The following is a 70,211-nucleotide window of genomic DNA, read 5'->3' as shown; positions in this document are numbered from 1 at the left end:
AGTGGCTGAATGGCTGGGGTGGAGCATTGGAAGTAATGGTCCTGTCCACTGCAGGGGTGTAGAGGACACTGGTGTGGGAGGTGGGACCCAGAGTACAGAGTGAGCTCTGCTTATAGGAAGAAGGCAGAGGAGGCCAAGGCCAGCCCAGGGAGGCTACAAACTCCAGGCCAAGGACTCAGGGTAGCTTCTTGCTGATAGAGAGCCAGCATCGGCCCTGTTTGCCAGCACTCGGACCCCTCCCATTCTTCCTGGTCATCTGGGATAGCAGTGGCCCTGAGCCCACAAGGGGAGCAGCCCTGGGGGCATATGACAAGTCATATACCCTCTCTGAGTTTCTGGCACCAAGACAGATTCCTCTCCCATGATCCCTGCTTCTTCTCTGCCAGAAACAGGCTCTTCCCTCAGTCTGGCTGCCACCCACACTGCCCTTCAGGAGAACTGCCCCTTGGGCCGCTCACAGCGGGCACCTGGGCTGTCAGCTATCCATGGCCCACAGGTAGCCAGGCCAGTGCTTCTGGTCTACATGCTCGCTCCAGAAAGTTCATCTAGTCCCAGGCTTCATTTACCATCACGTCCCCACCCAGGCATCTCTTCCAAGGTGCCCACCCATCTCTCCAGTCTCTGCCAGGCATCTTCTTTTTTGAGGTGCCTCAAACTCAACCTAGCTAAAACTCAGCTTGACACCTTCACCTACAAAGTGGCTTCTCCTCTAATTTCCTCACCTCAGAATATGGCCTACCTTCTACCCAGTCACCCAAGCCAGAAACCTTCAGTCACCACCTCCAAGCAGTTTCCTTCTCAGTTGATTATCCCCTCTACAAAGTGTCAAAAAATCTTTCCATTCACTGCCCTCTGTCCCCAAGGCCCCAGCCTAGTCTCAGCCTTTCCAGTCACCATCCAGGCCTGGGGCAGCAGTCTCTGACCAGACCCGTGCTCAGTGGGGTCTGGACTGGAGGGGAGACGTGGACACCATCAGGGTTGCTGGCAGTTCAAGCTCTCAGAGGGGATAAGCACTCTCGTAGCATAAGAGCAGAGGAGGAGGCTGAGGGGAGAGTTCTGAGGAGATTATGGAGGACAGGCGTCAGGAGAGGGAGTCTCAGGAAGGGAAGAGCCTGAGATGAGAGCTGGAGCGGCCCTGTGTCAAATGCTAGGGGCCTCACTGGCCACCTCGTCAAAAGCAGAGAGGGCATGTTTGCAGGGTTTCTGATTGAATGGTAGGAGGTGAGGAACAATAGATGGGGAATGTAGCTAACTCTTTCTAGAAGCTTGAGGGAGAGAGAGTGGGAACTGGGACATGTAAATTTGTAAACTTTTTGTGTTGCTATTATTGTTACCGTTGTACAGAAAGGACATAGAGAAGCAAATTAAAAGGTTTGAGGAAGGATTCAATAGACAGTGAAAATATCTGTGCTCATAACCCCAGTTGGCGCTACTGGTAAAGAACCTGCCTGCCAATGTTGGAGATGAAGAGAGGAGGGTTCGATCCCTGGGTCAGGAAGATCCCCTGGAGGAGGACATGGCAGTCCACTCAGTATTCTTGCCTGGAGAATCCCATGAGCAAAGGAGCCTAGAGGGCTACAGTCCATGGGATCACAAAGAGTCAGACATGACTGAGTGACTTAGCACACACATAACCACAGTTAGGGCTGGAGCTCATGAAAGATGGATAGAATGGGTGGGTCCAGGGAACAGAGGATGTGAAAGGTGACTTATGAAGAACAAGGAGCAAGGAGGGGCTGGATGAACGGGTCGGAAAGGGGAGGAGGTGACAAGCAAACATGTTAGATGCAGCTAGGGAAGAGTGAGAGACAGGTGAAGAGGCTCACTCATGCCAACCCCCAGCATTCTCAGTGAAACAGGAAGGGTTTCATCTTCAGAGGCATCAGGCAGCAGTAGATACACTGGGGAAACCAAGCAAGTGTCCGCTCAGGGCTAAGCTGCATGAGGAAGACAGCAAATATAGTTGGTAAAGACAAGAGATGGACATTGAACGTAGATAGGAGGGAGGCTTTCAAACCAAGAATGCGTGTGTGCATGTTAAGTCATTCAGTCGTGTCCGAGTGTTTGAGACCCTGTGGACTGTAGCCCACCAGGTTCCTCTGTCCATGGGATTCTCCAGGCAAGGATACTGGAATGGGTTGCCATTTCCTTCTCCAGGGGATTTTTCCAGCCCAGGGATCCAACCCCTGTCTCTTTATGTCTCCTGCAGGTTCTTTACCACCTGGGAAGCCCCAGATTAAGAGTAAGACACGCTATTTCCACAAAAAAATCCAACAGCAATCATGGTGCCCTTCTGGCCCTCTTTTCTCCTCATCCACAAGTTGAACATCCAGCCCAAGACTTTTACAGAAATACCAGCCTGGTCCCAAGAATCTCTCGGACGCTGGCTGAAAGCATTCTGAGGCCAATTCCTTCAGAGATGTTAAGACCAGGAGCAGAAGAAACAAGTTAGAAATACAGTGAAGGCTAGAGGCCAGAGCTACTACCTTCCAGTTTGTGGCTCATTCAGGCCTCACTGCTGCCCAGTGCCCTTTTATTCATTCATCCATCCCATGCATATGGCCAAGACACCTGCTGTACACCAGGCCTCCAAGCGGCTGGGGTGAGAAAGATGAGTCTGCAGAGTGTCTGACCTCAGTATTTCTCCCAGAAAAACAGGGAAAGCCATGAACACAGTTCATCCTCAGAGTCAGTTCTCTGTCCACATCTACTGTGTTTCTCAGCAGCATTCGGCACAGTTTAGACACTCTCTCCTTGAAATAACGGGTTCCATGCTCCCGATTCTCCTCCTGCCTCACTGGCCACTTCTTCTTAGTGCCCTCTGATGAAGCCTCCTCCTCTTTCTTAGTTCTAAACTTTGGAGTGTCCTGAACTCAGTGTTTGAGTAGATGCCTTATCTTTTCTTTCTTCATCATTTCTTCATCTAGTCTTCTGGCTTTAAACACGTCTGTATACTGATGACTTGCAAATTTCAACACCTATCCAGCCTCTCTCCTGGACTCCAGTTTATCTCCCTGACATTACCATGTGAATAGACATCACAGGCTGAATATGTCCAAAACGAAATAGTTGATCTTTCCCCTCAAAACCTTATCCTCCAATACGCATCTGCATCTCAATAAAGGTGATGAAGTTCTCCCAAGTCAAAAACTGACAAGGATCTACTGTATAGCACAGGGAACTCTATTCAATACTCTTACATCCTGTATGAGAAAAGAATCTGAAAAAGAATGAATATATGTTCTATGTGTAACTGGTATTGCTGTATACCTGAAACTAACACAACATTGTAAATCAACTATACTCCAATAAAAATGTTTTAAAATACCTTAGAGTCATCCTTCCCTCCTCCCTTTCTTTCATACCTTCTGCTGCTGTTGCTGCTAAGTTACTTCAGTCATGTCTGACTCTTTGTGACCCCATGGACTATAGCCCACCAGGCTCCTCTGCCCATGGGATTTCCCAGGGAACAATACTGGAGTGGGTTGCCATGCCCTCCTCCAGGGAATCTTCCAGACCCAGGGATTGAACTGGCATCTCCTGCATTGGCAGATGGGTTCTTTACACTAGCACCACATGGGAAGCCCTTCATACCCTCATACCTATGTGATTCATCTGGTCATATGCAATTCACGTTGTCTCTACCTTCCCTTCCAAAGACTTCCCTGGTGGCTCAGATGGTAAAGCGTCTGCCTACAATGCAGGAGACCTGGGTTTGATCCCTGGGTTGGGAAGATCCTCTGGAGAAGGAAATGGCAACCCACTCCAGTACTCTTGCCTGGAAAATCCCATGGATGGAAGAGCCTGGTAGGCTACAGTCCATGGGGTTGCAAAGAGTCGGACATGACTGAGTGACTTCACCTCACCTCACCTCATCTTCCAAACTTCTGACCACTTCTCACTGTCTCCACCATTAACACTTTAGTCCAAGCTACCGTCTTTTCTCAGTGCCTGGTACATGGTAGGTGCTCAATGAATATTTGCACTTTCCCTGTCCATTACTCCGTCTCTCTACTTCTATTACTCAGATTAGACCTCTGCTATATCAATTTGTTGATTTTAAAGGAGTATATGACAGTTCTGCTTCTGAAGAAGATGGAGTAACAGGGGTCAGATATACCCTCCAGAATGAAATTCATAATGTGTTGCAACCACTTAAAGTTTACCAGGTATACAAATAATTTCTCCAAGATAAAGATGAAACTATCAACCAAAATAAACCCAGAACTGACACAAATACAAAATTACTAGACAGGGGTATTAAAATAGTTAATATAACTGTATTCCATATGTTCAAAAAGTTACATAAGGGTATAGAATATATGAAAAGACCCAAATAAAGCTTCTAAATATGAAAACTATAAACTATGAGATAATAAATATACTAGATGAGATCAACAAGAGATCAGCTATTTCACAAGAAGATATCCGTGAACTTGCAGACAACACAATAAAACTATTCAAAGGGAAGCACAGAGGGGGAAAAAAAGAATCAGAAAAAGAAAGAGTGAAGCATCAGCAAATTGTGGGAAATTTTCAAGTGGATTTAATAGAGGTGTAGTTGAAGTTCCCAAAAGAAGGAGAGGTAGAAAGTGTATTTAAAGACATAATGGCCAAAATTTTTCCAAATCTTATTTTTTAAAAAAACTACAAATCCACAGACATGAGAAGCTCAATGATACCCAAGAGCAAAAAGCATGAAGAAAACTACACCAAGGCACATTGTAATCAAATTGCCCAAATCCACTGATAATGGGGAAACCTGAGAAGCAGCCAGGGAAGTAAAACACATTATTCACAGTCACAAAAGTAAGGATGGCATCCACTGCCCGGTACTAAAGATAAGGATAACAGCAAGAACCTCTTTGAAGAGCTCCAGGCTTTCCTTCCATCTGCCAGTTGGACATTAGTCTCTGGTTGCCCTTGGACAAGGACAGCTTACTTTGTCCCAAATCACACTCAGTGCATCACCACTGTCAGCCTTTAAATGTTTGTGACTGACAGCCTTCAAGCCTTCAGCTTCTGGCCTTCAGTGCGGCTTGACACTCAAACTTCTCCCCTAAGAGTATGTCCATGCCCATTCTCCCCATGCACCACTTCGCCAAGTTCTCAAAGTCCTGGGATGAAGTCCGAGTCCAGACTATGCCACCCCTCTTGCCAGTACCCACTGGAGAGGTACAAGCACTGCCTGAGGACAGACATCAGTGTCTGCTTGTGATGCTCTACATCCCTACACAGCACTGGGGCTGGCTCCGGGAAACACTCCATACATAACAGTGGAGGGAAGAAAGGAAGGCAGGCAGGGAGTTGGGGAGGGAGATGCACAGGCTAAATCTTGGTACGGTTCTGAGGAATCTTAGAAAACAGAGCTCAGAAGAGGGAGCTAACTGTTGGTGGGTGACACTGGTTTCAGTGGGTCTTCCCAAAAGGCTGATAAAACCCTTCAGGTGACCAGGTTTCTCAGCTTCTTTTATAATTCAGGCCATTCTGGCCTCAGATTCAAGATAATACCAGCCAAAATGTTTCCACTGTGACTGAGAAGGGAACTCTTCCATGACAGACAGCCCAGAGAAGTAGATGCTAAGTCCCAGCCAGAAACTAGTGCCCCAGAGAGTCAATTCTAGCCAATGCAGTAGGAAAAATCCTGAACAGCAGGCAGAGAACAGTGCCAAGGGAAGGTCACGTGCATCACGGGTGGCTGGGAGGTGGGCAGGCAAGCAGACATTGACAAGGAGAAACAAGAGGAAGCTAGAAAAGGGGTGGGGTGTAGGGAGCAACTTCTTGTTCAGGAAGCAGCTACCATGAGCTACTAGCACTTGATCTAAGTTGACTTCTTTAATTCTCACAGCAATCTGGCAAAGCTAATCTTATTACTACCCCCATTTTACAGATTCACACCTAAGCAGCATGGCTCCCAAAGCACACTTAACCACAGGGCCAGCCTGGAAGGGACTTGGGCCTTAGTACTAGGAGGAGACTTATTCAGCACTGCAGTGGGCACAGCAGTGACCCTGTGCCCCAGGTCTGGAGGGACAGTTAGAAGGGGTTCAGCTATGGATAGGCAGCCCCAAGCTGAGGGTAGAGCAAGGGCTTGGCACTCACTGGGCAGGCATGGGTCCTTGGTGCCAATTTGCCTCTGGCTATCAGAAGCCACCCTGCGGTCAGGCTCCAGGCTAGCACCTCCATGGAAAAGATGCTTGACAACTATCTGCTGAATGAATGAAATCTCCAGGGGGACACACGGAAAACAGGGCTCTGCCCAGCTGGTCTGGCAGAACACCAGGATGGGTCACTCCTTCGACAAGGGACTGGAGCCTCTAGCGTGGACACCATCACATCAGAAACTTTCCAAACTTGGACTGCTTTTGCCACCTGAGGCTTTATTTCTTTATAAATCAATGTGGGACTGGGGCAGTATATCTGACACCAGTCATAGTCATCCCCCACCCCACAGGATACACTGGACCCTAGAGATAGCAGCACATGCCCCTAGCCCCTGCTGTCCTCACTGAGAAGCCCTTCCTGAGCTCTACACCCCCAGGTGCCCACAGGCCAGCTCTATCTCCTAGAGGCAGTCACTGGACTGCCTCAATGTGTCCCAGACTAACATGACTCTCTGACCTCAGCCCCAGCCCCAGTGCCTTATCTTGAGAAAGGCACATCTCTCCCTATCTATGCTCAATCTACAAACCTAGGTAGGAGTCATTCTTGACATTTCCTCCCCATCCTCAAATGCTATTGGTTCTACTGCTGAAATTTCTCTCCAGTACCTTCTTCTGTGTCCATCCTGCCTGCTACTGCCCTAGGCCTGGCCTCAACCCTGTCATAGTCTTCTGACTCATTGCTTCTTTGCCTTCATATTCTCAGCCTGTTCTCTCCTCTACCTTCTATACCCCAGGGTGAATTCAGTAAGTCCACACCCAGATCTATGTGTCACTCCTGCTTCTAAAACCCATGGACAGATGCCCTCACCAAAGAAATAAACTGCATCAGGGCAGGGACTTGTCTGTTTTGTTTCATCACTAAGTCTCAGAGCCTAGCCCCATGGCAAGCACATACATATTCTGGATGTGTGAATGAATGAATGAATGAATTCCCTAAACTTGCTCTGCACATTCTCAATCCACACCTTGTTTTGTGTTCACTTTTCCCACACTTTATTTGCATCATAGACTTATCATGTCCTGATCACGATTTCCATGCTTCTTTTCTATCCCTGGTGAGATGATCACATCCATGTGAGTAGCAACCAGGAGTGCCTTGTTCCCTACTGCGTCCCAGGGCCAAGGAGAGTGTCAGGTACTCACTGAATGGATTGAAAGATCATCTACATAAAAATTACAAACTCTGTATTTGGACATTAAAACCCCTTCCTGATCTGACCAGAGCCATCTTTGAAGCTTCATCTCCTGTGAAACCATCTCATGTTGGAGCCTGTTGGTAGATGGAGGTGGCCAGGGCAAGTACTGGCAGTTCTGAGGCCAAGGACCACCAGGCTCACACCATGTCAGCCACAGCTGGGACTCAATTCCATGGGCAATGTGTACATCGCAATCACTCAGGGACCCTCCCTCTGGAGAAGTCAGCCACCATTTGACAAGTGATACTAAAAGTTCTGTGCATGCTCCACCAGCAGCAGGGCCCAGACACTGGCAAGAGATAGACCGAGCTGGCTGCCCATGCTAGCTGCCTCCTATGACCACAGTCTGACAGGGATGGAGCAGACGCTGGCTGGTCTGACTCAAGGGGACATGCAGGGCAAGCTCAGCTGGAGGGCCAAAATGGGGAGCCTATCCCTGCCCCAGGCTTGCAGGCTGGCTCTGGAATATTCCCTCAGGCAGAAGCTGTAATGGACTTCACTGTAGAAATATCTACCAAAATGGCAGTGGGGCTGGCTCCCAAAGCCTGAGAGACCCACAACAGGTGCCCTCCTTCAAGAATCTCCTGAGGAGGGTGGGGTGCAACTCAAAGAGCCGAAAGCAAAGGCTGCAGTCCCAGCAGAGTTTATGGAAGAAGCATCACATGTACATTGCCCTGCTCTACATCCATTACTCCTCACATGCAGGGAGCCAGGGAGCTCCCAGGGGTGCGGTCCCCATACTCTGACCTCGGATGCCCATAAATGCCCTGGGCAGGCTGGCAGTGGAAGCCGATGCAGCAGGTGAAGCCCACAGACTCCCCACATTCTCCCATCCCACCCCTCCTGACCAGGTGCACGCTTGGCCCCTATGTTGTCCCCTAGAAGGTGGCAGCGGAGAAGGCGATGTCAACCCACTCCAGTACTCTTGCCTGGAAAATCCCATGGATGGAGGAGCCTGGTAGGCTGCAGTCCATGGGGTCGCTAAAAGTTGGATATGACTGAGCGACTTCACTTTCACTTTTCACTTTCATGCTTTTGAGAAGGAAATGGCAACCCACTCCGGTGTTCTTGCCTGAAGAATCCCAGGGACAGGGGAGCCTGGTGGGCTGCCATCTATGGGGTCGCACAGAGTCGGACACGACTGAAGTGACTTAGCAGCAGCAGCAGGAGGAGGTGGCAGGGAAGGTGGTTAGAGCACAGGCTTGGAGAAGGCCTAGCCTCACACATACTCAGTGCCTCCATACCCCTAAAGCCCCCAGGGTTTCATTCATGCACTTGGACAAGGAACAAAGTCCCCCCACATAGCCACTTTCTCTCAGCTCCCAGGACAAACCAGGCACACAAGGGCCCGTGTCAAGTCCAGCTCCAGAACCGACGCACATAGGGTTCCAAACCTGACCCTAAGGAGGCCACCGACCTTTCCTCACCAGTCAGATGGATTCCAAGGCAGGGTGTCCCTTGGCCACAGGCTATAGGTCTGTCCAAGAAGCTTCCAGTCAGAGACGAGCCCTCGGGGGCTCATCAGCACCAAGGGACAGTAGAGCTCCTGTCCAAAGCTCCTGTCCCCAGACCAGGGGGATCCCCGAATCCCCACGCAGCTTCTCAGCCTCTCAGTCAAAGAGCTGCCCGCCCTGCCTGAGGCCAGCAGGGGAGACCGGCAGTGACTCAGAGGAGCCCATGCCCACAGCTGAGGCGAGGTCGAGGCCTCAGCCCAGGGCAGCACTTGCCCACTGGAGAAACAGTTCTGCCCACTGGCTGGATGCCTGACCCTCTCGCTGTGGGGCCCGCACACCGCAGCCTGCCAGCAGGTGAGGGCTGGATACTAGGCTGCCTGGCGGTGGAAGCTGCTCGTCTGCCCAGACCCAGGAGCCAGCCCCTCCCAAGCTCCCTGGGGAGCCCTCCCTTACATGGAACTCATACCGCTCAGGACTTTGTGTCTAGGGACCCAGAGTCACCAGCTCACCACCCCCATGCACCTGCCTCCTGGCCTTGTTCACAGTCCCAGCCCACCTACCTGGCCAGAGGGCAAGCCAGGTGGAAACTTGGGAGAGACAAGAGGTACTTGGGGCAGGGCAGGGTTGGGGGGAATCCATTCCTTCCCCTCCAGGGCTCCCTGGACTTGGCGTTCAAGAGGGGCCAGGGTTGGGGAAGCGATAGTGGGTGAGAGCCCTTGGGTGGTGACTCAAGAGGCCCGGATTTCTGGCTGCTGCCAGGTACACAGACCCCCTCCACACACCCTCCCACCCCACGTGCTGCCTCTCCCAGCTGCTGAGACAAAGAACCTGGAATATGTTGAGTTCCAGCTTCTGGAAGGGCTGGAGGGGGTTTGAGGGCCAGCCCAATGGAGCAAGTGTATAGCTTTCCCCACCTGCACACACTCAGTAAACAATCCACCCATGAATACAAGAGACGTAGGAGACGCGGGTTCTATCCCTGGGTTGGGGAGATTCCCTGGAGAAGGAAATGGCAACCCACTCCAATATTATGGCCTGGAGAGTTCCACGGACAGAAGAGCCTGGCGGGCTCCAGTCCATGAGGTCTCAAAGAGTTGGACACCACTGAGTTCACAGGAAAGGGACTCATAGCTGGGGGGCCCAGCCTCTCTCCGAGTGCTGCCTTGGATGGCTTGCACGGCTCCTCTGCACAGAGCCCAGGGCATGCGCAGGGACACATGTCTGCACATGACAGTCAAAGTCTGCTGGGGTGCACACCAGGCCAATCATGGGACTTACCTCTATGCAGGCACTTGATGGGGCAGAGGCTGTGGGGAGGACAAGGGGCTTTGTTAGCTGCACATGCCATGTTTTTTATCTGTTTCTGGAGGACGTAGTGAAGCAGGACTCGTGTGATCTAATACCTTAAAGACACAGCGTGCTGGCTCAAAGTGAGAGTGCTAGGGGTAGTAAAGGTCCGAATGGACTGACTTTCCTACGGGTTTTCCACAGAAGAGCAGGCCGATGTGAGCAAGGTGAGGTCAGCCCTCCCTTCGGGAGGCCATTTGGCAGAATTATTCCCTGGAGACCCTGGTCAGAGACCACCCCGCCAGCCCCTTCACTTCTGCTGGGTGCCAGGTGAGGAAGGCAATGGAAGGTTGCCCTGCCCCAGCAGCTCCTGATCCAGAGGGGAAATGGCCATGGCCACCAAGCCTGGGCCACTCGTGGGAAGTAGCACAGCAGAGCGCTAAACAACCTGCTGCAGAGGAGCACCCCCCCACCCCAACTATCAAAGCATCCATCTCCTCCACACTGGCCCAGCTTGTCCATGAGGAAGTTCAAGGTGGAAACGGGTTGGGCACCTGCTGGAGTGCTTTGGCAAGGCTAGGGCAGCTTGACAGGGAAATATCAGCAAGGGGACAGATGTTCCAGGTGGACTAGGGCTGGAGGGCCAAGCAGACCATGCCAGCCCCCACAATAGGACCCCCATGGAGTCCTGAAGAGGAGGCCAGCCTGGAGTGGACATGGTGCAGGCAGGCAGGGCCCAGATCAGCGAGCAGTCACTGCAAAGGCTGGAGGGGCGGCCACCTGGCCCGGGAGGCGTTTCTCCAGGGGCCACCGCACTGTTTGTTTGCATCGTAGCTAAATTGCTCCCAAGGGTGAACCTTTGTTTCACAACATATTTTCAACCAGACTTTTTCTGCAAACATGTCTGTGTCTGCTCGCACACATGCACACCGTGTCCCAGAGGGCAGGCCCAGCCCCACCCTGCAGCACCCACCAGCCTCTGAGTGTGGCCATGGCCTGATTGGAGCAGAAGCAAGGAGCATCTTCAGGAGCAGTGGAGGCGGGGAGGGGTGGCCTCCTGGTCCTCCCTGGGCCTTGTGGCCGGGCACTGCCTTGTCCCCATTCTGCAGGGCTTTTCCTCTGGCACCCCAGTCCCACCCCTCTGCTCTGGGACCAGAGAGGGAATCTTCCAATGGTTTCTTTGCCAAATGCTCTTATCTCTGCTCTCAGCAGAACCCAAGCTCCAGTGGTCATGTACATGGGATGGCACGGTGCTAACAGGAGACCCACACTCTACTCTCAGAAGTACCGCAAGCCCCCGAGTGTCAAGAGAGGAGGAATTCCCCCTCACTCTATGGGGCCAATGAGGGACAAAGAGGGGGTGGGGCGGAGTCAGAGCAGGCTCCAGGACTCAATTTTCTTCCCTTCACCCTCCCTCCTCACTTACAAACACTCTCTCTCTCTCACACACACACACACATGCCATCATGTTTATTTTATATCTAGTGACTAGCACACTCTCTCACCTTTAGAGATGGAGAAGCCTTGACCGACTTGGGGGCTGGAATAATCTCTGTTGAGCCACTAAAGCCAATAATAATGTAATGATCCAGGTCCTTGCCCGCGGAGAAATGTGTATTTAACCCTTGGTCCCAGAGAAAGGGCAACAGTTCTTTTGATGGCCTCATGGCCCCCAGCACATTGGCCCTGAGGCCAGGCCTGAAGCAGTGACACTCCTGCCCTCTTAGGCCAAGTCCCAGTATCCTACTCAGCACCCTGTCCTCTATGAGAACATTTCAGAGCTGTGGACACAGAGGAGAAGGGTTCAAAGTCCCTCTATGTGATCTTGCATCCAGCCTCCAGAGCCGAGTTGGGGCTGGTCCCTGAGCGATCTGTTGGAGGCAGGCCAAGCCCTAGACCTTAGATGGGTTCAGGAGAACCCATCTTAGACCCATCCCTGTCTCAGATGACCCCAGGGCCATGTTTCCCTTCTTTGGGCCTCACTTTCTTCCTGAGCAAATGGAAAAGTTTGTGGTCCTATCCAGGAGATTTCTCTGATTGAGTCCCTATAATGTCCAACCAGGACAAGCTGCTGCTGCAAAACCACATCCCTATAAGCATTTGCTGGCGGAAGTCCCACAGGAAGGGCTTTGCCAAACTCTGCCCCTAAGGAGTGCCTCCCCAACCTGGGCTGGCAATGGAGAGGCAGGAGGAACCTGTGAAGGAGGAACCAAGGATTTTGTCCAGAGGGGCTGTCCCCACGTGAGTCCTGGATGCAAGAAACTCAGTCACCAGGGTTTGCTGCTATAGCTGAGCTTTTATTGAGAGCATTCTATGTGCAGAGCCCTGAGCACAACATTGAAGAAAACAGGGAAGACACAGCCAAGCTCCTGCCAAGGATGGAACAGAAGAGACACTGAGGACCCAGAGGCAAGGTCTAACTCCAAGATGGTCACCATGGAGCCCTGACAGGGAAGGAGGAAGCACATACCACTGCTGTTACTGTGGGGACTGGAAACCACCATCCTCTCCCTGCAAAGAGGCTGGATCTCAGCCCATTCTGACCCTCACGATTCTACACTTCCTCCACCTCCCGGCAGCTAGGGCCTCCCTCGGGCAGAGGTGGAAAATGGTCGTGATGCTGTTGAAGGCTGCTGAAAGTTAGAAGGAAGCTGGGCAGAGGTGGCTAAGGGAGAGAAGGGAAGAAGAGGAGGACTGAAGGGCTCTAGCTGCATGGCGGACTGGCAGGAAACATCACTGGCGCATCCACAGCCAGAGGTTGGTGATGCAGGAAGACAGCAGCATGGTGAATAACAGCACCTCCCGTTGGTGCCAGGTGGCACTCTGGTCCTCCAGGTAGCGCAGACGCTCAGTAATCATGAATAGCTGCAGAGAGACCAGAGCTGGCTGGTGAACAAGGCTCTTCTAGGCAAGTCCACAACACACCAATGGGGGGAAAATATGACTTTAGACCAAGAAGGGCTTCTGCTGCACTGTGGGAGGAAATGGGCCTCTGGGCAAGAAGCAGGCAGAGCAGCTGACCAGGGGCTGGGAGTGGGCCCAGTGGAACCCAGAGACTGGGTGGTCTGTGTTCTCAGTCCCCGCCACCTTGCCCCTACCATCACCAGTTCTTCCCATTGTCTGGAAGAAGCCAGCCCATTCCAGCTGCCAGGGAAGGGGATGGGGGCAGCAGCACCAGAATGAGGGCCTCAGGATGGGGTGACATGCAAGGCCAGAGAGGGCCACCAGGGAAGACATCCCTCCTGCCCATGCCAATGCCTGCTGGGGTCTCAAACCAAGGAGACCTGAATTTGGCCTGAATAAACATGACCCCTGGCTCAGACCTCTTGGCATCACTCTCTATGAATAAACTTCTCTTATCCTCTGATGTCCCCTCTTCCTCCTCTTCTCCTCCCTTCTCCCTTCCCACATGTCAGGCAGAGAGATGGGGTGGAGTCTAGGCCTCAAGATAGGACACTGGAGACAAGAAGGCTGGGTGAATGGGGAAGCAAGTCTGACTTCGCCTCCACTGCTAGCAGGTGAATACGATTGGAGAGGCTGGGTATCCTCAAGGTGGGTGGCCCTACCCACCCATTCACCATGATTCTGCCTCCCACCTTCAAGTGGGTCCCTGGCAATCAGACACTCACCTGTCTTCTCATGATCTCCATCTCCAGCTCATTGAGCTCTTCCAGACCAATCTCAGCCAGTGTATTTAACTCTCGGCGGCTGGGAAATAAAACACAGAGAGTCAGAGCCTCTGGTGGTCCCAGGAGAGCCATAAAGGCAGATGGGTAAGGTTGTGGACTCCTCTGGACCGTGAGTCTGTCTGCCTGGAGCTTTCCCCTTCTCTGGTCGCAGGTCCTGAAGCCTGAGGGCTGGGAGCTGGCCCAGCTGTGGGATGCTAGGAGGCCCTGAACAGGCAAGGGGCCAGGGGGCTCTATGGCTATGGTGAGGAGGCAACAGAGCCCCCATACTCCAAGCATGGCCAGCTGTTCACTGCTCCTTCTTGGGCAGTCTGCTTGCCAACTCCCTGGGTCCCTGCCCACAAAGCCCTGGCCTTTCTCTCCCGCAGGGTCCATGGGATCCTTCTTACCGCTCAAACTGGGACCTCATGCCCTGGAAGCCGCCAGGATTCTCCTGGGGTAGGGCACCGCCATCGCCTTGTTCTCCCACCACTCCAACTCCCTGCAGCTGCGGCCCCTAGGGAAAGGAACCATCAGTCGAAGTATCCTGCTTGGGCCCATACTTTGTCTGGGAGCATCAGCACACCCCATTGGGAGTCATGTGGTGCCTGATCCTTCAGAATCAGAAGAGCCTGGGAGTCACACAAGTTGGCTGCCTGCCACCTCCCCACCTCCACCAGGCTCCTCTGGCCATGGGGCTCTCCAGGCAAGACTTCAGGAGTGAGTTGTCATTTCCTACTCCAGGCAATCTTCCTGACCTAGGGATCAAACCCACGTCTCCTGCATTGCAAGCAGTAAGATACCTCAAAAACAGCATTAAAAGGACAGTGTGTGTCAGGAAGACTCCAGGACTATAAAGAAGAATTAGATGGAGAGTCTCTCCTAAAAAAATTTCCATACCCACCCCCTTGATTTTCTTATAGATTGGGATCAGAAGGAGAAAATGCTTTTTGAGAGAGTTGAAGGCAAAATAATGATGAGTGAGTAGGATGTGTTGTTTGTTTGTTTGTTTGAGGTAAAACATTTTATTTTTAACACATCAATATCATAAGAATTAATTTAACAACATATGCAAGCCTGATGATAACTTGTGATCACCAATCATTTGACAGGTCTAACTGTCCAAAGGAGTTGTCTTTTTTTCTCTTTTCTTTTTAATTTTAGAAACTCTCTACTTAGAGTTATATACATTTCAAAACATCAGATTTTTATTTACATTTGATGGGGATTTTTTTAAATCTATGAATTGCAGCAAGTGCAGCTTCCCTCTGTCAATTATTTCCAAAAAATGTTATTTTTATTTTCATATATTTTTTAAGGCACACTACATCTTTTTTCCCAAATGAGCAGAGTAGTATTATAATTTTTTTCTTTCATGTGGTTCTCTCAGAGGCAATAGCATTCCCTTAACATTTTACTCAAAAATAAATAATGAATAAATACATAGAATTGATACATTTAATTCTAAATGTCTAAATTTAATTTGTACAATTAATATAAGGACTCTATTTTTTAAAGGTATATTCCTCTAGTTCTAACAGGCAATTCTAATTAATCTAGAGATTAATTAAATCCCTCTCAGTGCCCTCACCTTCTACATCAAAGTTAGAACATAAGCAACTTGCCCACATCCAAGGTGAATATAGCTAACAGAATCATCCACAGAACTACTAGACTTAAGTGATTTCATGAAACAATCAGGTCTCCCTCCTCCTCAAAACAGCTGCCTTTTCCCCATATTTAATGCAAGTGAAGAAGATATGGCAGAAAGTGAAGAAGAACTAAAGAGCTTCTTGATGAAAGTGAAAGAGGAGAGTGAAAAAGCTGGCTTAAAGCCCAACATTCAGAAAACGAAGATCATGGCATCTGGTCCCATCACTTCATGGCAAATAGATGGGGAAACAGTGGAAACAGTGTCAGACTTTATTTTGGGGGGCTCCAAAATCACTGCAGATGGTGATTGCAGCCATGAAATTAAAAAACGCTTACTCCTTGGAAGGAAAGTTATGACCAACCTAGACAGCATATTAAAAAGCAGAGACATTACTTTGTCAGCAAAGGTCTGTCTAGTCAAGACTATGGTTTTTCCAGTGGTCATGTATGGACGTGAGAGTGGACTGTGAAGAAAGCTGAGTGCCGAACAATTGATGCTTTTGAACTGTGGTGTTGGAGAAGACTCTTGAGAGTCCCTTGGACTGCAAGGAGATCCTACCAGTCCATCCTAAAGGAAATAAGTCCTGAGTGTTCATTGGAAGGACTGATGTTGAAGCTGAAACTCCAATACTTTGGCCACCTGATGCAAAGAGCTGACTCATTTGAAAACACCCTGATGTTGGGAGGGAGTGAAGGCAGGAGGAAAAGGGGACAATATAGGATGGGATGGTTGGATGGCATCACTGACTCAGTGGACATGAGTTTGGGTGGACTCCGGGAGTTGGTGATGGACAGGGAGGCCTGGCGTGCTGTGGTTCATGGGGTCACAAAGAGTCGGACACGACTGAGCAACTGAACTAAACTGAACTGAGTGCAACAACATGGCCACCATTTTCTCGACAACATTCCCTCAAATGGTTAGCATAATTTAAAAAATTCGTTACAAGGGAACAAAATGTAACTCAGCTGATTTTCTAGAACATCAGGTCTCCCTGCCTCTCCAGTCAGTTTGCCTTCCCTCCACCTCCTATAACCTTTGCAACAGTATAACAACCATGTTTCTAAAATTGCCCATCGGCAGCAAAAGTAGCTTACTTAACAGATGGGCTACACAACATGAGACTCTCATGATTGCCTCAAACAGTCAGGTCTCTCTCCTCTCCAAAGGTGTTGTCTTTTCCCAGTAAACGTGTAATGGTTTAACAACCATGCTTCTAAAACTTTCTGTCACCCAAGGTGAATGTAGTTAAAAGAATTGGCTACAGAAGGATGATGGGATTCATGTGATTCCCGAGAAGAGTCAGGACTTCCTCTTCTCCAAAATGGCTGCCTTTTCCCAGTATCCTTTGCATCAGCACAGCCACCATTTTTTCTAGAACATTCCCTCACTCATATAAAATGTAACTTAAATAATTGGCTACAAAATGCTCAGATTCAATTGACTGGATTTCCTCGTAGCCAGAGAGCATAGGCATTTCACTTGCCTTACCCTAGTCCCAGCCCTAAGATAGATATAGATACATGTATATCTATATTTATATATGCTTAGAGATATATATACAACCCTGAATATTCATTGGAAGGACGGTTGCTGAAGCTACAGTACTTTGGCTATCTGATGCAAAGAGCCAACTCGCTGGAAAAGACCCTGATGTTGGGAAAGATTAAAGGGAAAAAGAGAAGGGGGCAGCAGAGGACTAGATGGTTAGATAGCATCACTGACTCAATGCACATAAATTAGAGCAAATTCTGGGAGACAGTGGAGGACAGGGAAGCCTGGCATGCTGCAGTCCATGGGGATTCAAAAAGTCAGACATAACTTAGAGACTAAACAGCAACTATATATATATAATGATTTTTATACTTTTGCATATTTCTATATAGAAATATATATAGAGAGAGAAGTAGACATAACATATATATACATATAGAGATTCAAATATAGATATATTTACTCATTTATTAATAAAAGAAAGTAGATATGTACTCCCCAAGCAATATGTGTTTCAGACATTCTGGACCCTCAAGGTTGAACTAACAAAGAATGGCCATGATCTCTTGCCAGACCTTGTTGCCCTCATTTGCCTGCCCAGTACACAGGAGCTTTGTCCTTCCCCCAAAGTCAACATCTGCCCTGCTTGACCTACCATCTCCATACCAGAGCTGCTACAACTGTAGGAAACTCCCCCAAACTCAAGCTAGACACCAAATGCCATACAGTACCATCTTCTTGGACTGGTTTGCAGCCGTATTCCAAACCACAGCAGAGCCAGCAGCCTTTGGATCCACCCTCTGTCGCCGCTGAGAAGCACCCAGCAACTGAGACACATGCTCCTTCATTTCTAGGGAGAAGAACAGAGGCCCAAGGAACACCCATAGTGGCTATCCCAAGGCTTCATGGGCACAGAACACACCAAAAAATAGGATAGGGTCCCCCAACATCTTAGGAAGCACTCAACACCCATTCTCTGATATCTACTGGCTAATCAGATCTCAATTTCTTCATGTACTCAAAATATAGTAAGTGTTTACTGAGTGTCAAGCTCTGGGCTAGGTTCTTAAAGAGCAAGCAATGGCCAAGAAATAAGATCACACCAATAAAAAATTGATTGTCTGTCTGTGTACAAAGAAAGTGGTGACGAGAGCGGGGGTTACAGGAAAGAATCCATCAGTGCAAATCAAGAGATGCATGTTCCCAAAACAATAAAAACAGGATAACAAGACAGAAGGAAGGGGATACTTCTAGAAAAGTCAGAAACAACATTGAGGCAGAGACCTGAAAGAATCCAGCCATAGAAAATCTTGGGAAAGAGGGAACACCTAGTGCAAAGGCTGTGAAGAAGAAAGAGTCTTGGGATGTTACAGGACAGGCTTAAAGGCACTGTGGACTGGGTCAGCATGCCACAGCAGGAAGTATATTGACAAGGTGACCTTATGTGGATCTTGTAGATTGTGGTAAGGAGCTTTACTCTAAAGGGCAGAAAAAGGTACTGGAAGGTTAGGAGACAGAATTGCTTTGAATGATCTTATAAATTGAGCCCACTGAGTGTTTTGCAATAAGACCCATTGGTGGCTTGCAATGGGAGGGGTGTTCATCCAACCTTCCCCCTCACACGCTTTTACAAAAGACTCACTTTATCAATCCCGTTACCTCACACACAGGTACCCACAAATACATGCAAACACACATTCATGCTTCTGCCAAGCCACACCTGTGCATTTTCTAACATACATGCACAGGTGCAGATACCCAAGGGAAGGGACATTACGGGGGCTCCTTACCTGCTGCCACTGAGCGCTCTTGGTTATCCCTAAAGCTTCCAAGAAGCAGGTCTTCATCCTTTGGCACTTGCATCTTTTCCTTGAGGTTAGGGACTACACCTCCTGCCATCACCACCAATTGTAAGCAATGGCCAAGAAGGCACAGGGACCAAGACTCAGAGGAGGCTTGGGAAATCAGCTCTCTGAGGAAGATATATCTGGACACAGGGGTGGAGCCAGACTCCCACTTTGAGTTCAAGCCTTGGACCCAGCACCTCCTGTTCCTGCTGTATCTTGCTGGCTGGATTCAAGGTCTTCTCTGCTACTCTGTAAGCGACTTAGGAGAAGCGATAGGCTCTGAATCTTTGCCTGGGAAAACTGCCCTGGCTCTCAGCTCATCCGATTTGACCTCATTTCTATATAGAGGCAGGGGCTGGCACAGGACTCCAGAGTCGGTCAGTGGCCAAAGCAGGTTTAGATCCCATCATGGTTTCTGCAAAGCCAGCTCTGGCTAGTAGTCCAGGCCATAGCCCCCTTCAGAAAGCATCCTCTACAGAGTGCATCCTGCCTTCCCCCATCCAGAGTTCCCAGGCAAGGGACATGGCTTTTGATGCCCTGGATCAGCCTGGACAGAAACCATGAGAACCAAAGGAGGGATGTACAGGAGAAGAGGGGCCTGCTTACTGGAGCCCCCAGTGTCCCCAGCCCTGCACCCCCTATTCCAAGTCATATTTTCCCTCAGCTTCCCTACTGAATAGACCTCAGTGGTCACATTTATGGTCCATGTGGCTAGCCTAAGGTCTCCAGTCATTCCTTCAAGTGCTCGTCTAGATGTTGCTATCAAGACATTTTTTGTAGCTGTTGATGTCTATAATCAGTGGACTTTAAGTAAAGGACATTGTGTATCCTTGATACTCTGAATGGGCCTCATTCAATCAGTTGTAGGCCTTAAGAACAAAGACTGAGGTTTCCCAGAGAAGAAATTCTGCTCAAGACTACACCTTAACCCCTCCCTAACATTCCAACCTGCTGACTTGTCCTGCAAATTTTGGCCTTTCTAGTTCTATGATGGCATTAGCCAATTTCTTTAAATAAAATTTTCTTTACACACACATATATGCATAGTAAGTCAGTGGTAAAAAAATCCACCTGCCAGTTCAGGAGACCCACATTTGATCCCTGGGTCGGGAAGATCCTTTGGAGAAGGGAATGGCAACCCACTCCAGTATTCTTGCCTGGGAAATCCCATGGCCAGAGGAGCCTGGTGGGCTATAGTCCATGGGGTCGCAAAGAGTCAGATATGACTCAGTGAGTGAGTGCAACAACACATATACATACACATACATGCATCCTATTGGTTCCGTTTCTCTGGAGAACTCTGACTCATACAGCCACCAAAGGTGAACCCTCAGCTCTTGGGAATAGCCTCAGAGCTCCTGAGGAAGAGGAGGCTATTTGTAAAGAATCCAAGCACAACTGGGGCCAGGTGGGAGGGAGAGGAGGATGGGAGTGGGGGGAGGAGAGGAAGGGAGGAAGGAAACAGTGAGGAAGAAGAAAGTGAGGGGCCAGCTCCCTTAGAGAGGGCGGCTGATCTGGGTTGCCTAACCCCCTCCCTGGTCCCACCTGTCCAGTGCTAGGAACAAGCTCTCTAGAACAGAGCTTACAGAGGCCCTGCCTGCATTCCTGAGGGCCCAGGAGAAGCCCTTTCCAGCTCTGGTGGAGCAGCTGTGATGAAATCTGAGCTTTCTGAAGGGTCACCTTAGGAGAAAGAAGTGTGCTCTGTGGGACTTAGGACCTAAGCCTGCAAAGCAGGAACCAGCCATAGGTTTCTGGCAGGCCTGGGTTGCCAGATTGAACAGAGAAAAATATAGGATGCCCACTTGCTTTGAATTTCAAATAAACAATGCTTTTTTTTTTCTTTTTTAGCCTAAGTAAGCAACATGTGGGCTTCCCTGGTGGCTCAGATGGTACAGGATCCAGCTGCAATGCAGGAGACCCAGGTTCAGTCCCTTTCCCTCACACTCACACTCACACATGCAACATTTGGGAAGTATGTCCACTAAAACAGTATCCCATTTAATTGGGTACCCTGTATTTTACGTGGCAGCCATATGCCCTGCCTATCCTCCACACGAACTCAATTCTTTGGACTTCAGTCTCCCCACTGGAAAGTGGAACTAAGTCTCCTCCCTACAGGGTGGCTGATCTTGAGAGCGGTCAAGTCAGCAGAGCTGAATAAGTATGGACATGAGTGCGTGCTAAGTTGTTTGGCTGTGTCCAACTCTTTGTGACCCCTGGACAGTAGCCCATCAGGCTCTTCGGTCCATGGAATTCACCAGGCATGAATACTGGAGTGGGTTGCCATTTCCTTCTCTGGGGAATCTTCATGACCCGGGGATCGAACCACATCTCTTATGTCTCCTGAATTGGCAGGTAGGTTCTTTACCACTAATGCCACCTGGGAAGCACCAGGTATGGGCATGACTTTGCACTATTGACCTCAGATCAGATTCCTCTCTGACTACCAACTGGCCTTGACCCTAGCCCCTGGGTCACTCCCAGGCCCTGGGTGCCTGGGTCACTCCTGGGCACTGGGTCACTAGGACCAGGTGCATGCAGAAGAACTGTCCCCTGGTGGCAAAGTACCCTACCACCTAAATCCAAGCAAAAACGGTGGGGAGACTTCATTCCCAATCCCTACGCCCCCAGTGCCACCCAGAAACCTTGGCATTTCACCACCTTAACATGTCTGCCGCTCTTGGATTGGGCACCAACACCACAGTTTCTTTCTAAAATTGCCCCAAACTCTCATTCCAAACACTCCAGAAGCCCCACTGTCTGGCTGGACAAACTTAGGGGCCCAGAGAGTGAGAGCACCCCGGGTACAGGGTGCGATATTAGAGCGATATTCTAAGTCTAAGGGGGGGGGGGGGCAGGAACACAGCCCAGGGCCGAGTGTGAGTGGTGGGCTATAGAGACCTCAACCCTAGTGGAAGGCTTCCAGACAAGAGAGCCAGGGAGGCCAAATATCTCCCCCAGCTGTAGGTTAGACTGATGACCTGGGAGCGGGGAGGAAGGGTGCAGAGAACATCTGGCTTAGATGTGTGTGTCTGTGTATTTGCAGTGTTTTACACAAATGAGATCATACATTTGCAGTACGTGCTGTTCTGAAACTTACTTTTTGAAGTGAACAGTGTGCCTTGGGGATCTCCCGTGTCAGAACAAATCTGCCTCACGTCATTTGAACACAACATGGTATTTTGCTGCACTTCTGTTTATTGACGTACTCGCGGGCAGTGGGGTGTCTAGAGCCTTTCTCTCTTATAAACAATGGAGCAAGGAACATTCCTGGACATGCCTCTTTGCAAACATGTTTTTGTAGAGCTGGAGCTTAGGAGTGGAATTGTGGGGTTCTGGGGTGCACGTGCTGACAGTTTTGAATGCTGTTGACACTATTCCCTCTGAAGAGGCTGGACCAAGTGGGACCTCAGCCAGGGGAAGAAAGTGCTGGTTTCTTCACAGCCGTGTCAGTGGAAGATATTAGGAAACTTTCCATAAGGCATTATTATGATGGGTGAAAAATTATCTCTATCTCATTGTTGTTTGAATCTATATTGCTTTAATTATGAATAAACCTGAGCATTTTTCATATGTTTATTGATCTTCTGTATTTCTTTCCTGTGAACTGACTGCTGGAGGGCTTGAATCATTATTAAAATAAGAGCTATTTTATTAACAGAAAGGGTTGGGGGTGAAAGCTCTCCCTCCCTTCAAGCTAAGCATCTCCAAAGAAAACATATCATCTTTTTCCCTAAAGGTGATCCTGAGCATAGAGCCTCCACTGGGGAGCAAACAAACCCAGTTAATTGCATACAAGTTCATGTTGAAATCTAGACAGCTCCAATCCCGCCCTCCCCACAGAGCAAGGGTTCACCTCAGGCTGTTTCCTGCATGTCTGCCTGTCTGCCCTCGTCTTGTGTCTGTCTATTTCTCTGCCTGCTCAACCACCTGCCCCCACCAATAGCTTCCAACCACTGGCCTCTCCCAGCTGTTCAGCCGGCCACACACTCTGTGGAGAGATTCCTGAATGGCTTGAGGTCTGGTAGCCACGGCTGCTACTTGCTCCCACCTCCCTTGCAAGCAGAAGTGGGAGGTGGTGAGAACCGAGGCCTGGGGTCAGTACACCTGGGAGCGTCTCCTACCTCTGACCCTGGAGCATCTTAGGCAAATTGCTTCCTCTGTGCTGAGCCTCAGTTTCTCATTGCACATGGAAGATGGGGCTAAAATCCAGCTTCCCACTGTTTCATGGTTTCAGGGAAGTATGGTGGGGTTCTTCCAGCCCCTCTTCACCCAGAGCAGTGCTCTTTAAGCCCTTTCTTATGCTGGGATTCTATGGAAGAGGCCGTTCAGACCCAGTGGGCGTGACGGTCTGCTGCCCGCTGCTCCATGGACAGCAGAGTCTCAGGCAACTCCACATCAAGCCCCAGCTAGTAAGCCTGATTTTGGCTGCAAACCCAGTTCTTCCAGGCATCTGGGAGCTTCCTCTCTACTTGCTAATGAAACTTAGGAACCTGTAAACAATTCTGCTTCCTGCTTCTGGAAGCAGCTGGTACTGAGGTCATGCCTGGAGCCCCAGGGCCTTCCCCAAGCCAGAGCCTGGCAGATGTCCCTCCATTCCTTAAAAAAACAGGAAGGACAGAAAGCAAACTTCAAGGATGGTAGCTGGCCCAGGGAAGGAGGGCCACTTCATGAGCAGAGAGAGGGAAATAAATGGCAGGGGACACAGTCATCAGTGGGAAGCGACAGGGGGTTCCTTGGTTTCCACGTGTGGGCTTCTCTCATCCAGAAGGACCATCTTAAAAAAGCCTGCCTGCATGTCAGGCTCTGGGGCTAGGGGCCAGGTCCCCATCCTCATGGGGCTCCTGTTCTCGAGGGGAGATAGAAACCGACGGGTCGGAAGTCCATGGCTCTATGGGGACAGGAGCAGGGCATTGTTTTGTGTTGGTCCTGCCCTTAATACTGCCACATTCTGCTTCCCTGGGAGTGTGGGGGAAGCAGCTCCAGCAGAAGTGAGTTAAAGACACTGGCACAGGCCCAGACCTGGCTGATGAGCCTACCTGCAGAATGGAACCACTGAGATGCTCTGGGTCCCTTCAGCTCTTCCTGTGAAGGGTGGCCACCTGGACAAGTCAGGGGGAGCTGTAACCACCTAGTTTAGGGTGATAGCTGCTGGCTAATGGCCCGAAGCATAGCTCTGGACTGCCCTGCAGGTGGAACAGAAGCAGGACCAAGAGCAAGTGTGATGACAGGAAGCTCACCCTCTACCCGCTTCCCCCGGCTAGCCCAGCATAGCAGCTGCTCACCCCACAGCTCCTTCTTCCTTTCCATCTCCCCATTGACACACAAATCCCTTTCACTAGAAGCTGGCAGTAGATTCCAAAACCCGGAGGGCATAGACAACTGCCTATCAGTCCCTCGGGTGCAGGGAATCCTTGTCATGGGTGGGGAAGGACTTCTTTCCTGATTCCCCAGGGATGAGGTTGGACCAGGTGACCTCACCAAGTCCTTGGCCTTGCCTGCCAGGTAACTCGTCACAGAGCGCTGCACCTGCTTTCCACTGTTTCCATATCCAGTGAGAGAAATGTGACATGTCTGTAGAATTCAAGACAGTCAGGGGCCAAAGGAACATGGCCCCTGTTCCTTTGGAACAATAATGGAGAGGTGGAAAAAGTTCTGTAAAGACACAAACGCTGAAGCCTCAAAAGTACATCCAGCGGCAGCCCCTCTGACCTGGAGGAAGACACAGAGAGGATAACCCCGGGTGAGTGAGAGAGAGGCCTGGCAAACTAATGACAAGGTCTCCAAAGATCCACAAAGCTGATCCTCTTCCCAAGGTCCTCCATTTTACAGACAGACAATCTGGGGCCCTTGATGGACCAGGTTGTGAGTCAGTTCACATAGCAATTCATAGACAGGGCTTAGATGCAGATCCATGGGGCTATGTCCCTGTCTTTAACTCAAGGACCCTGGGACAGAACAGGAGGAGGCCCAAGGGAGGAAATGACTCATGAGAGTTTCAGGAAATATCCTCTTGCCCCTGATCCACTCTGCCCTGCCCTTTACTCTTGCAAGACAGGGCCAGCAGACAGGTCATAACACAAGTAGGACACACCAGGGGGGATGGGGTGGGTCAGAGTCCAGGCTCTGCCATCCCACTGCTCTGCCCTTCCTGCCATGGCTCCTCAAGAGTGTCTGTGTGACCCTAGGCAATGTACCTCGGTGATCCCTCCAGAAAATGGCAGGGAAGGGGCCATGGACTGTGAAGCACTCAGCTTCTAGCAGAGTTCTCACTGGAAGCTGGCACCATGGGATTTGCCCACTGCCCGCAGGCCGTCCTTGGCAGAGCTGGTGGCCCTCATGTTTGTGCTCAGCTTCAGCTCTATCAGGGACTTATCTATGCAGCTTCCTGGGCATTTGGCTACTCCCTTCTCCAGGATCACTCTCTTCAGCACAAAAATATTGCCACATCCTTTTCAGCATTTGATAGCAGTTCCATGAGGGCAGAGACCTTGTGGGCTTTGCTTGCCTCTCTCTGTCTCCCCTGCACTTACTGCACTGTGTCCCTCATGGTAGAAACTCATAATTATTGAAAAAAAAATAAAAATGACCTGAATGGTAAACAAACAAATATTAAGGAACCCAACTCTCTTACCATGGTGTTTTGTCTCACTGGTGCTACTATCCTTTCTCAACTCCTGGAAAAGTGAAGTCGCTCAGTTGTGTCCGGCTCTTTGCGACCCCATGGGCTCTAGCCTACCAGGCTTCTCCGTCCATGGGATTTTCCAGGCAAGAATACCAGAGTGGGTTTCCATTTCTTTCTCCAGGGGATCTTTCTGACCCAGGGATCGAACCCAGGTCTCCCACATTGCAGACAGACGTTTTACCCCCTGAGCCACCAGGGAAGCCTAACTCCTGGAAAGTGTTGCCCCAACTCTGTCTCCACCCTTTTACCTCCCAGACGTTCCTCTGCTTACCTGACTCTGGCCCACCACTAAACTAAAAGTGCCCCAGGCCAAGGTCACCAATGCCCTTCTGACAGCTCAATCCATCTTACTCATCTTACTCAACTTCCTTGAAACATTTTGTATTACTGTCCTCTCTCTTCTGCTAAAAACACTCTCCTCCCTTGCTTTCTAGGACTTTATACTCTCCTGCCTGCCTGGCCCATCAAGCCCATACCCAGACTTCATTTAGCATCTTCGTGGTACCTCAAGTGACTCCAGTATCTGCTGTTTCAGCCTAGACCTCCCTCTTTCATTCCCCTAAGACACTCCACACCACACACTCAACATGCCACAACCTACTTTTCCTCCAGTGGAAGTGAACCTATTCAACCTTCTAGAATGGCTCACCATCTATCCTACTGTCTGAGCCCCTAAACTCACATGTGAGGGTCCTCCCAACTTTCTCACAACCCACTCAGTCACTGTACATGGTTCTGTTCCCTCTATGATGGTTAATTTTGTGTGTCAACTTGACTGGACCACAGGGTGTCCAGATATTTAACTAAACATGAATTCTGGATGTGTCTGTGAGGCTGTGTCCAGATGAGATCAACATGTGAATTGGTGAACCGAGTAACACACATGACCCTCCCCAATGTAAGTGTGCATCATATAATCCATGAAGGGCCTACATAGAACCAAAAGGTATAAGAAGGAGAAACTTGTTCAGCCCCCCACCCCCGACACACACACACACACACACACACAAACACACATCTTTTTCCCTTTCCCTATCTCTCTCTGCCTAAGGACTTGAGCTGGTACATTGATCTTCCCCTGCCTTTGAACTAGAACTCATACCAATGGCTTTCACAGAACTCCAGCTAGCAGAGGGCATATTGTGAGGGACTTCCCAGACTCCATAATTGCAATTGCATGAGGTGATTCCTTAGGATAAATCAATATCTTTCTATATCTCTATATGTATAGATAGGTATATTTGTATTTGTAGAACTTTATCTCCTATGCATTCTGTATCTGGAGTACCCTAATACAACTTCTTAAATATATAATTCAGTGTTTGAACACAAATCTTCCCAGGGGTTTACTTCTGTCTGTCTCCCGCCTCACCAGCCTAGCCAATCCCACAGCCACATGGGATTTACTCTGGCAATAGTGGGAGCAAGAGGCCATGAGCAAGCCTATTTGAAACAATCTCTCTGCCTGCTATATGGAGAACGGGCTCAACAGGATCAAAGAGATAAGGTAGGAGGCTATGGCTGTCATCCAGGGAGTAAAGACCGCCGAGTGTGGCCTAGGGGGCCCTGTGTGGACTGGCTTCCCTATATCTTTCCAGTCTTGCACAAGTCTTTCCCTTTCTGCTGTCCTGGCTTCCTGTTTCCTTAAAATCATGATGGCCATGTTGGTCTTCAGGCCTCTTCACGTGAGGTCCCTCTGCCTGCTTTTGTTGTCTTTCATGCTCTTTGCCTTACTGATTTATACTCATCCTGTAAGCTTGAGGTTGGATGTGGCTTCTCCAGGAAAGTTTTCTCTGGCATCTTCCACCTCCAGACCCATGGTTGTCCTGTAGCAGAAAGTTCTACATGCTCTGCTGCTATCTCTTATCTCATGCCTCCCCCACCAAGCTAGGCCCAACATTCCAAACAGGTAGGGCCCTTCTTGAGTCCCATGGCCAGAGTGGAAGCAGTGACACTCCCAGGTTGGTAAACACTGCACTCCACCAGCGCCCCTCCCTCTATGCCCAGTGAGTCCCGGAACTCCAGGGTGCTGGCATCCACCAGCCCACCCACTGTGCTCCTGTGATTAAGTGTAACCAGCATGATACAAATGTTACCCAGCCTCTAGAGCCTCTATTTTTACAGTACATAAAGCCCAGTGAAACTGAATCCATCACGCAGTTTGAGCTCTTCAGAGAAATTGTTGAAAGCCACTGTTACTGGAGCTGCTAGGCTTGTGATTCATGAAAACAACTTTTGTCTATTTAAAAAAAATCTAAAATGGCACAAATATTTTGTCTATTCTTCAGGCTTTCGGTCCACCCATCACTCTCCACAGAGGGACCCTGGGAAAACCATTCTGAAGCCCATGTCGCCTCTCCGAAATCCGCCTGCCCTGTGGGGACCTTTGACAGCTGTCCCGGGTGCAGCATCTGTGGCAGGGGAGCATCTTTTCTGGAGTGTGGTTTGAGAATGGCAAGGTGCCCCTGTGTTTGCCAGAATCTCAGTGAAATCATAATGTCCACCTCCAAGCTTTTCCAGAGTGTGTATGATGCGCTCAGGGTTGGGAGAAAGGGCAACAAAGACTCCTGTCCACCATGAATAGAGTATTATGGGATGAACTATATCCCCTCTTCAAGTTCCTATGTTGAAATCCTGACCTCAGGTACCTCAGAATGTGACTACTGAGAGGTAGGGTCTTTAAAGAGGTTATTAAGTTTAAATGAGGTCAATAGGGTGGTCCCTGATTGAATATGACTGGTGACCTTATAAGAAGAGGAGATTAACATACAAACATGAACAAAGGGAAGATCGTGTGAAGACACGGGAAGAAGATGGCCGTCTACAGGCCAAGGCAAGAGGCCTCAGGAGCAACTGACTTTACCAAACCTTTGATCTCAGACTTCCAGCCTCTAGAACTGGGAGATGATATATTTCTATTATTTAAGCTATAAAGTCTATGGGACTTTGTTACAGCACCCTGAGCAAACTAGTACAAGGGGCCTGAGTTATGACCTCAGAATAAAATCACTCAACACATTTTTTTAATTGAACACTGAGTGTGAGCCAAGCACTGAGCTGAGTTCTGGCGAAGAAATGATGAGAACAAAAGTTATCCATGGTCCCTGCCCTTGTGGAATTAACAGTTAGGTAGAAAGAGGTGGAGGTATGGGTGCTGGGAGGATGAACAGTCAACAAGAACACAAAAGCAAAGTGATCACCAGAGGAGACCAGCAATGCAGTACAATTGGCCGGGGGTGGGACAATCTGGACAGACCTGGGTTCACACAATGAGGTCAGCACTTCTCTCGGAGGCCTTGGTCAAATGGCATCCTCTTGATCCTTGCTTCTCTCAGACATCACAGGTTTGTTGGGAGGATCGTCTCAGTTAATCCTTCTACAGGGCCTGGCATACACCAAGTGCTCAATAAGGGCTGGTTGTGATCATTTCCAAGCCCAGTTTGTGGCCCCTCTCCACTGTCCTTCAGTGCCTTCATTCTGTGAGATCTCAAGCCAGCTGCTCTAAGGGTGTGGCTGTGGTACAAGAGGGGGCTGGGGAAAGGGGGACGCTCTCGTGTGTTAGTTTCCTTGTGTGGTCTAGGCTGGGACCCTCAGTGGCTGCCTAGAGTGCTAGTTTCTAACAAAAAGAGCCTAAAGTTCCAAACCTATGTCTAGAACATGACCCCATCTGTGTGTTGGAGTCTGCCTGAGGAGTCTTCATTTGACTGCCCAGCATCTTCAGAAGATTGGCATCACTCAGTAAGCCAGCTTGGGATAGGAAAAGAACCTAAGGCCTCTGGCTGTCATTCTTGGCAATGGGCCTCCACATTCAGTCCTCGAAGGAGGCTGTGAATGTCACTGCCATTGTCTCATCACTGCCATGGCTTTTCCTATTAAAGGATGGATTACTTTCCTTATGGGGGACAGGCACAACTTTTACCAATAACTTCCCTTGGTCCCATCTCACTTCAGATAAACAGCTGGCAGTGTTCCGGGCTAAGACCATGCTTCCTCCAAGGGGAGGCTAAACTGTCAGTGTCCATTGAATAGTCTCAGACTCCTGCTACCTTCAGAATTCAGGACACTGAGCCAGAGCAAAAGCTGAGGATTACATCCCACCTATGTAGAGCTCCAAAAAATTTCTCCCTCCTGCCCCTCCTCCAGCTCTGAAATCAAGCAGAACATCTTTTCTAGTAAAGGCCATCTCGATGAGTAACCAGGGATCAGGCGACAGGGAAGTTGTTAACATGATTTGTGGCAGACCTTACTAACCTCCTCCCAGGGGGATGGGTCAGCAGATCATCTTACACATACGGGACCAGCTCTAGGACCCAGGACCTCTCTGCTTCCTGCTTCTAAACTGGTTCAGGCTGTTTCTTTATCTACAGTCTGACTCTTGGAAAAACAAGTTTGGCCCACAACCTTCCATATCCCAAGGAAGTTAGAGTCAGCAGCGATCCAAGATGGGTGAGGAGAGAACACAAGTAAATGCCATTTGCTCTTTATTATTATTCATTACCTTCTGGTACAGAAAGAGACAAAACTTAACAGCTAAACTCAACAATTACAGAGAGAGAGAGAAAGCAGAAGTACAATTGTTTGTTACCCCAGGCTCCAGTGAAATCCTGACATATGAGTGAATGTACAGATTTGCCAGCCAACATGGGTCAACGCACGAATTACGAGCACAGTTTAAAGTGATACCAAAATGAATCCATTTCATAGTAATCACGTCTAGAAGCTCGGTTGCACATATCAGGGTTTCCACTGTCACAGAGTCACAATCAGAGTGAAAGAACAGGTGTGTTCAAGCCTGGGAAAGTGGCATCCATACGGGGAGACAGATGGGGAGGCATAAAAAGCTGTGGGACTTGTCCCCATCTTAAATATCTGTGTTAATGCTTGGGCTGGGGGCGGGCTGGGGGCAGGCACTGGGCACCAGTCACATAGCTCAGGACAGTGGGACAACTGTTGAGGCACTGAGCCTGAGGGGGTGGGCTGTGCTGTTTGGACCTCTTTGTCAGGGAAATTCTTGCTCAGATGAGCCTCACCACCCACAGCCTGGGAAAGGGAAAGCTTGCTATGTTTGAATATTTGGGGGCGAATGATGGGAGTGGCCAGACTGATAGCGAAATATCTGCTTTACAGACTATTTATCATGATGCACAGTTATATCACTTTAAATTGTAATTTAGTTCACAAACTATTTTATTCACAGAGCAAATAAAGGAGGAGAATGAAACACTGCCATACCCAGCATACACACAGTAGAGACAGAACAGAGGTCATCGTGTACACGAAGAGCCTGACATACGAGAACTGCTGAAGGCACAGTGAAGGGATCCATCATATCATGAGCCTTTTATTGGGAAAAGGGACTCATTTTAAACTAGATCCCTCTTACACATATGAACCTGAAAATTGACTCAAGGGAAGAATATTGGAAATATTTCTACAGAGGAAAAATCGCAGATACCATGCATTATCTAGAGTTTGGCAAAAAAAAAAAAAAAAAAAACAAAGTGATTTTTTTTCCTACATTTTGAACTAGTGGGCTTTGAATTAATGGGCTTTTACCACAGTTGCAGGCAGTTTGATTACAGTACTTTTAAATTAGCTAATTACACTGATTAGTATGACTAGAATTCAGTGGGGAGGATGTGCTTGTTTCTGAATTGGTGCAATCCTGAGATGGAGCTGCGTTCAAAGCAGCCTAGACAGCAGCTTGGCTACCCAGCTCTCCATCTTGGCCTTGAACGTGAGGGCACACACATGACACATAGCACACACATGCACTCTCCTGGAAAGACAGAGCACAGGTGAGCAAGAGAAATTCTCTTAGTAACCTCTCTCTGTCTCTCTCTTTTGGACAAAGGAATAATCTAGAGGCAGTGTTGTTCTTAGTTCTTGTGTGATGCCATTTGGTTGTGAAAAGATCAACCCCCAGCCAGAAAGGAACCATCTGGCTCCAACTCCTTAGCAGAAAGATGCTTTTGTATCCCAGATCGGTCATCTTCAGGCTAGCCGAAAGACACAGTCCAACAGATTGGGCAGGTTCCTATTTTCCAAAGCACCCAAAGGAATTCACACTAATGGCAGTGGGATTCGCAAGTTGAAGAGGAGGCCCCTGGCCTCTGGGTAAGACGGCACAGTGTTGTGTGTCCGTCAGCCAGGGCACAAGGCAGCTGTCCTGGGGCCGCACACACTTCTGCTTGTGCTTTCATTTTGAAAAACCCCAGGTGATGGGGAGTAGCAGGGGAGGGATAAGATAGTGATGCTTGCTTCAAAAAGTCTTAAAAAGATTTTGGTTGAAAACATGTGAAAGTCACATTCCATGGAATTTGTTAAAGCCTTTTTGTTTTAAAATGAAAAATATCTAAATAACCAGGCCGCCATACCCCCAAATCAACAGTCACACATCTTTCCACCAAAAAGAAAAAGAAAAACCAAAAAGGCCCAGGAGTGCTGATTTCCTTCCATTGTTGACACCCACAGAACAGGAGCCAAGGTTGGGGGCACTGCTCCAAAAGAGTGTGTGAGTCGAGGGTCCCACAGGAGGGAGGCCCACAGGATAGAGCTGCTTCATCCTCTTCCAAAAGCTTTAGTAAAGGAGGGCAGAAGGTAGTAACTCTGGAGGGCTCGCTCCAGCAGCTCATCTCAGTTTTCCTGACTCAGGATCCTGTCCTCAGACTGCCTAGCCCTGGGAGGTGACATTCCTCCCCTCAGACCGGAACCCTCCTGGTACAAATATAGCCACACACCGGCTATTGTTTCAGATAAGCATGTGAGAAAAGGCAACAACACATACACTTGTATACACACACACACACACACACTCACACACCCGAAGCCCAAAAGCAACAAAAATGTGGCTATCGCAGATTGAACATTGTATCAAATCGACATCCATACAGAGTTCGAAAAGATATGTACAGGGCGTTCTTAAAGCCAAATGTGCACCGCAAGGGAGTTATGACCATGGTGTACTGTACAGCCTTTTTGTCTAAGATAAACTGTGAGAAACGTCCCGGGGACCACGGAACCCCATTGGAACAATGCTGCGAAGGCCCGGAACTGGAGAGCTTGGTACCCGCAGGACGCAGGCTGGTCTCCACCCCGCAATGGGCTCCTGGCCATCCTTCCGGCTCCCACCTCAGACTGGCTGCAAACAGTGAGCAGCTCGGCAGGAAAGGGCTTCACACGGGCCAATGGGAGCAGGCACTCCCCAGCGTCCTCCCTCTGGCTCGGGTCTGCGGGGCCCACCCCTGGCTCTCTGCCCAGTGGGGAGGAGACACAGAGGGCTAAGTGTCTTCTCCCATGCTCCTGGCTGACACACAGGCACGGCCCCCAAGAAAACGCAGGGATGGCAGGGACAGGCCCTGGAGGCTCAGGCTGCCCCGGGTCCTCCAACATGGCTGAAGAGGATGGATCCCAGCATCCCTCATGGACAGGGTACACCCAAAATGCCTTTGGGAGGAAGGGCAGGAGTGCGGTGCTGGAGGCCCAGAAGGAGGAAAACAGGGAGGAAGGAAAGGTGGGATGCCACCTGGTCAGCACCTCTGGCATCAGGGAGCTCTCGGGGTGGGGTGGGTGGGGAGAGAGAGGGGAGGAACAGTCCAACTGGCAGGAGACTGACTCCCCAGGTTGAGACTTGACTTCACAGTCCTACAAAGACCTCTGCTAAAACAGGTGCCTCTTGATCTACGTATTTCTAGAAGAATCTTCCTAAGGGCAAACCGCACTGGGCTTCCTGGTGTCTCAAGCACTGCACAGGCATTAGCTCAATCACCCTCCAGCAGGCCTGTGAGGTAGGGGAAGGATGGAACCGGGCCACAGGGTTGAGTTGGCCAAGCTGGTGGCCTCGCTGGGGTAAGAACACAAGCCTCCTTGCTTGAAGCATGTTTCTGGGTGAGTGAGGACCAGAGGGGCCTCCAGAAGTTATCTGTGGCCTCTAGGCAGGGCCACATTCAAAGAATGAGGCACAAGGCCTGCCTTGGAGAGCTGTTTAGACAGAGAGAAGCTTATCTTCTCAGTGGGTTTTAAACTGCTGTGGTTGCCAATAGACCCTGGCTGTGCACTCTTTTGGGCCCCACAAAAATTTGCTACATTTTTTAAAGCACCACAGAGGAAAAATGGTTTGGTGCTGAGGCCAGGAGGATGAAGATGGAGGGGTGGGGAGGCAGTGTTGACAGTGTCTTTTGCGTGGTCACTGACACTTAAAGGGCAGGTCACCTCTGCCCCACTGCTGCCCAAAGCCTCACTGAAATGGAGAGGTGGACAGTTCCTGGGCCACAGAAAGGGGTTGCTAAAAATGGACCAGCACCTGGCAATGACAGAGCATATCCCAGACAGGCCCTCAAACCCAGGTCATGGGCTTCCCCATCTCCACGACAAAGAAATTTCTAAAAAGGGACACTTTCTGATCTTCTCCCCAGGTGGGCACCATCATTAAGAAGAAATCAGCCATCTGAAATTCAAGTTCATCTCAACACACCTACTCACAAAAAAGGGCAGTTGCCTAAAAGTTTAAGGCTAGAGAGCACAATGCTGAGGAAACCGAGTTCATGGGTTTAATCATCCTACAGGCCAACCTCACAAGGAGAAAACTTCAGCCTTCTACCCCAGCCTGTGGCCCAACCGTTCAAAGGCCACGGGCTCCACAGGCAGGGTTAGCATTATCTGTTTTCCCAAGGCCATGATATGGCTCAGGCCAATGGGTAGTGGCTTTTAGCACAGCTGAAAGAGAACCTGGAGAGCCAAGGTCTGAGGGAGGCCAAGCACAGTAGGACCAGAGCTCCCTCCAGATGACCACATCTCCAATGTGGAGGGGGTAGCTTGGCCAGCCAGCTCCCGGCCCTCATCCTTCACACAGCCTGTCCTCCTCTCAGGTAGCTCCAGACATTCCTTTGAACCTGGTTGGGAGTGTGGGGTGGGTATGGGGGGGCATCACCCATCTGTGTGACTGATCTCCCTTGAACCCCTATCAGTGGCCCAGGTGGTATCATTTTGTTGTATTGTGTTCATTATGTTATTACTGTTGTTTTCGTTCTGTCCTTGTCCTTGTCCAATGTGAGTGAGGACAGAGAGCACAGGGCTAGTGAGGGAAAAGGGCGCTGAGGGCTGGCTTCTCTCCCTCAACTCTGCGGTGAGGCTTTGGACAAACAGGTCTCTGGCCAGCTGTGGGATCCCAGGGCTTGGGCCTGGGGCCACAGTCAACTGCATGGGGTGATTCCTTTGGCGTAAGAGAAGCCAGTCCCTGACAGGAGGGCTGGATGGCAGGGGTGTAGGGGCTTCTGGAAGAGCTGGGCTCTCTTGCCCGTGGCTCTCACCAGGGGGCTTCCTTGCATGCATGATCCCTACCCGCCTCCACCTGTCTCTGACAACTGACTTCCTACAGATCCACGGTGAGGAAATTATTTGGCAACGAGGAGGCTAAGGCTGTTTTGTGGTGGCACAGTCTTTAAAAAGTTAAAAGGAAACAGGAGGCCCCTGAATGAGGCGTTCACATGGGACCAGACACGCGTCCCTCTACTTGTCTGAGCCAGGGTTGGCCGCCACAATCTCCTCATACTTCGGCGGTGGGTCACTGTAAGACACGCTCGCCTCCTCACTGCTGCTCTCCTGGGGAGCTGTCACCTCCTCATAGGACGGGGGAGGGGTGGCGCTGGACAGTCTGGAGAGAGACAGCTCGGGAAGGTAGAGGGTGCTCTCGAGCCGGACGGTGGTTCTGCCTCCCCGACTGGGCCCCAGCACCACCTGTGGGTGGCTCCCTGTCTCCCGATGCCCGGAGGCCTCCCCCTGGCTGTGCACCGTGCCCCGGTACACCATGACCCGGGGGAGGCTGTGCCCTGCGCGACTCGCTAGGTACCGGTTCTGAGCATATGAGGGGTGATGACGGGTGGCTTTCTGCAGCTGGCACCTCCAGATGATGAACAAGGCGATGACGATCAGCAACGCCACCCCCAGAAGGGGCACCACCACGTACATGGCATCTGAGCTCTGTGCAGGGTCTCGGACTGAGTAGACCGCATTCGGGTACCCCTTCCAGAACTCCATCTGCAAAAGAAGGAAAAAGGGCAGCTGACACTCACATGTAAGCACTTCTGACTTCAGCAGGTCGGGATCAAGTTCCGCAGGGTCTGCACCTGCCCCCACCCTGACTGGCCTCTGAGAGCCACTGACAAGGCCATGGAATGCCCTGAGGACCGAGGACAACAGTGGCCATGGGTCTGGCAGATGGGGCTCTAAGGACAGGTGAGCTGTTCTTATAGGGCCCCAGTGGCCCTTCCCTGGACTCGGATGGCTTCCCTTCATTGCTTCTGATCCATCTGAGATCCCAGGGTGGGCATGGCTTATTCCCGAGGCCAGCTGTCCTCCCAGCACCCAGCCCCAGGGCGGTACGTGCCGTTTTCTCCTTGTCCTCGAAAACCTCCTTGACCTCCTCGTAGCTGCAGACCTCTTCCATGCACTCCCGCTCGATGGTGCCCTGGCGCAGCTCCTCCAGGAACTCATTGGCACGGGGGAAGCGTTTCAGGACCGAATGGGCATTCTTGGCCTCCAGAAACACTGAGGAGAAAGTTGCACTGAGGCCTGGAGGGTGGAGGGGCCCAGAGGCACCTGCCGACCAGACTCAGCCTGGGCACAGAGGGTCAAGGATGGAGGGAAGCAAGGCAGAGTTAGCAGGCAGGACACCCTCCTGGACATGTACAACAGATGGGAGGGCTGACTTTCTCTGATACCATGCTGTATCTGCCGACAAGACTCTGGAGGACAATGGGGCCCTCGTAAGAGGGAAGTGTGTGTTGCATGAGAACCTTACACATGACACATCTTGAATGTTATAGTCACCAGTGAATACGTCCCCAGTATCTTCAGCCTTACCTCCAAAAGAGAAAATCAGAGCCTTTATCATAAGGATGCATTTCCCTGTGAGGCTGATGTTGGCATCCCCCACCTGAATGGCCACCTGGGCTGTCGGATGGCCTGGTATCAAGAGTCCTGCCCTAGACGGTCTAGTACAAACCCTGCTGCAGGAGATCGGGAGACTGGACACACATGAATCTGAGAGGACCTCTGGGAAGAGGGGTAGCAGGCTCGAGATGGAGAATCTAGGCCTTTGGAAACTGGGCACAGATGGCCTCCAGCCAAAATGTCATGGAGTGGGAGCCATATCCTCTTATTCCCAAGGGGAGCCCCCAGTTCCAGCTGAGCTGACTGGCACACCCAGAAGCCTGAGCTGAGACTTTGGAAGATGAAAGAAGAGGTGACATCTGCTCCTAGTGTGCCCCTAGAGTTGGGGTTTCTTAGTCCTCATATCAGCCAGGCCCTCTTGGTCCCAGGTAGGCATCCCTCCCTAAACCCCCATGGCCTGCCATGTTAGCATCTCTCCGAGTAGCCTGGGTAAGCACACCTCTCCAGGGGAGTCTGTGCTCCAGAAGGGAGCTGAAGAGTTGAGAGTGGAAAGATGAGACCCAGACAATTGAACAGGAGCCATGGGAACACCTTCAGTATGATGAAAGCTGGAAAGGCCTTGAAAGGTAGGCTAGCACTTTTCCATAAGACCTAGGCACGGCCCTTCCCAGCTTGGCCAGGGCCCAGACAAACTCACCTGCCATGGCTCTCTGTCAGATCCAGTGTGTCACTCACCTGGCAAAGGAGGAAAGCAGAGTCATGGTGAAATCACACCCCCAAACCTACAGGGTACCCTCTCAGCCCTGGGATGTGACCCTGCCCACACTGGCCTGGTCAAAGGTCACAGCAGCCCCTCATGGCACACATCACCCTCTGTGCAGCCACTCCCAGCCCTGGCACTCTCATCGTTGTCCAAGCTCTCCTGTAGAGCTCCCCGAGGCACAGCAGAGCCCACAGAAAACCTTCCAGCTATTTCCCCCAAGAACACAGTCTGAGAGTCTAGACCTAAGGCTTGACCTTTTCTCTTTTAAAAAAAAGAAAAACTCCTACAGTCTGAGGTTCTGCCTTCCTTACTGGATTTGATGAACATGTGCACTTCTGACTTGGAAAACACCCCAGAAAAAAGAGGGGCACTTTGGGAAGGTCCAGCAAGTCAACAGTGACAGAGACAGGACCTGTTTGGGGAACAAAGCTTCCTCACAATGGCAAGTCGCACATACCTCTAATGACAAGCACGGTCCCTGAAACCAGGCAATGCATGTTTAAGAAGTGGGCACTGGTAATGCTTCCCATAGCAACAACAACCATCTCCAAAGTCACAGCCCAAGCCCAGAGGACCTGCTGTGTTCCTCTTCACCAGACAGGCTGGCAAGGATCTCCTGAAACAGAGTCATCTCTCCTCTCTGTGCATTAAACAACACAGCAGCAGAGGACCTAGACATGGATGGACATGTTCAAAACTGAGCTGCTGGCTAGATGAGAATGTTCCTTCTAATCGCAGCTATCAGCCGAAAGCTCAGGAATTATCCAGCCAGTATGTAAACCATGACAGCACACACTGCCCCCACCCACAACATACACTCCCACTCACGCACATATTTCGGAGCACTGGCCAAGGTGTCCACATCTGGGAGCAATCACCCCATAGCTCCCCTCCCCAAGCAGAAGCTCTGGTTTTATGACTAACTGAATGTTAGACACAACGGTGTCACCCATGGGGCTACCCTTTTTGCCTAGGCTGTCAAGAAGTTCAGTGTTAACATTAACCATAAAGCACAGGATCCCTGGAAGCCTAGCTATTAAACACATATGCTTTCTCCCCTGTGACATGGTATCCACTTTTCTCCTTATGTTTTCAATCTTATGTATATTTAAAATATATCCTCTAATCCTTTTGGCAAACAGGTAGAATGTGAATCATAAATGAAATGAAAACTGAAGGAAAAAAGCAAAGCTAACATCCATCTATGGAAACACCATGTTGAGGGAGCCTTTCTCTTGTGCACCCCACAACAATCCCACCTAAAACTCTTAACACGGGAATTTTTCCACAGACGGGCCTGCCATGGTGAGAAAAGTTGACCCTTGGTGTTTAGAAGAGAGAAGATGGAATATTATCTCAAAATCCTGCTTCCATTCTGGATCTCTGAGGTTCCCCTAAGGCCAGTGCCAGTCATGTGTCTAGGGTGTGGGTGTGGCGTGCCTAACAGCAAGGTTTTTGATTGAAGAAAAATGGAGCTGTTGTGTCAGGAATTGAAAAGAATGAGTAAAGGCTTACTAATAAGTGACGACAGAAAAATACATGTCTCATTGCTTATCAATGAGAACTGCAGTGTTGTTTTTTACATTTTTCTTCTGTGCAGAAATTATGTAACAGCTTCTAGATAGCTATGCCTTGTCCCAAACACACCCGACCGTGGTGGACGCACACCCACAGGTATCACAGGCCGACTAGGTTAGCCTGACACATGCATAAGTCATTAGTTCATTTTTAAGCTTCAGACAAGCCAGTAACTCTCCCAAACAGCTCCCGGGCATGGCCCACTCCATTAACAATTCCGTGACCGCCTTCACTGCTGCTGCCTGAGGCCTCCTCCCCCTCCTTCCCCAAAATTTAGCGCCTGCTTCTTCCCTATAAATACACCATCAATAGGCCGTTACTATGGCAACAGTGAGGAAGCGCGAGGGCTCCACGACAGAGAATGCTGCGGCAGTCACGCACGTATATGTCCCTCCTGCCCCTGGTGGATACTCTAAGGCTGACTGTAGGCCGGAGGAATTTTTAACCCACTCCCCACAGGAACTCAGCTGAATCCTGAAGGCCTGGAAAGGAAGGAAGGCTGGGACCCGCCACTACAAAGACCTTCCTTAACCCCTCCCCGGACCGCAGCTGCCCCATCCCAGCACTCTGGGACGTCGGCTCTAAAGTCCCTCGCGGGGGACCGGCAGCCACAGGAGGACCGAGTGTCCCAAAGGTGGCCTCAAAAACGCTTCTCCAAATCCCAGCCCTCTTCATTGCCCTCACTCAGAACTGATCACCAGGAAAGCCTTCTGTGATCCCCAAATCTCATGACTCATCAACCCACCCGGTGACACGGAACTCCCAAATGACCCTCCAACTCAAACTCTGGGCCTTCCTCGTCCCCTTTCCACTCATGCTAGCCCTGAAGGTGCCTGTCCTCGCCCACCATCGCCCGCCACCAGTGCCCGCCACCGGCGCGCTGCCCAAGAACTCCTGCCTCTGGCCCAGCAGCTGGGTCGGCTGCAGAATCCCTGGCGCTGTGGCCCGGCCAGGCCTCCAGATCCTCCCCCGACAGTGCCCAGCGCCCGGCTCAGGGGTCCTGGACGCGGAACCGTGCCCTCGGGGCCGTGGCGCCCAACCCCAGCGGCCTCACCGTTCTCCGGGCCCAGGAGGCGGCCGCCCTGTTTGTGCACGCAGCCCGCCACCTCGCTGCGGCGCCTCTTCCAGCAGGGCCCCTGTCCCCGCCCACCTGCTCCCCGTCGGCCAAGCCCCCCGGCCCGGCCCCGCCGTCTCCTCCCACCCTCCCTCCCCGCCCCGCTACCCCTGAGCGCCCCGGGGCTCAGCCCGGCCCGGGCCGAAGTGCGCCTGGAGCTCCCCGCCCCTCGCAGCCGGATTCCCAGGCCCTACCCATTACCTCTGTACCCCCCTGGCCCTGCTCTCCTCTGGGGGCTCCGCTGCTGCCCGCCCCCCAACTCCCTGCCGCGCCAGGTCTGGCCTCGCGCCCCGCGCCTGGCGCGCCACCCTCGAGCGCCACGAACCCCGCGCCCCGAGCGCCAGGCCGCGATCGTCGCGTCGCACCGCGCGCGGGGCCGCCAGGCCGAGGAGAGGAGAAGGGGTGGGGGGCGACGCGAGCGGGCTGAGGGGGTAGGGCGGGCGGGCGAGCTGGGCCGGAGGGGCGGCGGCGCGCACCGAGCACCGCGCGCCCGCGCCCCACTCCGCCGGCGCCGCCCCTGCCCCCGCCCGTGCCGCCAGGGGGCGGGGCCTGGTCGGCGGGCCCGGGGCGCCCCCGCGACCCTCGGCCGGAGGCGCCGACCCCGGCGTTACCCACGGGCTCTGGCCTTCGGAAGCCCCGCGCCGCCTCAGGCTCGGGCGGCCGCACCCAAAGGCGGCGCGCCAGGTGGCACCACGCAGCCCAACCCCCTAAGTGTCCCCCGTCCCGGCTCACCTGTCATTCCGGCCGGCCACTGCCCGCGGAGCCAAGAGGGGTACGAGCCGGCCGCCCCAACCTGCCTCAGCCGGGTGCCAGCCGGCCTGCAGAAGAAGGGCCGGGTCGAGGCCACGTTCCGCTGCCCATGACTGGGTGACCTTGGCTTCGTCACTTACCCCCACCCCTCACCCCTGCCCCGGAATGGCTGCCTTCTTTCTGGTCAAGTCTGGGAAATGAGAAGAAACCCGCCGCCCTCGCGGGGTGCTGCCGCGAAATAAAGGAAGAGATGGGCTTGGGGACTCTTGGGGCACAGAAATGGGCGAGGATGGAATCTTTTGGGTCTGTCAGGGGAGCGCCAGGTTGGGGGTGGGGGGCCCTGTGGGAGGTTCAGTAGGACCGACTGGACCCTGGTGGTAGAGGGTTGACACATGTGAGGGGAGAACCCAGGAGAGGTGCGTGGCTGACAGATGGCAGGTCAGTTCTGGGGCCCAGGCTGCCAAAGCCTCCCAGGAGAGGCCCATCAGGCCTGCTGGATTCTGGGGGGCTCTCTTTGTTCTCTGCACCTCTGGAGCCCAGCCCCACCAGGGAGTTGATGCATCCCCCCATATTTGGTGTTTTGGTGGCATAATGAGCCTGGAAGACGTACCCCGGAACTACCCTCACCCCCGATTCCAAGCAGAGAAATACCTACCTGCCCTGGCAGGAAAGCTTCCACCACCCAGCTGCTTCCGGTTCTGCCCCGGGGGCGGGGAATGGCAGAAAGCAGCCTTGGTCAGGGCCTCGGTCCCCTCTTCCTCCCCTTCCCCCACCCCAGTGGTGCTTTCCTCTCCAACCCTGCCCCCTGTTTGCAGAGTCCTCTCCTGGCTGGCTTGCTCTTCCAAGGCTGTGGGAGCCTTCTTTGCTCAGCACAGACCATCTGAACCCTCCCCAACGAAGGCAGCAAGGCCAGCTCCCTGGCCTGTTGAGTGGGCTTCCACGGAAAAAATCAAGTTCACCTAGGATTGCGAATGGAGCTCCTTCAGGGCCCAGAGGGCTATGTATGTTTTCAAGGCACCCTGAGTTCGAGATCCTGGGCCCTAATTCGTGGGGAAATGGTCTGTGGCTCTTCAGGACCGCACTTCCTGGGTCCCCTAGTCCTTCACTGTGTCCTCCATCCTGATCTTCACAGATGACTTTACAAGCTTTCAGGATGAGGTGAAGGTCCATGGCTTTCACCGTCTTCCAGCAGCCCCAGCTAAGCTTCTGGATGCAGCAAAGCCAGTCTACTTCTAGTTCCCTCTCTGCCCAGAATTCCTTTCCTCCCACCATCAGCCTCTGTGCACTTGTATTCATTTTTCCCAAGGAGCTCAGATGACATCTCTACTCTTGAGGTCTTAGGGATTCTCCACCCCGGGCCCTGTGTTGATTGTTCCATTCCCAGCTCTCTGTCTGCAGAGACTATAAATATGGGGCCTTCTGTGGGTGCCAAGGGAAAGAAGGAATAACAGCAAGGCGTCTGCAGCATGCTGCCTGCGTCATCTCTTGGCAGTACCACAGATCAGTTCTCAGCAAGTGACTTAACCTGTCTGCATCTCAGTTTCCTCATCTGTCAAACGAGACTGACGATAATGGTACCTGCCTCAAACGGTGGTTGTGTTAGTTGCTCGGTCATGTCCAACTCTGCGACCCCATGGACTACTACAGGCAAGAATACTGGAGTGGGTTGCCATGCCCTTCTCCAGGGAATCTTCCTGATGAAGGAATCAAACCCAGGTCTCCCACGTTGCGGGCAGATTCTTTACCATTTGAGCTACCTGGGGAGCCTTCCAATGGTGGGGAAGAGGGCAAATTGGGATAATCCCATCAAGTGTACCTGCTGTATGAGTCTGACACATGCTAGCTTTTGCCCACACCCAGCTGTGCTGTGTTCTTTGGTTGCTCACTGGCATTGCACATTTGCCTCTTCTATCTTGAAGCCAGGGACCTTGTCTGTTCATGTGTCCCTAGCATCCAACAGAGAGGCACATCCACAGCAGGCTCAGTAGATTCTTGCAGAGATGAGGCAGGAGAGGCTGGGGTGCAGTGAGAAGCTGGAGTGGGAGTCAGCCTTCAACCTACCACCAAGATATTGCCTCAGGAGCACCAGCAGCCCCAGCCGCTGCATCCTCCTTGTGGGAGCCTGTGTCCTGGCTTCTTCCAGATTTTGCCTCCCTCAGAATGCTTTCCATCACCCCTCAGGATGGTTCCAGGCTCTCCCAAGGACTGGCTGGGGAGGGCTGCAATCTTCCCTCTGGCCCCATTTGTAAATCGTGGTCTGAACAGCCCCTTCTGCACCAGGATGGCAAGGGCTTGGATACTGGTTTCTCTGCCTTGGCCAGGCACTGGGCAGCTAGATGCACTTCGAGGGGTTTTCTTTTTCCAATCAAATCACAATTCCTGTATAATCTCTCCCAGGCTACTTGTACAGTTCAGATCTTCATTGCCTGAATTCTAGACCTGCTCTGGTCTTCTTGTGCATGTTCATTTCTCCTCCATCTCCATCAAATTCAATGAGCAGCCTCCCTTAGTACATTGGTGATCTCAACAAACACACCTTGGCACACATGAAAATCACATGTGTAGGGTACATTGTGGGATGACCCAGCTTCAAAAAAAGTGTGTGGTACAGTTCCTAATAAGACACAAAGATGGCAAAAGGTAGATCATATAAAAATGCCCAATACAATGCAAGAGGCTAGATCTTCCACCCCAACCTGATCTGAACCTCTAAACTGTCTCCATTTCTGATCCAGAGCCCATCTGGCAGGACCAGGTCCATGGCTGTTGGACCAATGGAGTTGGACAGGGTTCAATATCTAGAAGGGTTCCCTGTGTTTGGTTCAAGGCTCTGCTGTCACCATTTAAAATTATTAATACTTTTTGAGTAAGAGATCTGAATTTTTCACTGGGCCCATCAAAGAATATGGATGACCCTGCCCATCAAGGACATTCCCAACATCCCCGAGGGTCCCATCCCAAGGTCTCAACCACCCAACCAGTCTTTGACTCCTTCCCTCCTCCCTTCTGCCCACTTTGGCCAGTCTCTCCTTTCCTCACCCCTCAACTGCATTGACTCCATCATCTTCCTCGCCATGGCCTCTCCCTTTGGCTGAGAAAAGTACTCTCTTCCAGTCTTATTCAACCCTGGCACATCACTCTCTACCCCATTGTCATCCAGCCCAGAATTGACTGCTCCTATGAGCTCTGTTGCCCACCAATCTCTTATGTCCTCACCAAGCCTTGCTGTATTCCTGAGCTTAACACTGATCCTTACTCCATCAGTGTCTCAATCCATCTCTGTACACTGATCAATAAATTAATCTAGTATTATGCACTGGATTACACCCCCCTCTCAAATTCATATGTTGAAGTTCTAATCCCCTCAGAATTGAAGTGAAGTGAAGTGAAAGTCACTCAGTCGTGTCCAACTCTTTGAGAACCCATGGACTGTACAGTCCATTGGATTCTCTAGGGCAGAATACTGGAGTGGGTAGCCTTTCCCTTCTCCAGGGGATCTTCCCAACCCAGGGATTGAACCCAAGTCTCCCACATTGCAGGCAGATTCTTTATCAGCTAAGCCACAAGGGAATCCCCTCAGAATATAACCATATTTGGAGACAAGGTCTTTGCAGAGCAATTAAGGTAAAGTGAGGTCCTTAGTGTGGAGTCAACTCCTATCTGACTGTTGTCCTTATAAGAAGAGATAGTCAGACTTCCCAGATGGCTCAGTGTATAAGAATCTGCCTGCCAATATAGGGGACATGGGTTTGATCCCTGGTCTGGGAAGATCCCATATGCTGTGAAGCAGCTAAACCTCTGCACCACAACTACTGGGCCCATGTGCCTAGAGCCTGTGCTCTGCAACAACAGAAGCCACCCCAATGAGAAACCAGAGCACTGCAGTGAAGAGTAGTCCCCCACTCTGCACAACTAGAGAAAGCCTGAGCAAAGCAATTAAGATCCAGTGCAGCCAAAAATAAATAAATAAATAAATGAAAAAATAAATCAAAAGTTGGTTTGTTTTTTTAAAAAAAAAAAAAAAAGATGATCAGGACGCAGACATACACAGAGAGAGACCATGTGAGAACACAGGAAGAAGGCTGCCACTAACAAACCAAGAAGAGAGACCTCTGAATAAATCAACCCTGATGACATCTTGATCTCAAACTTCTGGCCTTCAAATCTGTGAGAAAGCAAATATCTCTTGTTTACGCCACCCAGTCTGTGGCACTCTGCACACTAAGATGTCAGGTATTCACTCAGTGCTAATATGTACCAAGGACTGTTCTAGAATGCAAGATTACAGAAGCCAGCAAAATAAACATTAACTCCTACCCTCATGGAACTGAGACCAAAAAAGAAAAAAGAAACTCCAAAGAAGTCAAATATACAGGATATTGCGTGTTGAGAAAAATGAAGCAGAGAAGAGTCTTGGCTCAAGTGCCATCTTCTCAGTGAGGTCTTCCACAACCACTGTATGTAAACACCCTCTGCCCTGAAGCAACAGTTTTCACATGTCCTAGGGTCAATCAAGAGGTCAGTGTGCTGAAGTAGAGCAAGTGAGAGAGGAAGATGGTAGGGGATGAGATCAGACATGCCACGATGGGGGTGGTAAGAAATCATGCAGGGCCTTGAAAGTCATTGTAAGGACTTTGACTGCTAGAGTGATATAAAGAGACAAGGGCAGAAACAGACTATTTAGGGACATGCTAGATTAACTGAAATAATCCAGGTGTGAGGTCATGGTGGCTCCCACTAAGTGATGCAGCAGAGGTGGTGGGAGGTAAGCATATTCGGGGTCCGTTTTGATGGTAGAGTACTAGAATTTGATGACAGAATGGTATTGGGCTATGACAGAAAGACAGAAGTCAAAGACAGCTCTCAGGATTTTATTCAGAGAAACAAGAAGGATGGAAGTACACGAACTGAATTGAGGAAGATGGCAATGGTGTTGTTTAGAGAAGCCTGGAGTTCAAGGGTAACATCAAGGCTGGAGATATAATATGAGAATAATTAGCATCTAATCCATACTAAAAGTCATGAGACTGGATGAGATCAACAAAAGAGTGAGTGTAGAAAAAGAAAAGCAACCCAAGAACCAAGCCCTGGGCAGGTAAACATCTAGAAGGGCAATAGCTGAGAAGGAACCAGCAAATAAACGAGTGATCAATTAGGTAGCGGGGAAAACCAGGAGAAGGTGGAAACAACTGAAGAAGGTGTATCAAGAAGGAGGGACCCACACGCTCCTCAAGTCCTATTGACCAGACAAATAAGAGGAGGACAAAGAATTACAGCAACATGTAATTGCTGTAATTACATGTTACAGCAGTAACATGGAGATCAGTCCTTCTCCAGGGGATCTTCCCAACCCAGGGGTCAAACCCGGGTCTCCTGCATTGCAGGCAGATGCTCTATCCTCTGAGCCACCAGGGCAGCCCATCCTTTAAGAGCAATTTCCAGAGAGACGTGGGGAAACAAGGCAGCTGAGAATGCTTTCAATCTACAGTGGAAAAAAACAAATGCCAGTGAGTAGCAACTGGCAGTTCTTTTGAGGAGTTGTGTTGTAAAGGAGAGCAGAGAAGTGGGAAACTGGTAATTGTAGGGGTACATGGGGACCACATGAAAGTGTTTGTTTTTTTTTAATATGGGAGAAATTACAGCATAGCAACGTTTGTGTGCTAATGAGCCAGTAAAGAGGGAACAATTGATGATGCTAGAGAGACATGCCAAGATGCACGTAGGTGGGAGAGGTGATGCTGGAGCTCAGAGCAGCTCTCTTCTGATGCATCCTATTTTCTCACTGAAACAGGAAACCAGGCCACCAGCTGGGAGTAAGGGTGAGAGACGGGCATCAGCCGCTGATGGAGAGCTGGATGTTCTATGGAAATATAACATGATTGCTGGGCGGCATTAAGGGCTCACTTGAGGTTTAATGATCATTCATTTAAAGTGAAATTACTCAGCATGTCTGCATGGTTTTCTCCAGTCATGTTGAACTTCACAGAGTAGGTGGAAAGTTGGATTTTATAAGAGCCGAGTTTCGCTAGTTGTGTACAAAGAAATGGCAGTGGGACATAGGAGTTTTGAGTGGATTCAAAAGAGAGACTTTGATGACTGATCTTGGATTGTAGGCTGGGTAAGAAGGGAAGGGAAGGAAGGATAGAGTCAGGGTCTGGTAAAAGGCAGTAGGAAAAAAAGTATGGCTGTCTGAAGGGTCCCCGGTGGTGGCTGGAGTTGGAGGATTGTTGCAGTTCTTGTAGAACTAAAAGGAATGAACTGGCTTTGGGACAGCAGGATATAATGGCGAATATGGAAGGGTGGTAGTGACAGATAAGGATGGGTATTAGGATATGACCAGAGAATTTAGTGGCTGTGATAGGTAGAGAGAAGACAAAGAGTCAATGGACTGACAGACCAAGGAGTTGAATCATCTACGTGGACACTGAAATCAGCAAGAAGGCATATATTTAAGGAGCTCTTGTACTATAGCCCTTGAAGCCAGAAGAAATATCAATAACCTCAGAAATGCAGATGACACCACCCTTATGGCAGAAAGTGAAGAGGAACTAAAAAGCCTCTTGATGAAAGTGAAAGAGGAAAGTGAAAAAGTTGGCTTAGAGCTCAACATTCAGAAAACGAAGATCATGGCATCTGGTCCCATCATATCATGGGAAATAGATGGGGAAACAGTGGAAACAGTGTCAGGCTTTATTTTCTGGGGCTCCAAAATCATTTCAGCAATATGTGAACCGTGAACTTCCTGATGTTCAAGCTGGTTTTAGAAAAGGCAGAGGAACCAGAAATCAAATTGCCAACATCCGCTGGATCATGGAAAAAGCAAGAGAGTCCCAGAAAAGCATCTATTTCTGCTTTATTGACTATGCCAAAGCCTTTGACTGCGTGGATCAAAAGAAACTGGAAAATTCTTCAAGAGATGGGAATACCAGAACACCTGATCTGCCCCTTGAGAAATTTGTATGCAGGTCAGGAAGCAACAGTTAGAACTGGACATGGAACAACAGACTGGTTCCAAATAGGAAAAGGAGTTCGTCAAGGCTGTATATTGTCACCCTGTTTATTTAATTTATATGCAGAATACGTCATGAGAAACGCTGGACTGGAAGAAACACAAGCTGGAATCAAGATTGCCGGGAGAAATATCAATAACCTCAGATATGCAGATGACACCACCCTTATGGCAGAAAGTGAAGAGGAACTAAAAAGCCTCTTGATGAAAGTGAAAGTGGAGAGTGAAAAAGTTGGCTTAAAGTTCAACATTCAGAAAATGAAGATCATGGCATCCGGTCCCACCACTTCATGGGAAATAGATGGGGAAACAGTGGAAACAGCGTCAGACTTTATTTTTCTGGGCTCCAAAATCACTACAGATGGTGACTGAAGCCATGAAATTGAAAGACACTTACTCCTTGGAAGGAAAGTTATGACCAACCTAGATAGCATATTCAAAAGCAGAGACATTACTTTGCCAACAAAGGTGCGTCTAGTCAAGGCTATGGTTTTTCCAGTAGTCATGTATGGATGTGAGAGTTGGACTGTGAAGAAGGCTGAGAGCCGAAGAATTGATGCTTTTGAACTGTGGTGTTGGAGAAGACTCTTGAGAGTCCCTTGGACTGCAAGGAGATCCAACCAGTCCATTCTGAAGGAGATCAGCCCTGGAATTTCTTTGAAGGAATGATACTAAAGCTGAAACTCCAGTACTTTGGCCACCTCATGCGATGAGTTGACTCATTGGAAAAGACTCTGATGCTGGGAGGGACTGGGGGCAGGAGGAGAAGGGGACGACAGAGGATGAGATGGCTGGATGGCATCACTGACTCGATGGACGTGAGTCTGAGTGAACTCCGGGAGTTGGTGATGGACAGGGAGGCCTGGCGTGCTGTGATTCATGGGGTCGCAAAGAGTGGGACACGACTGAGCAACTGAACTGAACTGAATTGTACCATAGCCCTTGAAGCCTTACCTCCTCCCCAACACCCCACTCTGTTCTTTGGACTCTTTGTGAATCTGAGAGTTCACAAAGGGCACCCCACTGTGCCCTTCAGCTCTTCCCAGGGCCTGACCCTTCCTTCAAACTCATTTGTCCTGGAGATCACCCCACCTGAGCCTACACTCTAGTGAGAGCCAAACCCCATGTTCTAATCCATCATCACTCCCCTGAGCCTTGCCCCTGAGCATTTATTGAGCACCTATTATGTTCCATGAATTCTGCCTCATGATGGTGACATAAAGGTGAATCAAAAAGACTAAGTCTGTGCCCTAATTCCCTTCTGGTTGGAGGAAAGAGACAATAAACTAGCAAACATGGACAAGACCTAAGAAGGCAGTTGACAGAGGTGCAAAGCTGGGAAGGGGGACTGCTATACTGACCGTTACCTCATCCTGATTCTAACCCCGGCCTGGTGGGGTTCTCACTTCAGGCCAGCTCCTGGTGACACTAGAGAGCTCCAATCACTCCCCCAGAGTCTCCCCATTCCAGCCCTAGCTCTGACCTTCACCTTCTTCCTGGCCTTGACCTCAGAACAGCCCCCAGTGCCATCCATCATATTCCTCAACTCTCAGCTGATCCATGATCTATTCCTGAGTCCCACCCCAATACCATCCATCACCTCACTCAGACTGCACTCCATCTCCTGTCTCCTTCCTCCTCACCAAGCTTCTCCTCTAGCTCCTATTCCTGACCACTTACATCCTCCTCAGCACCTCTGCCTGCTCCTCACTTCATCCTGCTCTGGAGTCAGACCATCTAGGTTCAAAGTCAGGCTTTCTACTTGCTCACTGGGTGCCTTGGGCAAGTGGCTTTACCTCTCCAGGCCTCAAGTCTCTCATATAAATCATGGGAATGATAATCTCAGTTTCAAAAATCCTTGTCAAGACTGATTGAGACAATGCAAGCCAAGAGCTTAGCACAGAGCTAGGTTCAACAGGGTCTCAATCAACACCAATTAAAAAATTACACTAGTCTGGGGTAAATGGTGTGGCACAGGGGGTGCTTCTGGGTTGATTTCTTTCATCCAGCCTGGAAGTATGCAAACCATCACAAGGGAAGTTCTACCCTTACCAGCATGGCCCTCACCCTGGACTTTGGAACATTCCTGGCAAGCTCTGATGTCCTTTTGACAAACTCTGGAAGGGGAAGTGGAACAAGAAGAGAGCCTATTGATCCTGAACTTGCAGGTCTAGGGCTGTCAGAGCAGCTTGTGCCTCTCCAGCTACCTCTGAGAATCTTCCTCCATGTGGCCCAGAGTGGTCCTTGGGGAATCCAGGGTCTGATGGTCCAGAGCACTGGGAGGTTGAGAGCAGCTGAGGAACTACCTGGAATTAGAGGTTGGTCCTTTTGTGAGAGGAAGAAAAAGATCCCTCAGTGACTGAAAGGTCCCCAGTGCCCCTACCCTGGCAGTGGAATTTCCTCCCTTTTGTTGAACAGTCATTTTCCCTTTGATCATCTTTCCCAGCTAAGGGTAGAATAACCCCAGGCCAGGATTTATCAAAGACTATGATGCACAAGAATCCTCTAGTATGCTTTTTGATCATGGCAGCTCTCATGTCTTGCTCTGTATCCCATACAGAAGCAGTAGGCCTGACGGTGAGCCCAAAGTCTGCATGCTTACCCAATATCCAGTGTGCTGGTGGCTCTATGATGTGGATGTGGGCCCCTGGGTGAGCCACACTTTCAGAAACACAACTCTGATCTTGACTTTCTGTTTTAGAAGTGCCCCCCTGTCTCTCCCTTTCACATCCCCCTCCCCAAGCAGATGACTCCCAGAGGATGGACTGTAAGAGGAAGCAGCCTAACCTCAGATTTGGCATGTGAAGTTAGCAAGCACATGTGAAACCCTAGGAGCCTTCAGAAACCCTAGGAGCCAGCACAAGCATCTCAAGACCTGGGCCAGGGGTCCTGAGAGGTCTGAACAGGGTAACCTGGGTTGACCAGGTTGTTCAGGGCTGAGGAACCAAAGCCAAGGCTGGATAGCCATTATATGGCTCATAATATCCACACATCCTTTTTGGTCCAACCTTGGACAGGAAGGAGCTCAAACCAGTCAATCCTAAAGAAAATCAACCCTGAATATTCATTGGAAGGACTGATGCTGAAGCTGAAGCTTCAATACTTTGGAGAAGAGGGTGACAGAGGATGAAATGGTTGGATGGCATCACTGACTCAATGGACATGAGTTTGAGAAAACTCCAGGAGATAGTGAAGGACAGGGAAGCCTGGAGTGCTGCAGTCCACAGGGTTGCAAAGAGTCGGACACTGAACAACAACAACAATAACACACATACAGCCTAAACCAGGAAGGTGCTAAAGCAGTAAGCTCCCAGAGCCCTGAGCCCTATTGCCCTTCATTTTCCCTGCTTCCCTCTCCTGGACATTGTGGGCAGGGTACCTGCCACTATGATCCTTGGCAAGCACATTTCTTTCCTCTCTGGATACCATGATCATACAAGATGTGACAACCATGTTTGAGGGCTCCAAATTCAAGTCCAAATACATTCCTTGCCTCTAATTCTGATGATTGGAGGTGGGGGCACCAGAATCATGCTTTCAGAAAAGACTGAGCCTCCTGGAGCCACTACCTTTACAGGAATGTTCACCAAACATCATAGGTGTCACTTGCCACCAGCCTCTGGTCTTCAGTAGACACATCAAATCTAAGATGACATCAATCGCACGACCTAGAAATTAAGCCATACTTACAATTAATATATGATACAATACTTTCTTAGTGCATACAATTTTTATTTTGTACTTATTAAAAAAGCTCTATGAGACTTCATCAGATGATGATTTTTCTCATAGATCTTTCAGGTGTTTATAGAAAAAGAAAAATACAAGTAAAATTAAGTAAATTTGATTTCAAGGCTAACTCTCCTGAATAACTTTTTGACTGAGACTTGCAGATGGCACTGTTTTCCCATACAGCATCTGAGGCTTCAGGCGTGTTGGGGACAGGGCCTTTCTTTAAATAATGATTTTTTTAAAAAAGCCTGCAGGGAGGGAGGAGTCAAAATGGTGGAATAGGGTGATGTGGAATTTGTCTCTCCTCACAAGTACATTAAGAATACATCTACAAATGAAACAGTCTTCACAGAGCACCTGCTCAACATTAGCAGAAGACTTTGGACACCTGAGAGGATAAGATCAATCCCCCTGCAACCAAGCAGGTAAGAGAATTCAGCACTGCCAAACCAGCTTTACAACAAATACTAAAGGAACTTCTCTAGGCAGAAAACAAACAAGAAGGAAAAGATCTACAAACACAAACTCAAAACAATTAAGAAAATGGTAATAGGGACATACATACTAACAATTACCTTAAATGTAAATGGATTAAATGCTTCCACCAAAAAACACAAACTGGCTGAATGGATATAAAAATTAGACCCATGTATATGCTGTCTATAAGACACTCACTTCAGCTCTAGTGACACATGCAGACTGAAAGTGAGGGAATAGAAAAGTATATTCCATGCAAATGGAAATCAGAATTAAGCTAGACTAGCAATACTCCTATTAGACAAATTAGACTTTAAAGACTACTGCAAGAGACAAGAAAGGACACTACATAATGATCAAGAAGATGATATAATCATCCAAGAAGATGATATAACAATTGTAAGTATTTCTGCACCAAACATAAGTGAAGCGAAGTCGCTCAGTCATGTCTGACTCTTAGCGGCCCAATGGACTACAGGCCCTCCGTCCATGGGATTTTCCAGGCAAGAATACTGGAGTGGGGTGCCATTGCCTTCTCTGTTAACAGCGGCAAGGCATATTATATTTACTTGGAGCTGGTATACTTGGTGACAGCTTTAGTGCCCTCGGACACGGCGTGCTTGGCCAGCTCCCCACGTAGCAGCAAGCGCATGGCAGTCTGGATATCCCTGGATGTGATAGTCGAGTGCTTGTTGTAATGAGCCAGGTGCAATGCCTCACCAGCGATGCACTTGAAAATGTCGTTGACAGAGAAGTTCATAATTCCCATGGCCTTGGACGAGATGCCGGTGTCCAGATAGACTTGCTTCAGCACCTTGTACACGTACATGGAGTAGCTCTCCTTGCGGCTGTGCTTGCGCTTCTTGCCATCCTTCTTCTGGGCCTTGGTCACAGCTTTTTTAGAGCCCTTTTTAGGGGCAGGAGCAGACTTAGCTGGTTCAGGCATGTCTATAATGACAACACCCAACAACACAGAAAGATCACCAAACATAGGAGCACCTCAATACAGAAGGCAAATGCTAATAGTCATGAAAGGGGAAATTGACAGTAACAAAATAATAGTGGGGGGCCGTAACACCCCACTTACACCAATGGAAGATCATCCAGACAGAAAATTAATAAGGAAACACAAGCCTTAAATGACACATTAGACCAAATAGACTTAGTCGATATTTGTAGGACATTCCATCTAAAAGCAGAAGAATGCACTTTCTTCTCAAGTGCACATGGAATAGTCTACAGGATAGATCACATCTTGGGTCACAAATCAAGCCTCAGTAAATTTAAGAAAATTGAAATCATTTCAAGCATCTCTTCCAACCACAGCACCATAAGATTAGAAATCAACTACAGGAAAATAACTGTAAAAAGCACAAACACATGGTGGCTAAACAATATGCTACTAAATAACAAAGAGATCACTGAGGAAATCAAAATACAATGAAAAAAATGGCAACAAAAACATGACAACCCAAAACCTATAGGATGCAGCAAAAGCAGTTCTAAGAGGGAAATGAAATGAAATGAAGTTGCTTCAGTCATGTCCAACTCTTCAGGCTCCTCCACCTATGGGATTTTCCAGGCAAGAATACTGGAATGGGTTGCCATTTCCTTCTCCAGGAGATCTTCCCAACCCAGGGATCGAACCTGGATCTCTTGCACTGCAGGCAGACTCTTTACCATCTGAACCACCAGGGAATAGTTCTAAGAGGGAAGTCTGTAGCAATACAATCCTACCTCAAGAAACAAGAAAAATCTCAAATAAAGAACATAACCTTACACCTACAGCAACTGGAGATAGAAGAACAAAAAACCCCAAAGTTAGTAGAATGAAAGAAATAATAAATACCAGAGCAGAAAAAAATTAAACAGAAATGAAGAAAAGAATGGCAAAGATCAATGAAACTAAAAGCTGATTCTTTGAGAAGATGAACAAAATTGATAAAGCTTTAGCCAGACTCATCAAGAAAAAAAAGGAAAGCCTCTTCAATAAGTGGTGCTGGTGAAACTCGGCAGCTACATGTAAAAGAATGAAATTAGAACTCTTCCTAACACTATACACAAAAATTAACTCAAAATGGATTAGAGACCTATATGTAAGGCTAGACACTATAAAACTCAGAGGAAAACATAGGCAGAAGACATTTATCTTAAGACATAAATCACGGCAAGATCCTCTTTGACCCACTACCTAGAGTAATGAAAATAATAACAAAAATAAAGAGATAGGACCTAATGAAACTCAAACGCTTTTGCACAGCAAAGGGAACCATAAACAAGACAAAAAGACAACCCCAGAAGGGGAGAAAATATTTGCAAATGAAGCAACTGACAAAGGATTAATCAAAATATACAAACAGTTCATGCAGCTCAATATAAAAAAAATTTAAAAAATGGGCAGAAGACCTAATAGATATTTCTCCAAAGAAGACATATAGATGGCCAACAACATGAAAAGATAGTCAACATCACTAATTATTAGAGAAATGCAAATCAAAACTACAATGGGATATCACCTCACACTGGTCAGAATGGCCATCATCAAAAAAAAAAATGTACAAGTGATAAATGCTGGAGAGGATGTGGAGAAAAGGGAACCCTCTTACACTGTTGGTGGGAATGTAAATTGATACAACCTCTACAGAGAACAGTATAGATGTTCCTTAAAAATATACAAATAGAACTAATATATGACCCAGCAATCCCACTCCTGAGAATACTCTCAGAGAAAATCATAATTCAAAAAGATACATGCACCTCAATGTTCACTGAGGCACTATTTTCAATAGCCAGGACATGGACATAACCTAAGTGTTCATCAACACAGGAATGGATAAAGATGTGGTGGTGATGTTTTAGTCACTAAGTTGGGGCCAACACTTGGTGATCCCATGGACTGTAGCCTGCCAGGCTCCTCTGTCCATGGAATTCCCCAAGCAAAACTACTGAAGTGGGCTGCCATTTCCTTCTCCAGGGGATCTTCCCCACCCAGGGATCAAACTTTGGTCTCTTGTGTTGCAGGCAGATTCTTAACCAAATGAGGTACCAGGGAAGCCCAAAGATGTAACACATACTTACAACAGAATATTCCTCAGCCATAAAAATGAACAAAATCATGTCATTTGCAGAGATGTGGATGAACCTAGAGCTATCATGGAGAGTGGAGTAAGTCAGAAAGAAAAAAAAGAAATATCATGTATTGACTTATACATCTGGAATTTAGAAAAAAAGTATAGATGATCTTATTTCCAAAGCAGAAATAGAGACACAGATGTAGAGAACAAATGTATTGGTTCCAGAGGGGGTAAAGTGGGATGCATTGGGAATTTGGGATTGACACAGATACACTACTATGTATAAAATAGGTGACTATAAGAACCAACTCTATAGCACAAGGAGCTCTACTCAGTGTAGTAGTGACCTGAATGGGAAGGTAATTCAAAAAAGAGGGGATATATGTATGCATATAAGGCTTCCCAATTGGCACTAGTGGTAAAGAATCTGTCTACCAATGCAGGAGATACAAGAGACATGGGTTTGATCACTGGGTAGGGAAGATCCCCTGGAGGAGGGCAAGGCAACCCACTCCAGTATTGTTGCCTGGGAAATCCCATGGACAGAGGAGCCTGGCAGGCTACAGTCCATGGGACCACAAAGAGTTGGACACAACTAAAGTGACTTAGCACACACACACATGTATACTTATCTCTGACTTACTTTTCTGTATGGCAGAAACTGACACAAAAGTGTAAAGCAAATAAACTCCAATAAATCTTTTTTTAAAAGCCTGCAGGCCCTAAAGCAGGTTTTGCAACTTCCAGAGGTTGGCCAGTTTGGACTGCTGCTCAGGGAATGTAATTCATCTCACTGATCGTATTTGATTTACTGCCTGGGCACCATCTCCCCACCTGGTCCCCATAGCCATTGGTTCCTAGAAGTTAAAGGAGTCTCTCATCTACTTTCCTGGTTCTGGTGAGGGATTAGAATCTTCCACTGTCCCATTCCCCCCCTACCTCCCCTCGCCACCTTAGGGCCCAGCTTCAAGCTGTACAACTGCTTGGCTGTGGTATAGAACTGGCTCCTCCAAACAGAGCATTCCATTTCTGTGCTGGCTGCCTGATCCTCAAGGAACTAGGGCCACGAGGGGGTGACAGGACCTCAGTGTGGAGGAGTGAAAGTGATTTTGGATGAGGCCACCTCTCCCCACTCTAGGTTCCTTCCCAGTCCCTGGTTTCTTGCCTTCAGAGCATTTGCAGATGTGCCATTTTGCTGATTCATTCATGTTTCATGGTGGTCTGTCTGCCTCCCCAGCCAGATCCTCTCTGTAGCCTCAGCTCCTTCCTGCCTTTCTCATCTCATTTCCTACCATCTAGACTAGGAATTGTACATATTTTTCTCAGTTCTGATTATGAAAATATATGCTCCCATTGGGAAATTTCAGAAAGAACCAGTCGCAGTCCCACCAGATAGAGAAAACCACTATTAAAATTTGCATTTATTGCCCTCCTGTTTTTCACTCTATAAATCCAATTTTACATCATTTAGTTTATGTGATGTAAAGATTTTTGTTAATTTAAAGAACATTTTTATTTGTTTATAAAATTCATAGTATGCACATTATAAAAACATTGAGGAAAAACGTGTATAAACAAGAAAGTTAAAAATTACCCATAATTTCATTGCCTGGTGAGAATCATTTTAGTAGTTCGGATTTATTCTTCTGTATGTTTTTTTCCACCATTTTTCCCCCTTAACAAAATCTCATGACCCAGCGGGCATCTTCCTTTGTCAGCATGAGACAAAGTATGACTGAACCAATACTTCCTTATTTCCCACTTCTTTCTGATTCCAATGTATATTGCTTTCTTTCCATTGTCAACAACACAGTTGTGGCCTCATTGGTACACATGTCCTTGGCATGTGACTGTCTTCTTGTTTTGCTTTCATCCTTGCAAAGGCTTTCTCCAGCCTCAACATTTCAAAATAAATGACTTGTCACCATTTTTGTGTTTTTGTTAGTGAACATGTGAATTTTTAATCTGTCCAGAATTGAATTTGGTTTAATATTTAAGCTCAGGATTAGCTTTATTTTTCTGATTGTTTAATCTGTTTGTGAAATATCATCATTTCTCCACCTGAGTTGAAGAGAAAGGGTAGCTAATGGATGTGAATTTGAGCAAACTCTGGGAGATAGTGGAGAATAGAGGAGCCTGGCATGCAGGCCATGGGGTCATAGAGTCGGACACAACTTAGCAACTGAATGACAACAACAAGGGGACTTGAGCCCCTACGATATCTATCAACCCCCCCAATATATATTTGATGTGGACAATTAAGGTCCCCATAGCCTTCAAGAATCACCACCTACTCCTACTGACTAGAGAGCCATCCTGAAAATTCGTCTCTAAAGCAAGTCTGAAGCCACAGCTACACCACACTGATTGAGGTGTCAATCCTGCTGTGTCTATATCACATATCCTTGCCTCTGTTTCTAGTGTAGCCTGTCTCCTCATGCCAGCCACACACTCCTAAGACCAGTGTAACTCTAACACACCTGGAATATAGGCTAGGGCAAGTACCCTCTCACCCTTTGCCCCCAATTGTATCTACTTCTCTCCCCCAATAATTTCATTATTAGTGATTTACTCTTCTATCAAAACTCTGGAATAGTTTCATAAAGTTACAAAAGAAAAATAACAGCCTTGATATCACAGTTGTAATTGCATTAAATTTGGAGAAAACTGGTATCTTTACAACATAAATCTTTTCTCTCAAGCTAATGGTATTTCCTTATATATGTATATTTTTCATTTTATTTATTTGTTGATTTATTTTTAGCTGCTCTGGGTCTTCATTGCTGCACTTGGACTTGGTCTAGTTGCAGCAAGTGGGGGTTACTCTCTAGTTGTGTTGAGTAGCTTCTCATTGTGGTGGCTTCTCTTATTGCCGAGCACAGGCTCTAGGCACTCGGGCTTCAGTAGTTGCAGTTCCTGGGCTCTAGGTGCGTGGGTTCAGTAGTTGTGGCACATGGGCCTAGTTGTCCCGCAGCATGTGGGATCTTTCCAGACCATGCATTGAACCCATGTCTCCTGCATTGGCAGGCAGATTCTTAACCACTGGACCACCAGGAAAGTCCTGGTACTTCTTTTCATTTTCCTAAATCTTATGCGATTTTTCTCAGCAAGTTTTTTGAGTTTTGTTCTTATAAGTCCTACATATGTTTTAATATTTTATGTATAGAGTGTGTATATAAATATATAGCATATATGTTAACATGACAGAGCTATGGCAAACCTAGATAGCATAATAAAAAGCAGAGACATCCATCGCTTTGCTGACAAAGGTCCATAGAGTCAAAGCTATGGTTTTTCCAGTAGTCATGTATGGATGTGACAGTTCGGCCATAAAGAAGGCTGAGCATCAAAGAATTGGTGGTTTCAAATTGTGGTGCTAGAGAAGACTCTTGAGAGTCCTTTGGACAGCAAGATCAAACTAGTCAATTGTAAACGAAATCAATCCTGAATATTCATTGGAAGAACTGATGCTGAAGCTCCAATACTTGGGCCACCTGATGCGAAGAGCTGACTCATTGGAAAAGACCCTGATGCTGAGAAAGATTGAGTGCAGGAGGAAAAGGGGGTGACAGAGGGTGAAATGGTTAGACAGCATCATCAACTCAATGGACATGAATTTGAGCAAACTCCAGGAGATAGTGAAGGCCAGGGAAGCCTGTTGTGCTACATTCAGTCCATGGGGTTGCAAGGAGTCGGACATGACTTAGGGACTGAACAACAACCAATATGTTAACATATGTTATACAATGTTATATGTAGAAGATAACATATATTATACATGACATGTTATTATTAACATTAATTACATAATGTACAAAGTATATATATATTTATTGCAGTTGTGAATGGAATCTTTTTTTCTGGCTAATTATCGTTGGTTTATGAGAAAGGTGATGATTTTTATAAAATTATCTTGTACCCATCTGTCTGGCTAAAAATGCTTCTTTATTGTGTAGTTATCCAATTAGGTGACATAGAATTTGCAAATGAGAATAAATGTGTCTCTTTTTTCCAGATTCCTCCCATTTGTTTCTTGTTCTGATCCCACCACAAAGTCCTGCCCTTGGCTGTCATGGCAACACTGCTAGGGATTCACTATGCATACTGATGTTTCATTTACCACTGGTTCAGATATATTTAATATATCATGCTGAAGGAGAATCCTTTTATTCCTGGTTCACTTGTATTTGTTATTTTAATCAGAAATGGAAGTTGAATTTTATTAAATAACTTGTGTTGATTTGCCATATTTTTTAATGAATACAATCAATTTCATTGTATGGAGGTTTCAAAATGTACCCAACCATTCCTCAGGGAATTGGAGGCTTAGATTTTTTTTCCAACTTTCATTACTGTAAATGATGCTGCAAATTAATATCTTTATAAAAAATAAATAGGCATCTTTTTTTTTTTTTTACATGAGCAGGAAGAAAAGCAAGTGACCAAGATTGTCGAGCATCTCCTCTGGCTCTAGTACTGGGGTTGGTCTTTCAAATCTGCTGGTCTTTCTGGTTCACCCATGTTTGAATTAGTTGGGGGACACTTCTAGCAGCTAAATTTTGGTGAACGTGCAAATGAGTAGGAGACAGCTAACACAGACAGAGGAGTCTAATTATTCTTTTTTAGACTTCTATTTATTTTTCAGCTTAATTCAGCTCAATACATAACTCCTGAATGCTTCTTGTGAATCAGAGATGGTGTGGATTAAAGGCAGACTCTACTCAGCTCCTGCCTTTAAGGGTCTCTTAGTCAGCACATCCTCATGTAAATGAGAATACAGATCTGGGAGAGGGAGAGGGTGGGATGATTTGGGAGAATGGCATTGAAATATATATAATACCATATATGAAACGAGTCGCCAGTCCAGGTTCAATGCACGATACTGGATACTTGGGGCTGGTGCACTGGGACGACCCAGAGGGATGGTACGGGAAGGGAGGAGGGAGGAGGGTTCAGGATGGGGAACACATGTATACCTGTGGCAGATTCATTTTGATATATGGCAAAACCAATACAATATTGTAAAGTTAAATAAAATAAAATAAAATTTAAAAAAAGTAGAATATTGGAGAAGTCCCTGGTGGCCTACTAGTTAGGATTCTGGGCTTTCACTGCCATGACTCAGGTTCAGTCCCTGGTTGGGAACTGAGATTCCCACAAGCCTTGAGGCATGGCCAAAAAAAAAGCAAATCAAGGGTCCCTAGCTGTAAAATTGGCTTCACTGGTGGCTCAGTGGTAAGGAATCCTCCTGCAATGCAGGAGCTGCAGGAGACATGAGTTCAATCCCTGGGTCGGGAAGATCCCCTGGAGGAGGGCGTGGCAACCCACTCCAGTATTCTTCCCTGGAGAAGCCCCATGGACAGAGGATCCTGGTAGGCAATAGTTCATAGGGTCACAAAGAGTCGGACACAACTGAAATGACTTAACACGCATGCAGAGGTATAAAATCATTTGGTTAAAAAATTTGAACCTTTATAGGGTCTGATTCTGAGAACTAAGATGCTATACAACAAGGTTGGTCTAAATCTCAGTGTGAAAGGGATTCACCTCACTTTTGCTAGCAAAAAGTATGGTAGTTTAATTTTCTTTACAAAGCTTATTAAAATATTCCATCACTTTGTGGTCATAGTGGTTTAGTCGCTAAGTCATGTCTGACTCCTGTGTACTTATTTACACTCACTTGCCTTTTATTAATGCTTATGAGATGGCTGGATGGCATCACTGACTCGATGGACGTGAGTCTCAGTGAACTCCAGGAGTTGGTGATGGACAGGGAGGCCTGGCGTGCTGCGATTCATGGGGTCGCAGAGTCGGACATGACTGAGCGACTGATCTGATCTGATCTGATCTTCTTGTTTATCCTTTGTGATTCTTTCCATTTCTTTTAAACATGAAAATCTCACCTATCCCAGGGTCAGAAAGATATTTTATACATTTTTTTCTTAGTTTTTTTACGGTTTTATTTTTTTCAGTCACTCAATCACGTCTGACTCTTTGACAGGGTTCCCTGTCTTTCACCATCTCCCGGTGTTTCCTCAAACTCATGTCCATGAGTTTTAAGTCATGACTTCAAAGATGGAGGGAAACAATAAATCTCCCAGACCTTTGCTATGGAGGTTTCCTCTCCCTGTAATGTCCACCAGACCCCCTTCTCCAACTCATAACATTCATTTGGAGCTGAGACCCAGGATAAGCCTGCCCTTCCCCCAGAACTCCTCTTACAGCTAGAAGGGGTCTTGTCATCATTGCTGCCATTAGAGCATCTCCATTTCTTTCACTTTTTTTCCCCAATATGTATCTAATGCTTGTCCACCCTGTTTCCTGGGCTCGGGAGAGAGTGGGGAATCAGTTTGACCCCACTCTATGACACTAATAGTTCAGAAGTAAGGACAGAAGGTAAACAGTTATTTATTCAATGTGCTTAATCTATTAAATGATTTATTTATTAAGCAAAATAATATATAAGTACACATGGAGATAAATTGCGCTGTTATGAGCATTTATGGAAAGGGAGAGGGTTTAGTTAAAATAATATAGTAACATTAGAATAAGAAACAAGAGACATACATACTGAAAATAATACATTGTAAAAGTGTATCATTAATAGCAAATTCTATGATTGCTTACTTAGAAAGCTAAAGATGATTAAGAAATCTTTTTAGGAAGGCAGATGAATACAAGACTATTTTATCCAAAAAACTTAACCTTTTTATTAATCAGCCACAAAATAGAATGGAGAAAAATACTACTCACAGTTACAACTTCCACTTTGAGGAAGAGATATTTAAACAGAGACCTAAAGCAAAAGATGAAGTCAGCCATGTAAGGGGCTTTTAAGGTAGAAGCCTTTCTGGCAGAAGCAATAGCAAGTACAAAAGCTGAAGGCACAAAAGTGCTTGATGTTCAACAGCCATAAGGGAGGCTGGCATGGTTGGGGCATATGGCGAGCAAGGGTTGGGGGCAGACACAGGAGGTGAGTTCAAAGAGATGGCAGGGCCCTAGAGGACTTTGCAAGGGACTCACAATTTCTCTAAGTACAATGGAAGGTGTTGGAGGGTTTGAAACAAGCAAGTGACATTCTCAGTTTGATATTCTATGAAGACCACTCTGGAAGTTGTATAGGGAATGGATGGTAAGGAGCAAGAATGTAAGTAAGGAGACCAGTGAAGAAGACATGGGAGAGACATTTCAGGGAATGTCCTGCAGGTGAGGGAACTTGCAGGTGAAGAGCAGCAGATGGATTCCAGATAGATTATGGAGGAGATCTTGAGCCAACAAGATGTTGCTGTTGAGTGGATATGGAGAGTTAAGGAAAATGAAGAGGTTAGGGTTGGTCCCAAGAGCATTATTACCACAAATTGGGTGGCTGTCTTCGTCACCTGGGGCTGCCATAACAAAATACCAGAGGCTGGGTGGGTTTAAACAACAGACATCAATTTTCTCACAGTTCTGGAGGTTGGGAGCTCCAAGGTTAGAATGCTGGCAAATATGGTTCTTGGTGAGGGCACACTTCCTTACTTGCAGATGGAAACCATTTCACTGTGTCCTCACGTGGCCTTTCCTCTGTGTGAGTGCAGTGAGAGAGGAATCTCTAGTGTTCTTTCCTCTTCCTCTAAGGATACCAGTATTATTGGATTAGTTCCACCCTTTCGATCTCATTTAACCTTAATTACTTCCCTAAAGATCTCGTCTCCAAATACAGTCCCATCTGGGGTTAGGGTTGCAACATATGAATCTGGAGGGTGGGCATAATTCAGTCTACAACACTGGTTTAAGTAAGAAATTCATTGTCTCACAGCTATGCAGGCTAGAAGTCCAAGATCAATGTGTGGGCAGGATTGGTTCCTTCAAAGGCTGAGAGGGAGAACATGTCTCAGGCCTCTCTCCCAGCTTCTGGTGGTTTACTGGCCACCTTGTGTGTTCCTTGGCTTGTAGAAGCATCACCCCGTCTGTCTTCATCTTCGCCTGTGGTTCTCTGTGTGTGTGTGTGTCCACGTTTCCCTTTTTGTATAAAGACACCAGTCATGGTGGATGAGGGACCCCTGCTCCAGTATGATGCCTCATGTTCACTCATTACATCTGCATGACCCTACTTTCAAAGAAGGTCCCATTTGGAAGTCCTGGGGGTTGGAATGCCACTATATGAATGTTTGGAGGACACAACTCAGCCCATAACAGGAGATTTTTGCCTTAGAGAACTAGGTGAACAAGGAGCTCCATCTACTGAGAGAGGAAAAACTATGGGGCCAACAGGCTTGTGGGGGTATCAAAAGTTTTGTTTTGAACATAATATATTTGAAATGCCAAATGGGTATCTAAGTTTTGGGGTGTAACGTCGTCAGTTGTGTATATGACTCTGGCTCAGTAAAGAAATGTGGTGTGGCTGGTATATTTAAAATGGATAACTAACAAGAACCTACTCTATAGCACAGGGAACTCTGTTCAATGTTGTATGCCAGCCTGGATGGGAGGGAAGCTTGTGGGAGAATGGATACATGTATATGTATGGCTTAGTCCCTTTGCTGTCCACCTGAAACTATCACAGCATTGTTAATCGGCTATACTCCAATATAAATTTAAAAAAAAAAAAAAAGAAAGGTGAGGTGTGTGTGTGTGTTTTATAGTTAGGGGACTGGATGTGATCACTTAGGGTATGAAAGAGGTGCAGAAGAATCCAAGACCCAACTTTAGGAGTCAGGAGGAAGAACCAGCAAAGGAGAGTGAGAAGGAGTAGCCAGTGAGGTAGCAGATGGTGACACAGGAGTGAGGTTTCCTAGAATCTTAGAGAAGGGAGTGTTTACAGGAAAGGCTGTCCAGTGACTCAACAGTGCTGAGAGCTACAGTAACACTAGGGCAGATAGGTGAAGGGTGAACTTGACAACACGGAGTTCATAGGTGACCATGGTAAGAGTTATTTTAGTGGACTGGTGGCAGCTGAGGCTGGATTCAAGAGTGTTGATGCCTATACTGGGAAGAGAGAGGAATTGAAGGTAATACCTACAGACAAGTGCTTTGAAAGGAAGCAGGAAAATGTGGGAGAAAGAAGATAGGAGTCAAGAGATGATTTTTTTTTTTCCAGCTGGTAACAATGACAGCAGGTTTGCATGGTGTGGGGACGGTCAAGTAGAGAGGGGGAATTCAGTGATGCTGGACAGAGGGACAAGTGGGAAGGATGGATCTAGGGTGAAGAGACGGCATCAGCCTTGGAGAACAGAAGGGAGGCATCTGCTGTTTTAGCTTGCGGAAAGGAGGAAAGTTGATTATAGAGGAAGGCAGGTGAATATGCTTGGTGATGGTATGATGAGGGAGTTTCCATTCCATATTTTCTAATTTCTAAATCAAATATGGACAAGGTGAGCAGGAGGAAAGTGAGAAGACATGGATACTTTGAGGAGAGAGCAAATCACCATTGTAAGATGGACTGGAAAAACACAAGACACAGAGGTCCTCCCGCACAGCGAGGTGTGCCCAGGTGAGTTGGCGATCATAAATCTATAAGGCTGTGCAATGTGCCAGATTGTGTGATTCTTTCTACCAACACAGAGATGCTTAAGTGCAGATGCACAAAGCATAAATAGTTGGGTTCATCCAACGTTGGGGATTTGCTAGTCAATTGTTAAAGAAGGCAAGAAGGGGCAGGGAGTGATGATATGATGGTTCATGACTCTAAGGGCACTTGGAGAGTAAAGACGGGAGATATAAAGAGATCTGATCAAGGGATGGACTGAAATCTTGAGAATAAGGTTCTGTCCCACATGTAGAGCCTGGCCCTATGTAGGTGCTCAGAAAATATTAATTGACTTGGTCACAAGGGAGGACACTGGAGAGCCGCAATACTGCAACCATACACCAGGGGGCAAGAGACGACAAGAAATGAGTCTAATCAAGCCCTGCCTAAAGTTTGGGGGCTGTGTGGCCAGAGCTCCAGGCCCCCTCCTGCCTGCTCTCAGTTTCCCCAGGCAGTGGGGGCAAATGATACTGCGTATCCAAGCTGGAGTCTACTGAAGGTACCACCAGGTGGCTGGTGGTGGAGCGTGTGGGGCAGGAACAGAAGAAATCATGAGCCCTATGACAGATAACAGGACCTCCTTCATGTATGCCTGTCCTGGGCTCTTGGTCCATGTCTGGGCTCTGGACAATGCCCCAGTCGTGAGCAACCACAGGAAGCAGACTCGAAGTGTTCTTGGGCACCCTCACATACAGAAAACTGGTACCAAGAAGTTCAATCTATGTGTTGGTCCTGAGGAGCCATCCCACTTCCCCTGAGGCTTGTCCCATGGGATATAGCCTCATATGCCGACTTGACCTAGAGCAGCCCTAGAGCTACGTGCCCCGAACCTGGAAAGGTGTTTTGCTGAAGCAGGGGCCTGGGGATCTTCTGGAGGAGAGGAAAGACCCATTGCTCAACATACCTTCCATATGCCTCCTGTATGCCCAGCCCATGTTGGGAGCACAAAACAAGGTCGCTTCTCCAGTCATCTGTTCACCCACATGCTCCCTCATTTACTCAAGCTTTCCCTGCCCCTACTGTGTGTTAGTGAAGGTAACAGACAATTATGCCCAATAGGATAGACCACAGAAAGGGACGTGTCAAGGCCAATGTCTGACTACTGGCAGGGGTGACTGAGAGGAGGAAGGGTCCTCTCCCTGAGTGGAGACCTGGTTTCTGGAGATGTTGAAGAACCTGTTTTTGGCTGTATCGACCTTGATGTGCCCAGAGGACACCCATGGGTGGTGGTTTAGTGGCTAAGTCATGTCCAACTCTTGTGACCCCATGGACTGTAGCCCGCCAGGCTCCTCTGTTCATCGGATTCTCCAGGGAAGAATATGGGAGTGGGTTGCCATTTCCTTCTCCAGGGGACACCCATGGGGAGACATTTAGTACATAGTTGGACCTAAGGGCCTGGAAGCCAATGTGTAAAGAAGGGTGGGGTATTGGGGTTTGGGAGTCACGTCATTTCCCAGGTAAGGGCTACGGGCTGTGGAGGGGTTAGCACGGGAGTCAAAGATGGTGGTGGGTCTGAAGAGTGGCTGCCTGGGGCCGGCTGTCCTGAACATGCTTGTAAACTGATCAGAAAGGACTCAGTGGGACTTGGGGGGAGGTCCTCAGAACAAGGGTGGAGAGCCTCTGAAGTTTTGTCCATCTTCTCAGGGACCAGGCACTCACTCTGAATCTTCATGAGAACTAAGGTAGGGGGGCAGCACAAGGGCCAGATCAGCAAGGATCAGACTTGTGTTTACTTCTTCATCCATTGGTCCCTCAGTCCAGGAGGGCTCTTCATTCTGGCCCCACTCTGGAACAGGCCTCATATCCTTCTCCTGCATTCTAGAGAGTCTGACCAGGCACACAGAGGTAAAACAACTTGCTCACTGTCTCAGAGCAAGTGGGTAGCAAGTGAAGCTTAAAATAAAAGTTTAATGTCCTGCCTTCCTCGGCCGCATGTCTGAACCAGGAAGTGGTGGGCATTGTTGTGTGTGGGTGAGGTTTAGTACCAAACTGCACAGCCCTGGCTCCTTCCCATGTGCCCTGTTGTCCACAGGTCCCTCTTTGCAGGAAGCCTGCTTTTCCAATGGACCACATCCTCCAAGGTTCTGGGTGTGAATCTCCCCATGAGCCAGGCTCTTTTCCGGAGACCTGCACCCTCAGTTGAAATCTCACCCCACTTCAGCCAAACTTCCAACCCCTCTTGCCCCAGGGCTGGTGGGCTAACTTCTAAATAGATTACACAAACATTTGAATGCATGATTCTAAATACTGCAATTTGTCTGTCCTGTCTGTTGACCTTTGCCTCCATGCCTTTGACATGTTTTGATTCTCCAGGGTTGTGGGTTTTGTTTCATCAACAAGGAGACCATGTGGTTAATTATCCTTTGACCTTCGGGGTCAGGGCCTCCATCTGGGCAGGAAACACCCAGAGCTCCAGGAGTTTCTTGGCATTTAGTTGTCATTACCAACCACTCCCATGCTCCCCGCCCCCCACCATCACCCCACCTCCCTGCAGTGTTCCTGCTGGTCTCTCTCACCCACCAAGCCATAGGTGGGTCCTATGAATATTCATGTAATTTGTAGGTCAGCAAAAATTGATAACTGTTCCTATTCCCAAATGACTTTGATAATAAAGAAGGATGTCCCCCCAAGTCCCCCCAGAGTCCCACCAGAGCCCAGGACTTTTGCCCCACAGCAGCTTTGGTCCATCCTCATCTCTGAGTCTCTTGCTGAGGACGAAGCCTGAGGCAGGGTGGCAAGATGACTGGATGAGGTTCAGAGGCTTAAGAACACCAACACCTGAGTTAAGTGTTAGGTGCACGGGGAAGCCGTCTTCCTGGGGCCCAAGGCTGAGAAAGTGGGCTGCCTTGTGCCCTAGGAATGGCCTCCTGGGAGTTAGCCCTAGAAGGCTTGAGGGCTTGACTTGTCACTTGAAAATCCTGCATCAACCAGCTGGTTTTCTTTGTGAAATGTCCTTTGGGTAGCTGGACGGCCCTTGGTGGAGGACGTTCATGGGGACATTTGTACAAAGAAGGTTCTGGTGGCCCCAACGCCTTCCCCTGAATCTCAGCCTAGAGGAGGCAATGGCATGTGTGCAGCAGGGGCTGAGCAGAGACACATGGGCTTTGGTGACGCCCAGGTGAGGCAGAAGAAAGGTGAGCAGAGAGCCTTCCGGCTGGGCTCTGCTTCATGGGTGAGGATCAGAAATCCAGAGGTGAGATGGAAGGATGTTCAGGGCATGGAGAAGAGGGACAAATCCATGAGGGTAGGAGAACCAGGACTCGTGCCCAACCCAATGGTTCCACAAGGCTGGGGCGGAGTGTATGAAGGGTGGAGGGCCATGCAGTTGGGGAGGAAGGGTGAGGCCAGGCCACCAGGCCAGACTAAGATCTTGGTTTTATTTGATAAGCAGTGGAAGCCATTCCACATCGTCTTGCTTAGCCATGAAAACAGAAAAACAGCACAATGCTTTTCTATGCCCTGTGGAACATTTACTTGAGTCATGGCAATAAACTGGAGTCTTTGTTATGGTCGTTGGGGCCTGTTTTGAGAGATGGGGATGGAATTTGCGGCAGCCCTAAGCCCCCCAAGCCCACCCTGGCCTCTTTTCTCCTGCCCGACATTTCTCCCAGGGATTTTGGCAGAAGTGAACAACACTCACATCCCAGAACATTCCGAGGCTGCCTTCACTTTCACTGCCTTCAGCTGGAACCCTTGAGATGCCATGCAGGGCCTTGGCCGGGTGGTGTCCCACCGATGCAGATGAGGAAGATCATGGAGCAGGGCTGCCATTTTAATAATGCCTTTTTTATTGCTTCCCTTGTGGCTCATCTGGTAAAGAATCTGCCTGCAATGTGGGAGACCTGGGTTCAATCCCTGGGTTGAGAAGATCCCCCAGAGAAGGGAAAGGCAACCCACTCCAGTATTCTGGCCTGGAGAATTTCATGGACTGTATAGTCCATAAGGTCGCAAAGAGTCAGACACGACTGAGCGACTTTCACATCATGACATCACATCCTTCTTTATTATCAAAGTCATTTGGGAAAAGGAACAGTTATCAATTTTTGCTGACCTACAAATTACATGAATATTCAGCACGTAAAGTCTGCACTTGGAATATCCTATTATATCCAGACTGAGGCTTGGTCAGTGAGGTGGCTGTGCCACCCACCTGGGGATGAGCTGACAGGGGCGGGGATCGTGGTGTCTGTGTTGGGAAGGGTCTGCCACACAGGGGCTGCTGTGTCATGTTCCTCCAACTTCCTCTGCCCTCTCCACCCACAGAGAACTGCAACTCCAGTACTTTTCTATACAGGAGCTGCCAATTTGACTTTGTGCTGGAGGAGTAAAGAAATCCTTGCCCAGCCACCAGAAGGTCTTCTGGGGTGGTTAGGTAACAGTGGTCTGGGTCAGGGGCCACTCTTGCTGACCTCCTTACTAGGGGTGCATACTTTACATCTTGGGGCTGCTGGTGGTACTGTTGAAGGAAGGCAGGCCGGGCTCTGGGGTCCTGGATCAACTGTGTCTGGGCCCCCTTCAGCTGTAGGAGCCCTGTGCCCACAAGATCACAGTGCTCTGGCCACTCTACCCCACCCCCACCCCAACATCAAAGCTGGTGGGGGCCGGGCAGCTGTGGTGAGGTCAAAACTGTCCAGCAGAAGCAGCAAGGCCAGGAAACTTGGGGTAAGCTACCCCCACATCCCAAGCCATGTGCCCAGCCATTGAGTTGTGTGTGGGTCCCGGTGCTCAGTGCACCACCCAGTAAGGAAAGCCATGAGGCTGAAGCTGGCATGATGGGCATGGGCATCCTGGGAGCAAGGCTCACTCGACCTTTGGATGGAGTCTCCCTCCCAGGCCCTTCCCTGACACACGCCTGCCCTTGGGCTGCTGGAAGAACCTCTCGTCTCCCTCAGAGAGGAGTCTGGGAGGAAAGACAAGCTAATTGAGTGTGTTGTGCACCATGTATGTGTGGCCTGTGGGGCCCAGAGGGAGGGTGATGGACAGAAAAGCTTTGTCTCGTGTCGTTCCAGGTGTAGCTTCCATTTGTGGCATGGGCTGCAGAGCCCCCAGCACCTCCTGGGGCAGTTTAGCATAGATCGTGGGGACAGCCATAGCTATTTCCAGGTGGAGTTGTGGCCTGGGAAGTTTGGCCCATGATCAGTCTTCTTGACACAAGTCTGCTTCCCTGGGCAAGGTTGGGACAGAACCGCCCCCTCAGTTTGTGATGCAGAGTGCATGCAAGTCTCATTCCTTTGGTGCTAAAGCCACCCCTGACACTGCCATCTCTTGGCCTGGTCACCCTGTCTCTCCCAGCACCTGACATCAGACAGCTTTCTCTTGGGCTACAATCATCAGGAGACCCTCTGAAGCTGGGGGAATTAGGGCTCATGCCTGGGAAAAGAAGGGAAAAGAAAGATCCCAGTTAAAGCCATCAGTCTGCCCAGGCAGTCAAGTCTAAGGTCTCAGCCAAGAGTGCCAAGAATGCCTTGGAGCAGTAACTGGGCCTAGAACTGCCTAAGAGACCTTGCTCACTGTGTTTTGCCTTTAGTCACATCCAAATCAAACTCATGCTGAACCAGCCGGCACATGAGCACTGGTTCTGGGCTTTAGCCCCGTGCCCTCCACTTTCCCCATCCTAAGATGGGGTGACACTGCAGCTACTGCTGTGGGGATCCCTGGAAGAAAGCAGGCCCTTATGACCCTCTGGCCACCTGGCTTGGGGGTTGAGCTTGGAGCCGAACTGTTGATCAAGGTAGAGCCTGAGGGAACCACAGACTACCTCAGCTCAGGATTCTTGTCTGAAATCCAGAGGGTGGTGAAGCCAGAGTCATCTGGGTCAGATGGGACAAATACTGGCCCAGAAACACCCTAAACATCAAATTCAAATAATAACC

The 70,211-nt window shown here is 48.7% G+C and overlaps 3 protein-coding genes across 4 annotated transcripts; all 3 read right to left on the bottom strand.

Moving 5' to 3' along the window:
* Positions 1-12,417: 12,417 nt before the first annotated feature.
* On the bottom strand, positions 12,418-18,810 carry FATE1 (fetal and adult testis expressed 1). The gene is made up of 5 exons (XM_055564625.1): positions 18,702-18,810; positions 17,643-17,761; positions 14,180-14,283; positions 13,731-13,809; positions 12,418-12,966 (listed from the first exon to the last, which is right to left on the bottom strand). The coding sequence occupies exons 1-5, from the start codon at positions 18,808-18,810 to the stop codon at positions 12,835-12,837; spliced, it is 543 nt and encodes a 180-aa protein (XP_055420600.1). The 3' UTR covers positions 12,418-12,834.
* An 11,108-nt stretch (positions 18,811-29,918) lies between these two features.
* On the bottom strand, positions 29,919-40,227 carry PRRG3 (proline rich and Gla domain 3). Of its 2 annotated transcripts, none has more exons than XM_055564624.1 (4): positions 39,990-40,227; positions 37,031-37,068; positions 35,828-35,988; positions 29,919-35,478 (listed from the first exon to the last, which is right to left on the bottom strand). In XM_055564624.1, exons 2-4 carry the CDS (start codon positions 37,035-37,037, stop codon positions 34,951-34,953), a joined length of 696 nt encoding a protein of 231 aa, XP_055420599.1. In that variant the 5' UTR covers positions 37,038-37,068; positions 39,990-40,227; the 3' UTR covers positions 29,919-34,950. The 2 variants fall into 2 exon arrangements, with proteins under 2 accessions (XP_055420599.1, XP_055420598.1); XM_055564623.1 differs by lacking the exon at positions 39,990-40,227 and adding an exon at positions 39,729-39,796.
* A 6,144-nt stretch (positions 40,228-46,371) lies between these two features.
* On the bottom strand, positions 46,372-52,702 carry LOC129639969 (histone H2B type 1-K-like). Its single transcript, XM_055565262.1, has 3 exons — positions 52,393-52,702; positions 49,600-49,664; positions 46,372-46,398 (listed from the first exon to the last, which is right to left on the bottom strand). The coding sequence occupies exons 1-3, from the start codon at positions 52,700-52,702 to the stop codon at positions 46,372-46,374; spliced, it is 402 nt and encodes a 133-aa protein (XP_055421237.1).
* Between the last annotated feature and the right edge of the window lie 17,509 nt (positions 52,703-70,211).

This window comes from Bubalus kerabau, chromosome X (assembly GCF_029407905.1).
Source record: "Bubalus kerabau isolate K-KA32 ecotype Philippines breed swamp buffalo chromosome X, PCC_UOA_SB_1v2, whole genome shotgun sequence".
Classification (NCBI taxonomy): domain Eukaryota; kingdom Metazoa; phylum Chordata; class Mammalia; order Artiodactyla; family Bovidae; genus Bubalus; species Bubalus kerabau.
Note: the sequence above shows the minus strand (reverse complement) of the source record. Positions and strands in the feature narration are given on the sequence as shown.

What these genes read in the sequence shown, in the direction of transcription:
- LOC129639969 (XM_055565262.1), bottom strand. Translation starts at nt 52,702, where the DNA reads ATGCCTGAACCAGCTAAGTCTGCTCCTGCCCCTAAAAAGGGCTCTAAA. An exon ending in TGCCATGCGCTTGCTGCTAC is followed by an intron (nt 49,665 to 52,392) that starts GTGGGGAGCTGG and finishes TTCCCCTTCCAG; the next exon opens with AGTTTGTCAAAAGGACATCA. An exon ending in CCAGGGTGAGGGCCATGCTG is followed by an intron (nt 46,399 to 49,599) that starts GTAAGGGTAGAA and finishes ATATTTCCATAG; the next exon opens with AACATCCAGCTCTCCATCAG.
- PRRG3 (XM_055564624.1), bottom strand. An exon ending in TCGAGGACAAGGAGAAAACG is followed by an intron (nt 35,479 to 35,827) that starts GCACGTACCGCC and finishes CTTCTTTTGCAG; the next exon opens with ATGGAGTTCTGGAAGGGGTA.
- FATE1 (XM_055564625.1), bottom strand. Translation starts at nt 18,810, where the DNA reads ATGGCAGGAGGTGTAGTCCCTAACCTCAAGGAAAAGATGCAAGTGCCA. An exon ending in AGAGCGCTCAGTGGCAGCAG is followed by an intron (nt 17,762 to 18,701) that starts GTAAGGAGCCCC and finishes TCTTCTCCCTAG; the next exon opens with AAATGAAGGAGCATGTGTCT. An exon ending in GGCATGAGGTCCCAGTTTGA is followed by an intron (nt 13,810 to 14,179) that starts GCGGTAAGAAGG and finishes TTTATTTCCCAG; the next exon opens with CCGCCGAGAGTTAAATACAC.